This window comes from Erythrolamprus reginae, chromosome 1, assembly GCF_031021105.1.
Source record: "Erythrolamprus reginae isolate rEryReg1 chromosome 1, rEryReg1.hap1, whole genome shotgun sequence".
NCBI classification, from domain to species: domain Eukaryota; kingdom Metazoa; phylum Chordata; class Lepidosauria; order Squamata; family Dipsadidae; genus Erythrolamprus; species Erythrolamprus reginae.
The window spans coordinates 331976234-332048322 of NC_091950.1; the positions used below are offsets into that span (position 1 = coordinate 331976234).

Genomic DNA, 72089 nt, shown 5'->3' on the forward strand with positions numbered 1-72089 from the left:
GCCGTGGGACAAAAGGTATATGTTAAAAATTTTGATGCAGGGAAGCATTGGGAAAGTGGCATTGTGCAAGACCAAACAGGTCCCAAAACATATATGGTGAAATTACTAGATGGCCGCCTCTGGAAAAAGCACATTGACCACATTAGGGGGAGAGTGGAGAAAATGGAGAGTGAGGGACATACAGATAACACTCATCCCCTCCCCGCAGGGAATTTCGCAAGGACAAACAGGAACCCGGAACCAGTTGATTGGGACTTACCTGGGGGAAATAGCCACTCCAGCGCTGCCTCAGCTCTGCCATCTCCTGGTCATGGGAGCAACGCGTCTGCAGGACGAGAGGAACCATCTTCGTCGGTGGACACACAAGTCATGAGCGACCCTAGACGGTCAGATCGGACTTCGCGAAGACCCCCTCACTTAGAAGACTTTGTTACTTACTTGACCGAATAAAATCTGTAAAATCATCCAGAAGGGGGAGGGGTGTTAAATCCTGTAAATTCTGTAATGTTCTATAATGTTCTGTATCTGGGTTAACTTGTTAAACAAGAGTTGTTAAGCAGAATTGAAAGAAACCATAGGCATTGTTTACCTGCTTCCTATTGGCTGCTGTAGAGGGCGCCAAAATGGAAGAGCTGTCAGCCGCCGGCTGTTGCTGAGGGAAAGTCTTTAAATAGCCGAGCTTCTGGTCTTACGCGCTTCTCTTGTAACTCGCGTATAGAGTGAAAGTGTTTTTCCGCTCGCTCAGAGCCTGTAGAGAATAAAAGGGATTTTATTTGGAGACCGTGTTTCTCGGTTTATTTCAGGTATGTTTTTCCTATTGCAGTAAATGAGGTTGAAGGTGTATAATTTTAGAAAAGCTGTCCGTGTGTGTGTACATGCACTTTATATAGTAGATAATCAAGACAGGGGAGAACGCAGTGGGTTAGTGAAAATGGAGCTCCGCCCCAAAGCACCCAATTTGAACTGAAAGATATTGAAACAAAATGCATAAGCCACGCCCACAATGTGGGAGTAAAAATTTTGCTAGCCCATCACTGTGTAGAGGGCTTGCTTGTCTGGGTACTACCAGCTAGGGATCTACATTTAGTGGGTCCTTGGAGATGTGCTTCTCCGCTTTGCATCTGCCTTATGGAACATCCTTCTGCCCAAAATTAGTTTGGCCCCTTCCCTTTTGATATTCTGACAAGCCCTCAATACCCGATTATGTAACCAGTTCCAGGGCTCCAGAGAACTGGAGCCTTGGTGGTGCAGTGGTTAGAGTGCAATACTGCAAACTACTTCTGCTGGTTACTGGCTGCCAGCAGTTTGGCAGATCGAATCTCACTAGGCTCAAGGTTGACTCAGCTTTTCATCCTCCCAAGGTGGGTAAAATGAGGACCCAGATTGTTGGGGGCAATGTGCTTACTCTCTGTAAACCGCTTAGAGAAGGCAGTAAAGCACCATGAAGCAGTATATAAATCTAAATGCAATGGCTAAATGCTCTTGCTACTTGTCTAGATGGCTCCATTGTTAAGGGGACCATCCCTTCATTTATGATTGTATTTTGGATTTTTATTACTATGGCTTTTATATTTGTATTTGCTCTTTTTATATTTCCTTTTTAACCTATTGTTATGCATTGCCAAGAGTTGCCTTCAGTGAGATGGCTGGCTGGCTGGCTGGCTGGCTGGCTGGCTGGCTGGCTGGCTGGCTGGCTGGCTGGCTGGCTGGCTGGCTGGCTGGCTGGCTGGCTGGATGGCTGGCTGGCTGGCTGGATGGATGGATAGATAGATAGATAGATAGATAGATAGATAGATAGATAGATGAATGCATGAATAGATAGATAGATAGATAAATGAATGAATGCATGAATAGATAGATAGATAGATAGATAGATAGATAGATAGATAGTAGATAGATAGATAGATAGATAGATAGATAGATAGATAGATAGATAGATAGATAGATAGATATCTGGATAGCTAAAATGTAGGAAATCGCTAGATTGGAGCAAACAATAGAGCTATCAAAATGTTTCTTTATGATTACTTTATAAAATGCCTCAATTGCAGACTCTGGTCATCTTATTTATTTATTAATAAGACTTCTATGCCGCCCTTCTCAAAGCGACTCAGGGTGGCCTTATCTGTGTAATAACACCATAAAATCATAAAAGCACGGACTTATGGTAAGTGTTGCAGAAAACATTTAAGTTCCATTTCTTCTTTGTTACATTTAAATCAAGCCTCCCTTCAGCTAATCATATAGCTGTTAAAATGGGAAGAAGCTGTGAGATGTTGCACCACAAAGGAAAAAATCAAACATTAATAAGAATAATTGACTATTTTTGTAATCCAGAAGTACATTTTCCTCCATTTAAACAGGGAATAGATCCGTAAGTAGGGCTGAAGTCAAGCTGTTCTAAGATTTTATAAACATGCCTCAAAAGCATTAATGGAAACAGCATGTACTCATGCATTAATTAACTATATCACTTTTTCTTCTAGCAAAAGTAATACAGTGATCCCTCGAGTATCGCGAGGGTTACGTTCCAAGACCTCTCGCGATAATCGATTTTTTGCGATATAGTGGTGCGGAAGTAAAAACACCATCTGCGCATGCACGCCCTTTTTTCAATGGCCGCGCATGCGCAGATGGTGGAGCTGGGGAGCGACTAATATTAGATAAGTGCAAATAATACTGTATTAGATAAACATCTGTCTAAATAAATAAAATACAGTAAACATCTCGCCGCTTGTCCGTTCGCCCGCCGCTCATTCGTCCGTTTGCCGCTCGTCCGTTCGCCCGCCCGCCGCTCGTTCATCGCTTGTCCGTTCGCCCGCCCGCCGCTCGTTCGTCCGTTCACCTGCCTGCCCGCCCGGCCGCCATTTGCCGCTCGAGAGCAAGAGGGGGAGAGATAGAGAAAGAGAGAGAAGGAAAGAAAGAGATGAGAGAGGGAGGAAGAGAGTGTGAGAGAGGAAGAAGCAAGAGAAAGAGAGAGAGAAAGAAAGATGAGAAAGGAAGGAAGACAGTGAGAGAGGAAGAAAGAGAGAGAGAGAAGAGTGGAAGGAAGAGAGAGAGAAATGATAGAAAAAAGGGGAGAAAAAAGAGAAATGAGAAAATGATTGAAGCAGAGAATGACAGGAAAGAAAGAGAAAGAGACAGAGAAGTGACTCTTGGTGATGATGTATGACGTCATCGGGTGGGAAAAACCGTGGTATAGCAAAAAAACCGTGGAGTATTTTTTAATTAATATTTTCTGAAAAATCGTGGTGTAGCGTTTCGCGAAGATCGAGATCGCGAAAATCGAGGGATCACTGTAATTAAGAAAAGAACTTTTTCCTCCTATAGATTTAAAAGTTAGTTTTATGAATGCACGTTCATAAATTAATCCTGCTGAATTCAAAGGGGCTCTTCCTAGTTAATCACATATTATTATTGCAGTCTATTATTGCAAAAGTTGTAAAAGTAGATTCAACCACAGATGTATAGTTGAAGATGTTACTTATTTGGGTAATGTAATGTCTGCAAGTAACCCAAGTTCAGAAAGCATAAAGGGCTATATAGATGTATATTCATAATTTTAGTTCCCTCAATTATGAAAGACAGGAGAGGATCATTAAGTTATGTTGGTTAGAAAGAATCTCCTTTTTAACTTTGCTTTCTATCCAGGATTTGATATTTAAATTGAATGCTTTACTTTAAATTAGTTAGTTTGCAAGCATTTCCTCTGTGAATCATGAGAATGCAAGATGCAATAGCTCTAACTTTCACAGTACAGTGTTCCCTCGATTTTCGCGGGTTCGAACTTCGCGGAACGTCTATACCACGTTTTTTCAAAAATATTAATTAAAAAATACTTCGCGGTTTCCCCCCCTATACCACGGTTTTTCCCACCTGATGACGTCACATGTCATTGCCAAACTTTTGTCTGCCTTTAAAAAACATTTTTAAAATAAACTTTAATAAATAAACATGGTGAGTAATAATCTAAATGGTTGCTAAGGGAATGGGAAATTGTGATTTAGGGGTTTAAAGTATTAAGGGAAGGCTTGGGATACTGTTCATAGCCAAAAATAGTGTATTTACTTCCACATCTCTACTTTGCGGAAATTCGACTTTCGCGGGCGGTCTCGGAACGCATCCCCCGCGAAAATTGAGGGAACACTGTATATGTGATTCAACACATTCCAAAAATCTCAATTCCACTCTGCTCAATGCAGGAAGTGCCTTGGTTTTCTCCAGACAATTAAATATGGTTCCAGCCCATATTCCACAAAGTTCTCCACTTCAGCACCTAGAATTTCACCTGTAAAATGTAAAATACCTAGATCTGGATGCAACATTTCTTCCTACTCACTTCTAGCCACTACCACCCCTCCAAGAAACAGTAACTGATTTCATTTGACCAGATTTCAAAGCCAACAGCCTATCCGATCAGCACAGCCAGGGGATGGCGGCAATGTCTATTTTTGTGGACTAAAAAAGGTGGATGTTTGAAAAATATTTTTCAACAGGAGCCCCTACTATTCTGAAAGTTTCCCCTTTCTCTTCATTTTCAGTGTTTGGTGGGTCACACAGCTTATTATCTATCAAAGCATCAGCCTGCAGCCAAACAATTCTGTTTTCACAATTAGCAGTGGAAGGCTATTCTCACAAGATGCCCCTAGGACTAAAGGCCAGCATTGGGAGCCAACTGTTTTCTACATTAAAGCAAGATCTGAAAAGAAAATGGTTTTAAAGCATGTGCTAAAAAGAAAGTAACTGCAAACTGGCTGCTTTTTCTGAGATGAAAGATTAAAAACTGTGCTCTATACAACAAAATAATAAACTTCAAAGCCACATGCTCACCCTCATGGAATTGTATTACAATTCCTTTTAACATCTTAACCAAGGGACATACTTATATATCTACCAAATAGATAGATACTTCAGATATTTTAAAGAGTGCATTTTGTTTGTGTTTTATGTTGTTTAATACAATATTTAGTCCTATTTATTAAGTAGGGAAGATAATAAAGCCATAGAAAAATTCCAAAATCCACGAGTTCCAGCACCACCAGCACCAGCATCAGCACCTCCTCCTCCTCCTCCTTCTCCACCACCACCACCACCACCACCACCATCACCACCCAGCTGGCATCCACACCTTAAAGAAAGCCTAAAATCCCATTTTCTCTATTTCCAATCCAGTATCGTAACCACTACTACACCATACTATCTCTCTCTATTCAAGTGCACTAGAGTGCCTTCCGTCCCCTGTCCTATTGCTCTCCTATATCTCCTATACCTTTCTTCTATTCCTATATCTCTTCTTCTATTCTTTCATTGATATGTTCTATTACTTTATCTTCTTTTCTATTATTTCTTAGATATATTTTACTATGAGTATCTCCTCTATAACCTTCATCATGTATTTTACTATGTGTATATTGTGTATTGGACAAAATAAATAAATAAATAATAATAATATTCAGTGTCAAGAGAAAATCTTAAATTTTCTGTGAAGAATTCAACTAAATTGTCTTCCAGTGATTGCAGAAATTCATCATATCATTAACAATTATATAGTGGTGATGAAGAAAAAGAAGGAAGACTTGTGAGCAGTGATTATACTTAAATTAATCTCTGTGATAATGTTGTCAGCTCCGTCTCATTAAAAATCTAGACTCAAATTAGGAAAGGAAAGTTGGCCTATTAAATGATTAAGCCTGATCTGATATGAAAACCTCAATGGGCATGTCCACATTTCACCACTTGCGGAAGATAAAAACTATATCCTATGGGGAAAGTAATTGCAAGGATTAAGTTTTATCTGATCAAGAAGTATTCAGTGGTTACATGCACGTTTCACCATATGTAAGAGAATAGTGGTAGCCTATGGGGAAAAATGGCAAGCAACCGTTGAACAGATGCCTACTTACAATAAATGACCTTTTGACCAGGCTCAAGGGAAGTTTCTAATGTTCTCCTGGATTCTGCCTTGAACAAAGAAAACTTCCCCCACTGTGGAATCAGATGCATTTTGTTGGCCAACCAAACACTGTCTGGTAAACAAAATGGAAAGACTGGAGGGTGATCCTTCAAGGCTCCCTAATGGGAAGCTTTCATTAAGACTCAGAAGAAATTTTCTATTCTGCGGGGTACAGTGTTGTTTTGTGGCACCCTGTAGCTGAATGACCTTCCATCAAAAGACATGTTCCTCTTTTGTCATGCAGGGGAGTCAGGAGTTGGCAAATCTCCCCATTCTTATGTACAGTAAGAGCAAAAGAGACCTACAGAGAACTTGCTATAAGAGCAATTCCAACCACTGGAATGTAGCAACAACTAAGCTTCTGATGGGTTTCACAGCTCCTGCTGCATCCACAGTTTAATAATGTGGATTAGCGCTCCTTAATCCACTAAATTGCATTCTCCAGATTCCACCTGCATGGGAAAAAACAATTCTTGTTAATTCGCTTCTTGTCAGTAATTTAAAAATATTTTAAATATTAAATTGTTGAGTTTTAATAAATTGCTTATAAAAGTTGGATGTGAGTGTTGGGGTTGAAATTAAGATGGTCATTGTGGTGTATAAAATACCTGGTATTGATCTAGTTCTCATCAAAGGTTAGACTTAAGGTAGTGTGTTACATTACATTTACAGATTAAAACTAGTACTTGTGCCATTACCTACAAATATCATTTGTACCATTACAAATACTGTACAATTCTGTAAACTATGGAAGAATTTGTTATGGAATATTAGCTAGGAGTGTCCATGGCAAGGGTGAAGATGGTCATGAACACTTGATTGAACATCCTTTAATATACTGACAAATATGCTAATGGAAAGGGCCTTTCATTTTAGGTCCATAACTGGACCTTTGTTTGATCAAAAGAGAATGCTGATAAGTTGGGGTTTATCTGTCATTTTTACAGTTCTGGGGAAGCAACTTAAAACATTTCACTTAGAGCAAGGGTCCCCAAACTTGGCAACTTTAAGACTTACGGACTTCAAGTCCCAGAATTTTGCAAATCTTAAAGTTGCCAAGTTTGAAGACCTCTGACTTAGAGTCTTTTAAAAACTTTTGGAGTCTTTTTAAAGATTTTTTTTTCTTTTTAAAGATCCTTTCATCCCTCCAAGGTTGGTAAAATGAGGACCCAGATTGTTGGGGACAGTAGGCTGACTCTGTAAACCACTTAGAGGGGGCTGTGAAGCACTATAAAGCAGTACATATAAGTCTATATAAATCTATATACCAGTAAGTCTAAGTGCTATTGCTATTGCTATCGGTACTTCATCCAAACTGGCTCTAGTTCAGCCTATTATTATTAGCAATTAATTGTGTTTCTATATCACTGAATTTTCTTTTGGTCAAGAGGCACAAAAGCCATGGGATACCTCTAACGCAAACTCCTTTGTGGCATTAACAAAATATAATTATGCTAATTATTTTGCTTTATTTATTAAACTATAATTACATTTTATAATTTCAAACGTAGGCTGTTAGAACTCCTACTCAAGGCCTTGAGGTCAATTTTCTACAGTGGATATATGTGACTTTGTTTATAAAGCTGCCCTCGTCACCTCAAGATTCGACTACTGTAACGCTCTCTACATGGGGTACCTTTGAAAAGTGTTCGGAAACTTCAGATTGTGCAGAATGCAGCTGTGAGAGATTGTGCAGAATGCAGCTGTGACATGGACTCATGTTGGTGTGACATGAGTCCATGTCACACCAACACTCCGCAGTTTGCATTGGTTGCCGATCAGTTTCCGGTCACAATTCAAAGTGTTGGTTATGACCTATAAAGCCCTTCATGGCATCGGACCAGAATATCTCCAGGACCGCCTTCTGCGTCACGAATCCCAGCGACCAGTTAGGTCCCACAGAGTTGGCCTTCTCCGGTCCCGTCGACTAAACAATGTCGTTTGGCGGGTCCCAGGGGAAGAGCCTTCTCTGTGGCGGCTCCGACTCTCTGGAACCAGCTCCCCCCGGAGATTAGAACTGCCCCCACCCTTCTGGCCTTCCGTAAACTCCTTAAAACCCACCTTTGCCGCCAGGTATGGGGGAATTGAGATATCTCTCCCGGGCCTATATAATTTATGTATGGTATGTTTGTATGTATGTTTGATTAATAATGGGGTTTTAAAAATGTTTTTGAATTATTAGATTTGTTATGAATTGTTCTATTGCTGTTGTGAGCCACCCCGAGTCTACGGAGAGGGGCGGCATACAAATCTAATAAATAAATAATAAATAAATAAATAAATAAGAAGGGCTACCACTTCTTGATAGCATCTGGTTTGAATTAGAAATAATTTGCCTTCAGCTGTTCAGCTATTTGTTGAGAAAGCGATAAATGTGGAGATGTTGCATCAAGTAGTGTGAAAATGAAGTGTTCAACGGGGTGGGGAGGAGCATTTGTTTTAAAAAAATGAAGATCCAATTGACTACTTTATTTGAATCTGGAAGCTCATTTTCTTCCACTTAACACTAGGCAGCAGATGTATGCATCTTATGAAGGAAGGGTTGTAATTAAGAGATTATATGTTGGCCTTGAATCCTTCATGTGCCTCCAAACAATATCGGGCTTTTCAAAAGCTACAGAAACCTTTCAAACAAGTACTTACAACACTTGTATAAATATATAACTAGCCATATAATTATATATTAATTAATTGCACACCTTTTTTCTCTGGGCTAAAACTACCAATTATGAAAATAACAAAGCAATAAAATTATCTCTGTTCCCAAAGATGTAATGCTACAAGTCATCTTCATGTCTACTGACTAACTGCCCAGATTTTTCCAGCTTAGATACAGCGAACGTAACACAATCAAGTAAATTTAGAAATATTTATTATTAAAGAAGTGAAGTGCTTATTATCATTGTTGAGGAAAATGTGATCGGTTGACTTGTCTACATCCAAGAGCTAACCTCAAGTCATCCCTTTCCTTTCCCCCATTTTATTTCTTTATTTAAACTGGATAGACATACACATACACTCACATAGGAAAATCCTTATAGCAAGCCAAAAATCAGTCACATATCAGTTAGGGGTAACTGTCTTGGATAAAGGATAATATCTCCGCTGCTTAATTATTTTAAATGAATGGTCTGAAGAGGAACTACCGTTCAAGACAACATTCTTCTTCAAATATCTATGGAGATTCTCAGTCATCCAGGTCATGGTTATCCCAAGGCTGCTTTTCAAAAGGCAACTGAACTGTGTTTTTTTTGAAGATATTTCACTTCTCTTCCAAGAAGCTTCTGAAGAATTGAAAAAAGATTCTTAGGTAAGAAGTAAGGCATCTTCAAGGAAGAACATTGTTTTTAAGTTTTTTTTTTTTGAGAAAATACATTTGAGACATTAATTTCTGCCTCAGAGGAAGAATGACAAAACTTAACCCTTGGTAACATTACTTTGAAAAATTTAGAATCGTGGGAAAGTGATGGAAAGTAGGTAAAGAAGAGCAAGTTATTTACTGATACATAAAACTTTCAGAATCCGTTTTCACCAGATCTGTGCCAATATGATATATCCAATAAAGCTACTCTTTGAGGAATCCACTTGCCTCCGAGGTTTTCTTGCTATGGGCCTATTACTTTGACACCTAATTTCATAATTTTTAAATAATTGTTAGAAAATTTTTAATATTAGATTTGTTACATTGTATACTGTTATTATTATTGTTGTGAGCCGCCCCGAGTCTTCGGAAAGGGGCGGCATACAAATCTAATAAATTATTATTATTATTATTATTATTATTATTATTATTATTATTATTATTATATCTTATACAGATGAGATTGCTTTCCATTCAATAAAAAATATATAGATACCACAGTAGTTTCTCCAAATAATGTGAAAATACTCCCTAAGAGTTAAAACTGAAAAAAAAAATGATGATAATAATAATGAATGCCTTTCCAGGTGAGAATGGACCATTCGGTTTAGAAATACTGTATAGTATTTCCAATATATCTCAAGAAGGTTTTGTAATGCTTGAGGGGTGCAGAAAAGAGCATCTGATTCAAAACGTGCCATTGATTTGGAAATTGGAGTTTAGAAATAGAGTAAGGCTGAAGGAAATGACAGATAGGTGTACGTTTCTCTAAATGTGGAAAAAGCAGATAAGGAAAAGAACTTCACGTTCCTTATAGCTATTGCTATTCTTCAATAAAACTTGTAGACTTGGAAGATTGTGGACAACAAGCAAAAGAAAGGCAATCTTATTGTGCAGAGTGAAGTAGAGTTTGTTTCACGGGATTCCTAGCAATGTAGAATTTGGATGGCTCTGTCAATAATATGCCAAATTCATGGATGCTAAGACTATCAGGGATAACCAGTCACAATAACTATAGCAGTGCTAATGGTTCCTGATGAAGACAAGCGAGAGGGGGCTTTTGCTTTGTCTTCTGACTCATGAGCTTCCCAGGTTAAGTCCATGATGCAAAACTGAATTTATTTATTGATTGATTTTGTCCAATACACAATGACAATGAGGGCTTTAGTGGGTATACACATAGTAAATACATGATGAAGGTTATTTGTTTGTTTGTTTGTTTATGTATTTATGTATTTATGTATTTATGTATGTATGTATGTATGTATGTATGTATGTATGTATGTATGTATGTATGTATTTATTTATTTATTTATTTATTTATTTTTTATGCTGCCCTTCTCCTTAGACTCAGGGCGGCTTACAACATGTTAGCAATAGCACTTTTTAACAGAGCTAGGCTATTGCCCCCACAATCCGGGTCCTCATTCTACCCACCTCGGAAGGATGGAAGGCTGAGTCAACCTTGATCCGGTGATGAGATTTGAACCGCTGACCTTCAGATCTATAGTCAGCTTCAGTGCCTGCAGTACAGCACTCTACCTGCTGCGCCACCCCGGCTCAATCTTCTCCAGGAAATAAATTACCATGCTAATCTATAAAGTCCAAATATTATCTACAACAAATTTATATTTTTTTGGTCAAGTACAGACACATAATTTTTCCACATAACCATTAGTTGAATATGAATAATTTAATAATTAAAAGCAGTGTTGTTTATGCCTGTACATAATTAAGGGGGGAAAAGAGAACAATGTAGTACAGTTATAGAGGAGATACTCATAGTAAAATATATCTAAGAAAGAATAGAAGAAAAGTTATAGGAATAGAACATATCAATTAAAGAATAGAAGAAGAGATATAGGAATAGAAGAAAGGTATAGTAGATATAGGAGAGCAATAGGACAGGCACTCTAGTGCACTTGTACTCGCCCCTTACTGACCTCCTAGGAATCTGGATAGGTCAACCGTGGATAATCTAAGGGTAAAGTGTTGGGGGTTTGGGGATGACACTATGGAATCAGGTAATGAGTTCCATGCTTCGACAACTCGGTTACTGAAATCATATGTTTTACAGTCAAGTTTGGAGCGGCTGATATTAAGTTTAAATCTGTTGTGTGCTCTTGTTAACATGAATGTTAAGCTCCTCTTTAGTCTTATCAACATAGATCTTCCTGCTTTGAGATTTCCTTCTTTTCCTGACCATCCACTGGATCAGGAGAGTTTAACACATATGCCTTTTAATTGGGGATGCTAACGTCTTCATTTTCCAGCAAGGAATCAGCAGCGAGGGCATTTTGGAAAGGTCAGTTAGGGCAGATAAATTATCAAACAATCTGCTGTTAACGTTTCGGGGAACACGCTAAAGTTAATCCATCCAGTTTGATGAGGACTTTGGAGAAGAAGTGAAAATTCCTCTGCTGGTGATCTCCTTGTCAATCACACTCCTCCCCTCCCCCAAAATCAGCTGCAGAGAAAGTCACTGGGTGATTGAATGTGTACCTAGATGTGTTTTAAGAGTGGGAGGAAGGGAAAGCACTTAATCCCTTCAGCAGCTGTCATTGTATGGAGGGACAGGGGAATCACCCTTGGTTGTGGAAAAAAGCAAAATCATCTGTTATTCTGTACCTCCAAATACTTCACTTACAATCCTTTTTAAAAAAAGAATTGCTACATACAAAGGCTGACTGACAATCAATGTTTGGGAGGCTGTCAGTATTTACTCAGAAGTTCTGAAGACAGAATCATTAATCCCTTAAAGAAAACTCCAAACAACTACCTAATAACTTCCCACTTACTAGTCTAAATGGTATTAATTAATGCAGGTGACAATATTACTTATGGGGCCGTCTTCTATCTCACATATCCCAGTGGCCCGTCAGATCCCACAGGGTTGGCCTTTTCTGGATCCCATAGGCTAAGCAGTGCCTACCAGTGGGACCATAACAAAGCGCCTTCTCTGTGGTGGCCCTGGCCCTCTGGAACCAACTCCCCCTGGAGATTTGTACTATCCCCACCCTCCTGGCCCTTTGAAAGGCTTTAAAAACACAGTTTTGTTGGCAGGCCTGGGGCCATTGAGCAATAAGGTCTTGCTCCGGCCAGTAGTGTGCTAGTGGAATGATGGAGTGTTAGATGAATGTCTTTTAATATTGTGGGGTTTTATATTATATGAAACCTATAAATTCAAATAATAAGTAAGTAAATAAGTAAGTAAGTAAGTAAGTAAGTAAGTAAGTAAGTAAGTAAGTAAGTAAGTAAGTAAGTAAGTAAATAAATAAATAAATAAATAAATTCTTCCTTCCTTCCTTCCTTCCTTCCTTTCCCCCCTCCCTCCCTCCCTCCCTTCCTTCCATTCTTTCTAGATATGACATCCTTTGTGGACCGCTTTCCCGCCTTGCTGTTATATTTTGAAGATTTAATGGCTCAGTTGGAGCGGGGTGTGGGGATAAATTTTCAGAGGTTTAACTGTAACAGAATGGTCATGCCAGTGTTTCTTAACCTTGGCAACTTTCTGGTGTGTGGACTTCAACTCCCAGAATTGCCCAGTCATCAGGCTGGCTGGGGAATTCCGGGAGTCAAAGTCAGCACATCGAAATGCCTACTTGCATAGTTTTCTAATATATTTATTTTTCTATGCTATACCTTTTGCTGCAGTTTACAAATAAAAATGAATGTTTCTAAATATGTCTACTCATTAGTTCTGAGAAGTCTTAAAAATTGAGACAGCTTTTAAATGTCCAGGTGCTTTTACATGTCCAAGTGGCATCCTTAAAGTTGTGTTTCCCCTGACACATTAGCAAGCTTTCCCCAATTTTCTATGGAGGCTGAAATGAATGAGACTCAGACAGGAGTACAAGATGGTTCCGTTTATTCAGCTCTCTCGAAAGTGACTTCGGCAAGGAACGCATCTGAGCTGTCAGTGTCAGAACAGCCCTTTTTATACGTTTAAGGCTCGCGCCTAAAAGAAACGGCCGTGCGTCTTAGCCAATCAGACGCGGCCAAGGTTTATTCATAGTTTAAACAGTATTTACAAGGTATTTTCTTTTACAGAGTTTTACATTGGTTATATACAGACTTAACACCCCTCCCTCATTAGTTCAGCCAAACTGTCAGTCAGTGAGCCAAGTGACGTAGTCCTCCAATCGATTGGGCCGGCGTGACGTGCGCTCAGACCTGCGCAGATCATTACCGGCTGGTATGTCTATGGTGGAGGTTGGCTCGTCGTTGTCTCCTGTCCGCGGCTGGGCCCAAGTTGGGGCTCTGGCCTGCGGAGACAAGTATGCTGATGGCGCACCGTGCCCAGAAGAGGAGGAAGGCTCGGCGTCGCTGGAGGAAGCATCAGGCCGTGGTAAGTCCTTTTGTAATTCCAAAAGTTCGAGTTGCGAATTAATGTCTGCTTGGGGGGAAGAATTTCCGTTAGCGGCCGGCTCTTCATTTGGTGTTATGCGCCCCCTTAAATGATCGATGTGCCGCCTCCATGTGCGGCCATCTTCCAATTGTACCACATAAGATTTTGGGGCTGTTTGTTGCATTATTTTTCCTTTCAGCCAACTCAACCCCCCGTCAAAATTTCTAGCAAAAACCAGTTGCCCTAGGTACATATTTCTTTCAGGTGCTGTACATGTTTCATTATTTACATTTTGAGTACAATAACGAGGGTGCAACCTGTCCAGGGGGGACCTTATTTTTCGACCCATTAAAATTTCTGCTGGGCTTTTGTTTGTGATGGAATTTGGGGTGATATGTTGCATTAATAAAAATTGATCTAATTTGTGTTGTATTTCCCCTGGGCCTGCCCTGCGCAAGGCTTCTTTGGCCACACGTACATAACGTTCTGCAAGGCCATTAACCCATGGCGAGTAAGGGGATGTGAGTGCGTGTCTGATCCCTAAGTTGCTTAAAAAGCACTCAAATTGTCTGGCAGTTAATTGTGGCCCGTTATCTGAGACTAGGATGTCTGGGCACCCATGTGTGGCAAACAAATGGTATAATGCTTTAATGGTGGCACAAGTAGTAATGTTTTGCATAGCAATGATTTCCACCCATCTGGAGAACGCGTCTACCACAATTAAAAAGTTTTGGGTTCCAATAGGCCCTGCGAAGTCAATATGAATGCGGGACCATGGCCCAGTGGGTCTTTCCCATTCCAGAGGTGTTGTTTTCGGGGGATTGGGCCGTGACTCCTGGCAAGGGTCACAGTTTGCTACCCATTGCTCAATGTCCCTATCTAAACCTGGCCACCACAAATAGCCCCTGGCCAACCCTTTCATTCTGACAATGCCTGGGTGGCCTGCATGCAACATACTTAGTACCTTCTGTTTTAAGGTATTGGGAATGACCACCCTGTCACCCCATAACACACATCCCTTCAAGTAGGATAATTCCAACCTTTTAGATTTGAATTCTGACAGCCCAGTTTCCTCAGAGTCTCCCAACCATCCTTTTAGAATACAATTGATTACTTTTAACAATAGTAAATCCTTCTTGGTGTGCTCAGCCACCTCTTTGGCAGTGGTCAGGCAGTTTTCCTCAAGGTCAATTAGTAAGACATCCTCTGTGGGGGTTGGATCTGAGACTAACTCGGGCATGGGGCATCTACTTAACCCGTCAGCATGATTTATTGATTTTCCCCCCTTATGTGTTAGATGGTATTGGTATCCTGACAGGAAAAGGGCCCATCTTATTAATCTAGGGGACATGAAGGGAGGAGTTGGTTTATTGGCAGCTAGAAGACCAAGCAGGGGTTTGTGATCTGTTATTAGTTCAAAACTCCTCCCACAGAGATAATAATGGAATTTCTTAACGCTAGAGACTAGGGCCAATGCCTCTTTGTCTAATTGGCTGTAGTTTCTCTCTGCCATGGACAATGTTTTTGAAAAGAAGGCGATGGGGGCCTCTGTATTGTTTGGCATTATGTGAGCTAATACCCCGCCAACCCCATACGCCGAAGCATCGCACGTGAGCCTTATTGGCAAAGTTGAGCTATATTGAACCACTACGCTTTTAGAGGTCAATAACTGTTTTATTTTATGAAAAGCTTCGCGCTCCATTGTGCCCCAGGTCCAGGGAACTCCCTTCTGCAGCAGTCGGTGTAGTGGTTCTGCTGCCGTTGCCTTCTGTTTAAGGAAGACAGAATAAAAATTAAGGAGGCCTAGAAATGCTTGGAGTTCTGTCTTATTATTTGGCTCGGGTGCTTTGGTTATGGCCTCTAGTTTGTCTGCTGTGGGGTGTATTCCCTCACTGTCTATTCTATAGCCCAGAAATTCTATGCTACTTGCTCCCCACACACACTTGTCTGGTTTTACTTTTAACCCCTTAGCTTGCAGTCTAGCCAATACTTCTCTGATGCGCATGTTTAATTCTGCTTGGTTTTTTCCTGATATAAATATATCGTCAAAATATGGGGAGGTTCCTTTTATACCTGCCAATAATCGTTCCATGAAACTTTGGAAAATACCTGGGGCGGTACTGACCCCGAATTGCAGGCGGGTGCACCTAAAAGCACCCCTATGGGTCACTATGGTCTGGGCCAGGGATGTGGCCTCATCGACCGGAAGCTGTTGGTATGCCTGTGCCAGGTCGATTTTCGAAAATACTCTCCCTTCCCCCAAAGAATGAAGCAATTGTTGGACCACTGGGATCGGGTATGGATGGTGTTGAAGGGCCTTATTGATAGTGGCTTTGTAGTCTGCACAGACCCTTAAGGAGCCATCAGGTTTAACTGGAGTGACAATGGGGGTTTCCCATGGCGCTTGTTCTACAGGGACTAAGATGCCCTGGGCAATCAATTTGTCCAATTGGATGTCTAGTTTAGGCAATAGTGGTAGGGGTACCCTGCGAGGCTTAAGTCTGACTGGGGGTACCTTGGGATCTAGAGAGAAGGAGATAGGGGCCCCATTATAGGTGCCCAAAGTAGGGCTGAAAACCTCAGGAAATTCTTGGATAAAGTTAGGAATATCAGGTTCAACATTTACATGACAAAGACCCAGTATTTCAATTCCCAAAGGAGACATCCATGTTAACCCCAGGAGGGAGTGTTTGGCTCCCTCAACCACAATCAGAGGAAGAAAATATTCACAATTTTTAAATTTCACAGGCACATCTACTTTCCCTAAAACAGGTATGACATTACCTTGAAAATCCCTTATTATTAAAGTTGAGTTAACAAAATCAGTTTTAAGAAAATTTGGCATATACATTTTGAATTTGTCCCAAGGCATAATAGAATGCTTAGAGCCTGTATCTAATTCTAGGTTACAAGGTTTGTTATTTAAAAGTAGTGAGATGACAATCTTGTTCCCTCCTTTAGCAGTTGCGCAATTTACGTAAGTTTGTGCTTTACCTCGTGCGTAGTCACGGTTAGCGGTAGAGTCGTTTCTGCGATTGAAGCCTCTGGAAAATTTGTTGTCTCGCGGTTGTTGTGCCTGGTTGTTGAAACGTTGTTGGCGGGGTGTAGAGAAGGACTCCTCTGGAAGGGGCGCTCTGCAAGCCTCGGCGATGTGCCCGCGTCGATTGCAGCGGCGGCAAATGGCGTCCCTGAAGGGGCAACGCTGTCGTGGGTGATTTCCTCGGCAACCGGGGCATGGGTTGGAGGGGCGTTGGTATCTGGGTTGTCTGGCTTGCTCGGAAGGCAGCAGGAGACAGGTGTCGTCGTCCGTGGCAGCTGGGCTGAGGTCATCTGTGGTTTCGGCGCGGGAAACAGCAACGGAGATTTTGGAGACGGTGTCTTTCTTTTCGTGTTCCTTGAGTTCTTTGGTGGCCGCGTCAGTTACTTCGGCTGTTTGAGCCAGCTTGATGACTGACTGAAGCGTTGGGTCGTCCTCTGTTAGGATTTTGTTCCGGACGGTCGCATTCTTCATCCCAAAAATCAGAGCGTCTGTGAGGCGAGCTTCTGGGCTGTCAAATTTGCACTTTGACAGCACCGTGCGAAGTCTCGTGGCGAATTGATTGATTGTCTCAGACTCACGCTGGGTCATCCTGGAAAATTGATGTCTGTAGACTACGGCAGGCTTCGTTGGTTTGAAGTGGTTTGCCAGTCTTGCTTGGAGGTCGTCCCATGGAACGGATTTAGCTGGAAGCGGGTCGGTAAGCGTTTGGACGAGGTCAAAAATCTCGGTCCCGCAATAGTTCAAGAAGATCGCCCGCTTCCTGTCGTCTTCAGCTTCTCCCATTCCTGCCGCTTCTAGGAAGATTTCAAATTTCGCCATGTAGGCGTCCCAAGACGACTTCTCGGGGTCGAAGTAGTCGGGAGCCCGGCCGATCTGGAGGTGATTCATGCTTGACTCGTGGATTCTTCGTTCTCTCGTCGCCAGTGAAATGAATGAGACTCAGACAGGAGTACAAGATGGTTCCGTTTATTCAGCTCTCTCGAAAGTGACTTCGGCAAGGAACGCATCTGAGCTGTCAGTGTCAGAACAGCCCTTTTTATACGTTTAAGGCTCGCGCCTAAAAGAAACGGCCGTGCGTCTTAGCCAATCAGACGCGGCCAAGGTTTATTCATAGTTTAAACAGTATTTACAAGGTATTTTCTTTTACAGAGTTTTACATTGGTTATATACAGACTTAACAGAGGCGGTCTCATAGAGAGTCTGGCCCTAAGCCATGTAGGGATTTAAAGGTAACTACTAACACCTTGAATTGTGCCCAGAGACCAATCGGGAGTCAGTGTAGTCTGCATAGGATAGATAGACAACAGGTTGCACGGTTGCATTCTGGACCAACTGTAGTCTCTAAATACTCTTCAGGGGTAGCCCCATGTAGAAAACATTGCAATAATCTAACTGTGAAGTGATAAAGGCATGAGTGACCGTGAGAAGAGCCTCCTGATTCAAGTAGGGTTGCAATTGGTGCAACCTTTATAAAGGTCCCCTAGCCACAACTTTCAGATGTTGGTCTATTATTATTATTATTATTATTATTATTATTATTATTATTATTATTAAAATTTCATTTCACCCCTCATTGTCCCACTGTTCTCACTGTTCCTCATACCTTACTGATATTTTTTACATTGTTGTTATTTATGTATTTATTTATTTGTCCCCCACTTTTCTTATTTTTAAAGTGATGAGCATATCCAACAGATTTTGTTCTTCCTTCCCCCCCCCCCAGAAGCGACCCTGTGAGGTCAGTTAGGCTGAGAGAGAGTGACTGGCCCAAAGTCACCCAGCTGGCTTTTGGGGTTCTTATTATATTATGGTTTCTGACACAGTCAGCCAGATGTTCAGATTGGCATTTGGTGTTTTTATCCACTTATCGATTTCTTCCCAAGGACTTGAGATAAGTAGATGTTTGATAGTGTTAGAATATATAACACCATCCTGTTATTGTAGCAGGATGTAAGCTGTTTTGAGTAAAGCTGCCTTTTGCATTTGACTGACGGTGAATTCCCAGTATTTGGAATAGAATAGAATTCTTTATTGGCCAAATGTGGACACACAAGGAATTTGTCTTTGGTGCATATGCTCTCAGTGCACATAAAAAAAAGATACATTTGTCATGAATCATGAGGTACAACATTTAATGATTGTCATAGGGTACAAATAAGCAATCAGGAGACAATATTAATATAAATCGTAAGGCTACAAGCAACAGATTACAGTCATTCAGTCATAGGTGGGAGGAGATTAATAGTAATGCAGCCTTAGTGAATTGTTTGACAGTGGGCTTCCTCTTTGGAATGATGTAACTTAAGTTTAGCTGTGAACCAAAGTTTATATTCACAAGTATATTTGTTCTATTATGTATCCATTTTAGAGAATTTAAGGAGAATTGCAAGAGAATTTCATATAATCATGAAAAAGATTAAATTTTGGGAAAGAAACTGGTCCCAAACACCCAGGTAAGTGTTGGGTGAGGTCTGAGTAGGATCTTGAATCCACATTTCCTCAGACTGAAACTACCACTTTAATCCATAGCCATAAACCTCTTACACTAGGCATATACTGTATAGCTTTTCCCCCCCAAGATGAGAAGGTCATATTGTTACCTACTTCCACAACTGTAGCTCTACATATACTATCAAAGTTGTCAAGCTGCACAGTGCAATCAACTAACAGATTCCTCCCTAATTCCCTTTTTATTGCTCCTTTCCTTTCTGAGTGTTAGAAGCAATTTGCTTTCCCCGTAAAGTGTCAGTTTGCAACCTCAAACAAAAGAGACACTTAACTATCTGAGGCATTGCATGATAAATGGTCCTTGGTGGTGTCTAGCAGCTCAATAGATGTTGCCTCTTGCAAAAGAATGGTTTATGAGGCAAAGTTCATGTATTCCACAGGCATTTGATAAAGAAATGGGTGCAAAAAAGTTATCTTTAGTGTCACTGGCTGGGTGCTAGACATTGCAAAGCAATTCCTAATTCATTGGAACAATGCATTTCCTTTTTTGGGGGGAGGGGGGGTGTTTATAAATTTTTATTGTTTTTCCATACCTTACAGAGATTCAAATTCACATACCTCAAATTAGAATACAATATAATATAATATCAAATGTTAAATTCTTAATCCAAATTTCCTAATTATTTATCCAATTTATTCTGGTACATATCATTCATCCTGTGCTATCTCCTTTACAAATCCTATTATCCGGATTTCAGATATTCTCCTTCGCCCTGATTTGAATTCAAAGTGCCTGTAGATATCTCAATTTCTCGTGGCTATTTGCTGTTTATCTACCAAAACTGTGCCGTCCTGCTAAAATCCATTTCTTACATTCTTAAATTCATTCTTACTTTTTAAAACCCTCATCTTATTGTAACTGCCCTTAACAAAATAAATTTCCAAATTTACTTTCTCTTTATATCCCAGGAAGGAAAGAAAAAAATAACCATTCATATAAAATCTTAATCTAATTATAACAATATCAATATACATAGGAGGAAGGGTTGTGTTTTAAAAATGTAAAAATGTATTTCCCATTTGTTTCACTCCTTTCGTTTCTTTCGTTATACCAGTGTATCATTTCTGCTTTAACAAGTCATAATCATTTTATACCATGTTATTGTATTGTTTTTCAAGAAAAGTATTGAAAATCCCAACTAAAAAAAATAGTAATATTTTCCCCTAATCTATATATCTTCCACTGTCGTTCTGAACAATGCATTTCCTAAGCAGCTTTCAAATTCATGAGCCCTGCTTCCATCTGGAAAGTTATAAACAGTTTGCCCTCTTGGGAAAAGAGATCATTGAAGGATCCAATCAAAGATTTATCTAAATCAACATTCTGCATTACCAGTTCAATATTTCCAAGGTTTAATGCACTGGCACTGGTGACTCAAGTAATTTGAACAGTGCTTCTAAAATATCAAAGATGCTTTTTAATTTTCAAAATACAACTGGACTTTGTTTTATCTTGAAGACTTCTCATCCAAGAAGCTTCTTCAGTTCTAACTGAATGGTGGAGGATGGAAAGATTTATATTTATATGCCTGAAGAAATATAAATCCTTTTATTCTCCATCATTCATCAAAACTGAAGAAGCTTCTTGGATGAGACGTAAAATGTCTTGAAGACCAAATCCAGTTGCCTTTTAAGAAGCACATTTGCTTCTTGGCTGACTGAGAATCTCCTTAGACAATGGTTCCAATAAGCTTGAGGCAGGGGCAGAGATCCCATGCTGATGTTATAATCAATCTATTTCCCATGTCAGTCAGTCCTTTGGGGACAGATTGATACGAAAGAGACAAATGTCAAGGTTGAAGATATCTTCTCCCTATTAGACATATTCTCCCCTAGGCATTTCATTTCTCTATTTTCTCCTCCTTAACTATCTTTGGTTCTCCTTTCCTGTCCCAAAGCAAATGTCAATCTCTTTCTTTTTCTTCTTCTTCCTGTTCCTCTCCCTTTTTCTAGAGACAAGAATAAAAATGAAAAGACAGACGTGTCACCTGGTTGCTCCATCTCCATTTTTATTGATAGGTCATTGTAGCAGCAGTGGCACCTTCTCTTTCTCATTTTAACTTTTTTTTTAAGTGGGACTCTTGCAGAGCAAGATGGCATTTTCACTTTTATTCTCTCTTTGTTAAACATATACTCAGCCTTCCCTGCAGATAACAGTACTCCCTCCTCCAGATTGGCCTGCAAAGATAATCCATTTAATGAACTTCTGTGACTCAGGATTCATTTGAATCTAAATTCCCCCAGGACTGATTCAAAGTTTTCCTAATTACTTCAGATCCAGAACAGGAGTCTCCTCAGTTTTATTTCAGCTCTGGATGCATCATGTGATTTTTATTAAATGTTGCAGAGATCTCATGAAACAAATTCATTAGCTCAAGAATTAAATGCTCCAAATCAACCAAGCAGTCACATGAATAGAGATCTTAAGAGTGTAATTAAATCACATGATTTATTATTATTTCCTGCTGGAATTGATAATGATAGCTGTCACCTTCAAGAATAGAATAGAGTAGAGTAGAGTAGAGTACAGTAGAACAGAACAGAACAGAACAGAATAGAATAGAATAGAAATTTTATTGGTCAAGTGTGATTGGACACACAAGGAATTTGTCTTTGGTGCATATGCTCTCAGTGTACCTAAAAGAAAATATAAGTTTGTCAAGAATCCTAAGGTACAAAGTGTAATGATTGTCCAGGTACAAATAAGCAATCGAATCATATTAGGAACCAGTCAATATAAATTATAAGGATACAAGCAACAAAGTTACATTTATGGGAGGAGATGGGTGATGGGAACGATGAGAAGATTAATAGTAGTGCAGACTTAGAAAATAGTTTGACAGTGTTGAGAGAATTATTTGTTTAGCAGAATGATGGCATTCGGGAGAAAAACTTGTGTTTAGTTGTTCTTGTGTGCAGTGCTCTATAGAATAATAGGAGGGTAGGAGTTGAAGCAGTTTCTATCCAGGATGTGAGGTGTCTGTAAATATTTTCATGGCCCCTTTTTGACTGGTGTAGTATACAGGTCCTCAGTGGGAGGCAGGTTGCCAGTAATTGTTTTTTCTGCAGTTTTAATTATCCTCTGAAGTCTGTGACTATCTTGTTGGGTTGCAACAATGTGCAGATGACAGACTCAATAATTCCTCTGTAGAACGGTATCAGCAGCTCCTTGGGCAGTTTGAGCTTCCTGAGTTGGTGCAGAAAGAACATTCTTTGTTGTGCTTTTTGATGACATTTTTGAATTTAGGTGTCTATTTTAGATCTTGTGATTTGGTCGAATCTAGAAATTCGAAGGTCTCTATTGTTGATACCATGTTATGTAGTATTGTAAGAGGTGGAAATATGGGCGGGTTTCTCCTAAAAGCCTTAGATAGCTCAAAAATTAGTCTTCTTTGGGACTACGTTCTCTAAGTAATCTGTGTCCATTCAACAAAATTTGTAAGGGAGGGCATCCTTTGCATTTCTTTAAATACAAGTTATTGTACAGTGGAACCCCGACATACGAGCAGCTCTACTTACGAGCTACTCGAGATACGAGCTGGGAGAGTAGAGAAATTTTTGCTCGACTCACGAGCTTCCATTCGGGATACGAGCCGAGCGGGCTTGCTTTGCTTCCGAGCTGATGCAGAGCCGAATAAAGCGTCATGCCCCTCTGACGCTTTCGGCGGCTTCTGAAGTGATGCTGGGCTCTTTTGCCGCCAAAAGCGTCAGGGGGGCGTGACGCTTTATTCGGCTCTGCAGGGGAAGGAAGCAAAGCAAACCAGCCTGGCTCTTCTCCGCGTATCCAGCGCTTCGTGAGTCCTTGGCTTCTGCTGGGGGTGGGGGGATCTGAACGCTTTCTGCTGGGGGTGGGGGGATCTGAACGCTCTCCCTGGCTGGGAGCACTTTCGCTGCGAGAGAGGGCTTTCTCCGCCCTTTCGAGAAAGCGCGTCTGGGCTCGGAGGTTGCTGCAAAACCCCACCGGACCGGCGGCGATCTTTTCAGACAGGCACGCCGATTCTCCGCTCACTGCTAAAAGCGGAGAATCGGCGCGCCTGTCTGAAAAGATCGTAGCCGGCATGGGGGGGATGTTCCATGCCGGCTACGATCTTTTTAAACAGATGCGCTGATTCGCCGCTCACCCGGAGTGAGCGGAGAATTGGCGCGCCTGTCTGAAAAGATCGTAGCCGGCATGGGGGGGATGTTCCATGCCGGCTACGATCTTTTTAAACAGATGCGCCGATTCGCCGCTCACCCGGAGTGAGCGGAGAATTGGCGCGCCTGTCTGAAAAGATCGTAGCCGGCATGGGGGGGATGTTCCATGCCGGCTACGATCTTTTTAAACAGATGCGCCGATTCGCCGCTCACCCGGAGTGAGCGGAGAATCGGCGCGCCTGTCTGAAAAGATCGTAGCCGGCATGGGGGAATGTTCCATGCCGGCTACGATCTTTTTAAACAGATGCGCCGATTCGCCGCTCACCCGGAGTGAGCGGAGAATCGGCGCACCTGTCTAAAAAGATCGTAGCCGGCATGGGGGGATGTTCCATGCCGGCTACGATCTTTTTAAACAGATGCGCCGATTCGCCGCTCACCCGGAATGAGCGGAGAATCGGCGCGCCTGTCTGAAAAGATCGTAGCCGGCATGGAAAGCCCCCCCATGCCGGCTCCGAAGCACCGGGCACCCCTCAGCCGACGTCTTTTCCCCTCAGCCCTCGGGCTTGCACGCATTAATCACTTTTCCATTGTTTCCTATGGGAAACAATGCTTCGACCTACGAGCTCTTCGACATACGAGGTTCCTTCCGGAACCAATTAATTTCGTATGTCGGGGTTCCACTGTATTCTGTTACTGATTTTCCTTTGGAAAACTGGTCCACCTGAGATCAAGTCTGCACACACCATGATGGCATTTAGAAAAACTACCAAGATTTGACTATTTCAGCTCATCCTTGAGAGAATGGTACCTGCAGTAAAAGAAATACACTGCTCAAAAAATAAAGGGAACACTTAAAGAACAGAATACAACTCCAAGTAAATCAAACTTCTGTGAAATCAAACTGTCCACTTAGGAAGCAACACTGATTGACAATCAATTTCATTTTGTTGTGAGCACATTCAACTTTGTATAGAATAATGAATTCAATGAGAATATTTCATTCATTCATAGAAACATAGAAGATTGACTGCAGAAAAAGACCTCATGGTCCATCTAGTCTGCCCTTATACTATTTTCTGTATTTTAGAAGTATCTTAGGATGGATATATTGTATATTTATCCCAGGCATGTTTACATTTGGTTACTGTGGATTTACCAACCACATCTGCTGGAAGTTTGTTCCAAGCATCTACTACTCTTTCAGTAAAATAATATTTTCTCACGTTACTTCTAATCTTTCCCCCAACTAACCTCAGATTGTGCCCCCTTGTTCTTGTGTTCACTTTCCTATTAAAAACACTTCTCTCCTGAACCTTATTTAACCCTTTAACATATTTAAATGTTTTGATTATGTCTAGGATGTGTTCATTCAGATCTAGGATGTGTTATTTGAGTGTTCCCTTAATTTTTTTGAGCAGTGTATTTTTACTAAGCGATATTTCTCAATGGGGATGGAAATGGTGCTAATTCACCCCTTGCTTTGCATTGTTTTTACTGCTTACTAGTATTTGAGGGTCTGCTCCTAAGAATTGTGCACAGGTAAAACAGCTTAACATCTTAAAGGACAGGGGTTAAACCATCAAAGGCTCTGTGCAGGGTTGCGGGGAAGCCAAGGAACCCATGGATATTGTGTTGCTGGTATCTGCTGGACCAATAGACAGCAATGTACCTAGAGCTTCATTACGTAGTACAGATGTTGAGAAAAGGGAGGAAATGTGTTAATCTTTGTCATGCTGTCATTTGGCATTTAATTGGACTCTAGAGACCTTGGGAAGCCCTATAAAAAAGACAAACAAGGAAACTAACTCCACAGGATGACTGGCATTATACTTTATTGAGACAGGCTATTTTAATAGAACTTTTAACATTTCTGGATGTCTTCTCCAGAGCCACTTATGGGTCCTTACTCAGACCAATGTTTTTTGTGATGCCACCGGAAATAGATAAAGGCAGTTGTGGGTCCAGGTTTTCTTATATTGCTTTTGGTCCTTACCATAAACCAATGTATTCTATATATGGGCAACAATATAAAGACCCCAATAATAGTATCTCCTGATGTGAAGATCACTGGTTAAGACAGGAATGTTAATTTAGCTGTTCCAGTAACTGAGAATCAATCAAATGTCTGCATATATTTGAGCAGATGAATCAAAATATCCTTTTTTCCTCCGCTTTTCAGGCAGAGTGGGAAAAATGTGATGCACAGATTTAGCTGTTTGGTATCGAAAATACTCAGACTTAAAACACCCAAGGAAGTAGTTCATTTCTATTTATTCCTTTTTAATACAATTGATGTGAATAATAGTGTTTTATGATAAATATTAATATATAAAGTCAAGCAAAATTTTGAATATTCTTATTCAGTTCAGTAAGACTCTTGGCCACAAAATTATATTGCGTCATCCTCTCACTTCTAATCAGAAGTGAGTTTATGATTGTTGATGCCTCTTAACCAGGAAAGTCTTTTTTAATTGATGACATGCCTTCAAGTCAATGTTAACTCTTAGCAACCACATATACAATGTTTTTTGGAGTATAACACACACCTTAGTTTTTGCGGAGGAAAATAGGGGGAAAAAATCTGCCTACGCTATTCATCTGGATAGTGTACTTTGTCTGGTCAGCTTCAGCACATTGTTTTATGCCCCGGTTAGGGATTAAAAAAAACGTATTCAGAGCCAGTAGCAATGAAAAAAAGCCTGCAAAGACTGAAGGCTGGGGAAAAAAACTTTCCCAAGAGAAGCAAGCTGGTAAGAGCCATGAAGATTGTTAGAGCTGAAAAAAAATGCTTAGAAAAAACTACATTTAGAGTATAAGATGCATCCAGATTTTCATCCTTTTTTTGGGAGGGGGGGGGGGGGCGAGGTGTGTTTTATACTCCGAAAAATATGATAGGTGTTTTTTACTGGTCTGTCTCTAACCTGGTCCTTCAACTCTTCTACGTTGACAGTGTAACTGATTTGAATTGTCTGTGTAAATTAGCATTATTTTTATTAAGCAACTTAAATAATATGAATTATCTCCAAATGTCATACTTTATCAACTACACTCAACAGGCAAATCATGTTTCTTATGTCTTCAGTTCTAAGTAAAGCAACTTACACTTTTCATTATCAAAGCTACCCATCTCAAAGGAAATTACTTTCAGGGAGTTTTCTGAATAACATAATTGTAAACTGCATTGTTCAGAACAGATTCCTGAATGTGTGATTCAGAGGGATATTGACATCAGTTAATATTGATATTAGTATCAATGTCAAGTTAGTTAGGTCAATCTTCACTGAAACCTTATAGGGCCACCACTCTGTAAAGTTGAGAATCTGTTTTATTACCATTTTTGTGATTGTTTTTTTTAATTTACATTTTTAGTTCAGTTAATTACCTTCTGATGTTTTTGCTGAGCTAATGTAATGTTGTCCAAACCATGTTGTCAGATTTATGTAACACCTGTCTTTAGGGCACCCATCTAAAGACATATTTATTGTGAGGTCCACTTCATTTAAAAATGATGTTCTCAAGAAGCAAAATTAAATTTGACCCTTACTTTCCCTCCCATTTTTAGTAAGTAGGCTATTTCACAGATCATACATAGCCTCCAATGATGAAAAACCATTATTAAAATGACAATCTGATCAACCTCTTTCCTTTTATGGTGGAATTGTGTACAGGAGGTCCATGAATTGGGAATACTGTTATATATGTGTGAAAAAGTGAGACCCCCCCCATAACCAATTTATAACACAAAAGAAATAGGTCTTTTCCAGCTTCACACAGTTGTTTTCAACCTCCAACAGCACATTTAATGTTCAATGATACACATCCTCTGACTGGAGGTTTGATTATGACTGCTAGCCAATGAGAGAGCTTTTTTCCATACTTTTCTCCTTCATACTTGATCTACTTATGAGGCCCTTTTATTGAATGTATCTGGGCCTATATGTTACAATATTATTTAAAGAGAAAGGCTGTGTTTCTCTAGTTTCATTTGATTAATGAGAAACATTTCATTTCCCCTTAAACTAACTGCCTTAGTTATAAAAATAGAAGATCAGAGGCTAAAAAAATTACCTTTATTTTATTTTATTTTTATTTAAAGGAAATTTATAGAAATAATATTTTCTATATTCTTTATTTTAAATTTTCCTTGCTGAGAAAATGAACGACCAGTTCCTTGACCTTTCTGAATGATTTTATTATTCATCTCACTTTCCACCAAGCAGTTGAAATTCAGCCAGGAAGTGAAGGAGAAACTACTTTAATTTGGGAGTTGGTACAAAAAAAGAGGGCTAAATGTTTTCTTTTGAAGTTAATTAGATTTGTTTAGGCTAAAAGAGAATTAATAACCTATTACATTGCATAGTCTGCTCTTTTAGCTCAACAAGACTTCCATAACTCCTCTGTAAAGAATAGAATCTTTTCTCTTTCCTGGTATTGATTACAAGCTTTCTCATTACTATACTCTTCTTGCAAAAAACCCCCCCATAAGAAATAGATCCACTTCTATGTAAAAGGAAGAGCCCCACTTTGCTCACAGTACTGCTATAATGTTATGGGTGCCAATGTTGTGCTTACAAGTAGAAATTGGGCATGCTCTCAAGAAAAGTACCAAATTCTGACACCATTCCCAGCTTTGTACCTGGCCCCTCCAAGTAATCACTCATATATTTTTGCAGAAAATAAAATAGGTGTAGGTGTATTTCCACGTAGATCACTTGCCCAAGGAAAACTGGAATATTATTGTAACATCCTTGGGAAGAGTGAGAGGCAAGACACAATTAGAAAATGTGGTAGAGTTTTCTAACACAGAGCTCCCCAAACTTGGCAATTTAAAGACTTGTGGATTTCAACTCCCAGAATTTCCTAACTAGCATGGGGAACTCCAGTTCTAGCATATAAGTGTTTTATATCTTGCTAATGATAAATTGCACCCATTTGCAAACCTCATTCACAGTAAACATGGCGGGAAGTGTTTTAAAATCTTTCTATCAGACAGGAAAAAAATCAGAGATATTAATCTTAAACTTATCATATCAGTTTGGGCACATTTGTGCATGCATTTTACTTGTGATTTTTTTTAAAAAATGGCGCAGCACTGAGTTCAAGCACAATCCTTAAATGCAGCATCTAGCAGTATTTTTCCTCTAAAAAGAATACAAACACACCATGAACACATGTGGCTTGAGCAGTTTAGGGATCTAGTATTATGATTCATGTAGCACCCAATTAATTTCAAACACATTTAGAAAAAGCTCAGTCACCAAAGTAACTCCGAGTAGCCTCTGAACAAAATGAGACAGCTTTGTAGATCATAACATTTATTGAGCCTGCAATAAATCTGAGCTGGTAATGTGCTGTGGCACAGTTTGGGGTGCAGTTTACCCAGTCCAGAAGATGCAAACATCTCAATATCAAAAGATGATATTCTATATTGTAGAATATTACTTAACCTTCTGAATTTAGAAATGGCCAAGAATCATATCCAAACCTTCCTCTGAGCCATGCACAACTCTCCGACCCCAGAAAACTGAAACGAACGGACAAGTGTTACTGAATAAGTCATATTGATCATGATTATTACTGTTCATTTTCTCAATCTGTATCTTGCCTTGCTGCTCATCAATATGGATGATGAAGAAAGAGAAGATGAGATCTTTTGACAATGAGTGATCTTCCAATAAACACGTTGCAGTGCCATCTCTGGCAAGAAAGCAATCTTACACACATAGACAAACACACCTGCCAACCTTGGGAAATCTCCCCCATGCATTATAGGCTATGCATTCTTCCCTCAATTCATCAGGACTTGGATGAATGGGACACAGAATCTAAACACTTAGTAGTTATTAGAATGGAATGAAGTAGAGTAGGTATGAAGCCACAGAAACACACTTACAGAACAGAAAAAGGAACACAGTGTCATTTAGACAGGCATTAAACAAATGCAAAAAACAAAAACCCAACAACAACGACCACCTTGACTTGAAATCTAGGATCCAAGAATCCTTTTACAGTACCAATCTTCCTTGGCTTTGCAAACGGGGACACAAGCAGCTGCCTGAACAATCTTCCTCTCCTTTTAAACCATGGTCATCACTTTCAGGGAACTAGGCTGGAATCTCCTAATTTTCTTCTTGAGAGCCTTTGATGCTTTGATGCGGCAGAGTTTGGGCACTGGTGGGAGAGGCTTGGCCAAGACTTGACCGGTAGCTGCTGCTGCTGCCTGCTTGCCTGTCGATGTGGGCCAAATCATTTCATGCTCATGGATCTCATCGGCATAATCCAGAGTCAGGCTGCTGCTGCCGCTGCTGCTACTGCCCTCCTCTGAATCACTATCACTGGATTCACTGTCCCCAAAGCGGTTGGTTGTATAGTCACTAATTTCTCCTTCACTGGTCTCTGCAATGGTGGAGTGGAAAAGGGATGCACATTCAGCAGAATACTCTGAATGGTCAGACTCACTTTTGGCATAGGCCCCTGGATGAAGAGGGAGGCTTTTTCTGGACTCGGCCCTCATGGTTACGGTACGCAAAATCCCAGCTCTCCTTCCCTGTTTCGGTGGTCCCAAGGCAAGGCTGCTAGAGAGGCTGGAAACTTGGGTTTTTGCCGAGATCTCCACTGTGGATTGCCATTTGCGCTGCTTTTTTTTAATCATTGGGTCAGAATAAGCTGTTTCGAGGGAATACATGGCGTTAGCGGACGCTCTGCAGAGTTCAGACCTGGATAGTGTTTGAGGGATCCCGAATGGCACAGGATACAGGCTGGACTCGGAGCAAGATCTCCCGGTGCTTTCCCCTGCAAAGGTAGGCCTCCGAATTAGGTGTCTTCCCCTCAGCTGTCTCTGAGACAAACTCCACTCAAGAGGCAACTTGGCAGCAAGCTGGTGAACCCCACGAGGCTTCTCCACATAGAGCACCTGCCTGGCTGGCCTCAGCGTCTTTTCGCTATTCCTCCTCTTCATCTTCACAGGCTTCACCTTGGAATTGGCAAACCTGACTCGAACTTGATGGGACTCGGTAGGGACAAACTTGGCGTGAACCAACTCCTCCTGGGGTGCAGACTCGGCTTCTTCAGGCTTTATGGCCCTGGGAGATTTCTTGTGAGATTTTTTGGCCGAGCCAACCCACGTGTTTGGGAAGGTCAAGTTGGGATCATCAACTCCAAATGGGGAGCAAGAAGAGCTGCGTTCCAGGCTGCTTTCCCCAGCTTCAGTGACAGGAGAGTCCCACACAGTTGGCTGAGCAGGACAACAGCCATTCACAGCTGGTGAAGACTCGGTGTCAGCCAGTGAAGCTGCCCGCTCTACATCCACACAATGTACAACCTCCGGCTGTTTGGCACATTCCCCCTCAGGCGAGTCCCTTGGTGGCTTCCCATCGCTTTTATTACAAGGCAATGGGCTCCCTTGTTTTTCCAGCTGGCTGCTGCTGCTGCTGTTAATTTTCACTCCACCAGGACTGGGGATAATAATGAGTCTCTGGAGCATTGTGAGCGGTTGATTCTTTGCTGGACCTTTGTCACTGAACTCAGCAGGATAGCTGGCGGGATAGTTTCCTTTGCTGCGTGTCAGCTGCAGCAGTTTGTTGATATAACCCCCTGGTCTGAGTTCCATAAGTGGCCGAGTCTTGATCAGGCTGGGACCCATGAAATGAGGTACACCTTTAAGTAAAGAGCGGCCCTCTGTTTCTGCCAGGGAGAAAAGGGGACTCTGTAAAGCAACTGCATGAAGAGGACTAGGATAAGGATACACATCGTTCCCACTTTTGGAGACCAAATTGCTTTGGTATTTGGGGTCCATGCAATAAAATTGGACTTCCCCTCCTGAACCAAGCTGGGGAGAGGCTTTGAGGTCAGTGACTTTTGGAAATCCAGCATCCACCACGCTGAGTCTTTCAAGGTCACCTGAGAAGACAAAATTCCACAAAAAAAAAGTTAATAGAAAGTAACATCTTTCGGTGTTACTTTATATTGAATCAATCAATGTCTTATGTAAGTTGTTTATAATATTTACAAAAATATTTTCTTATTTTCTGTTATCCTCAATGTGATATGTATAATTATGTCAAGATAAATAGTATGTATTTTTCATGTGTGCGTTTTCTCTGTCCTTTTAATGTATAAACTTAATAAAGACAATTTTTTTTTTAAAAGAAAGTAACATCTTTGTTGTTTCCATCCCTTTTAAATGAGCAAGGCAATGACACGATGCTCTTTTGATATAAAATAAACTTTGTGCATGACACAAAGGCAAAGTGTTACATTGCATTCCATGTAAAAAATTCTCCCTAGGTATGAAGCTCATGCCCATGTTTTCCAGACAACATCCAAGCATAGATGCTCCTCATTTGTGACAAAACCCATGTGTTCAGAATGACAAACTGTCCTGTCTTGGCTTTATGCAAGCACATACCAATATAAACTTTCACAATGCAATTAATACATTTGAATCTTTAAAATAAAATTAACATCCATTTCCCAAACATTCATTATTCCACAAGAATAATAATGATGGGATAAACCTGTGTTCAAGACCTCCTAATGGTTGGTTCATCTTTTGCCGTGCATACAGTATTATGTCTCTCTCTCTCGATTCCATAAAAGTATGCAAATGTCTGAAATGACTCAACAAACAACGAAATTATGGAATGGAAGTTCCTCTAGTATGGAGATAATTGTCATATCTTATTTGTACATTAAAATCACCATTTGATGTTCAGGTCATCTAGAAAGATATGTTTGTGTAAATCAGTGTCTGAGAAACTTATGCAACACTAGAATTATTCTATGGTTTTCCTTGCACATAGAGTAGTGATCAGTAGTAGATCACTGATTCTACCTGAACGGGTAAAGGATATAAGCATTCATTTTCATCCAATTTCTACACTGCCTTCTAGTCTGAACAATGTCCTCAGCCATGTTCTAAGTTACACAGAGATCTACCTACAAAGATGTTTTCCCTAATACAGATGCTCATTCATAAGCTGTGAACCAGATAAGGATGGCAGGATTCATGGTGTAGACCTGTTGCTCCTTCAATATATGAGGGCGTAAATTTTATTATTCTTTTTTTTTAAATTAACTTATTCAACTTAGATGCCTTCTAGCTCTAATCAATTCTGGTTGACTCACAGCATAAGAGAAAAATAGCAAGTACATAATCAAAATAAAACAGTAAAGAAAGGGATGAATCAGGTCAGCAATAACAGACATATCATGTACTCAGCAAAGAGCTAGCTCAGATCTTGGGAGAAACGCCAAGGGTTTTAAGGTTCTCTTGAATGCCACCAATAGGATAACCCTCTAGATCTTACTCCAGAAGGCAGCTGCCATGTGGAGAAGGCTGGAGTTTCAATAGATGGCAGAGCTCAACTGAAGAAACCTGCAGTGCGCCAATCCTGTCAGATTAATCTATCAGGGTCTCCTAACTAGGCCCAATGCCAAGAAGGACTTTATGGGTCATAGCCAGCACATGGACATACTGAGCCATGGTCATCACTGCTTGTACTCCTGCATGTTCTGAGTGATCTTTACAAACAGCCCCATGTAGAGCACACTTCAGTAAACATGCTGTCAGGTGAGTAAGTTATGTACAAAAGCTTCCCAATCAAGGAAAGGGTTCAGTCAGCATATCAGATGAAGCTGTGCACTTTCCTGGGCATAAATGTCCCCTGCTGATGGAGCAGGAGCTGTGTGTTTAGGAAGACCTACCAATTGTACACTATTCTTGAACGGGGATTCCCTGTTTTATTCCATTCAAGGTTAAAGATGGAATATCCCCAGATCTACATGGTCCTGTGTCAACCTCAATAGATCTCAGGCCAGGAAATTAATTCTACCAAATAGCTAAAATTACTTTTATCGAGACTGGTTGCAATAAAATAAATTTGTAGGTGTGGTTGTGATGTAAGCCCTCCCCCCTTCTTATACCACTGTAATTTGTGGAGGACTATCTAAGTCTCTTCTGAGTACATTGGTACCTCTACTTACGAACTTAATTCAGTCTGTGACCAGGTTCTTAAGTAGAAAAGTTGTAAGAAGAAGCAATTTTTGCCATAAGAATCAATGTAAAAGCAAATAATGTGTGCGATTGGGAGAATCACAGGGAGGGTGGAGGCCCTGTTTCCTCCATGGAGATTCCTGGAGAGGCCCCACAGAGGCTTCTCCCCACCTTTCCAGACCTGCTTCCCCCCAGGAGATTCCTAGAGAAGCCCCAAGGAGGCTTCTCCCTGCCTTTTCCGGTTACAGATTCGGAGGCTTGGGTTTGTAAGTAGAAAATGATTCTTGAGAAGAGGCAAAAAAATCTTGAACACTCGGTTCTTATCTAGAAAGGTTCGTAAGTAGAGGAGTTCTTAGTTAGAGCTACCACTGTATTAGCATTTTTTGTGGACTTTACTTATGTTTCACCCCTTGTCATTTTGATAAGGAAGCTTGCAAATCTCAGTCATCTTCTTTATTCTGTACAATCTAACATCGACAGGAACTCAGCCTTTGTAGGATGGAGTCTTGGATGGTTCCTCCTCTGGCAACTCATATAGCTTCACTTAACTGATTTTATACTGAACTCCAAAACAGTGAATAGCTTCACATATAGGAAAAAGGAATAGGAAGGGAGAGTCAAACTCTGTATCACCCCACAAAGAAGAGCCTTAGGAGGGGCTCTCCAACCAATATCCAGCAACCAGCCCAAAGAAACAAAAAGCACCTAAAATATGCCCCCCCCCATTTTCCCCCACTGGAGCTGTCCCAGAAGGATACTATAGTCAATGGTGTCGAAATACATTGACATATGAAGAAAACAAGGATAGATGCAGCATGTTAAGATATCCATTCTAGTTCCATCATGGGTCATTTATATAAGCATGTTCAAGGCTGTCTCCACATGAATCCCAGTCTGACTGAAACAGATATAGATAAACTGCTTACTTCAGGGTTTTTATCAACTGTGGACAGCGGTGGGCTACTAGCCGGAATGCTAAATTGTGTTCGCCGCCGCGGTTCGAAAGTGCTTGCGGGGCAGCACGATTTTGCTTCTGCGCCTGTGGAGATAGCAAAATTGCTCATGGAGCCACAGGTGCGCCCGTGGTTTTGCAAGTTTTTTGCTTCTGCGCATGCTGAAACATGTGCACAACTGTGGCTCCGTGTGCGATTTTGCTACCTCCACAGGTGCAAAAGCACTTACGAGCCGCCGCGGTGAGCCCAATTTAGCGTTCCGGCTGGTAGCCCACTGCTGACTGTAGACAAACTATCTTCTCTACAACCTTCTCTAAAAGAGAGTAGAATGGACACAGAACAATAGTCACCTAAATCTTTATTGGTCCAAGGGTTCTTGAGTAAGGAGCATACCACTGCCTCCTTCCAGACATGAGGCACAACATTACCACATAGGGGTATGCATAAGTGCATCACATGCCTACCGTCCCTGTCCTAATGTTTATTATTAGTACCAATATCATGTATATAAACATTGTTATATCTTTGTATATGCCCTTGACAAAATAAATAAATAAAAAAACAGACCAACAGTACTTCACTTCCTTGGCTTTTTCATAATCCAGCAGAGGCCTGAGTCTAATAAAGGTGGCTGAACTGACAGCGCAGAGAATCCTGTCCATTCTTCAGGAGTCACCATTCAAACTCCTCTTTTATCACACCACACAACCAGCCTCTCAGTCACAGTCCAAGTCAGAGCAGTTCTGGGTGACTTTCATTTGTCAGATAGTCACATCTCATTAGAATTAATCAAGCCAACTGCTTTCTTGACTGTTCTTACAGCTCAAGATTTTGAAGCTCAAATTCCATTCTGACACTAACGGAGGGGTGAAAGAGGTAACCGAGGCAAATCTTCTGAGTAATTGTATAAATTTAAATGCTTTAGTTGATACAGGAAGCATGCCCAGATAGCTCCATTTCACGATGTACTGGCCAATTTTGGAAGACGTTTCTTGATATAGGCCGCAGCTATATTATTTCTTTCACAGAACAAAGTGGGTAAAAACTATACAGTAACTAATTAATTCCAGCTTGGTCTAACCAAGTAAGTTGGAAGGCTGAACTTAAAAAAACAGTTTTAGATAATGTTTTAGTTTCAAATAATGTTCGACTTCTTTTTTATCCCCTTGTATCTATTTATATTGTATTTTTATTATTGTTGTAGATGCCCTATGTCCTTCAGGATTGGGTGGCATAGAAGTTGAATTAATAATAATAGTAATAATACTAATAATAGTAATAATAATAATAAGAACAATAACAACAACAACAACAAAACCAAAAATTCCCTCTTCTTGCTATGCATCCTTTATTATTATTTCTGGTATTTTACTCACATTCTAGTGAAACTGTGCCTTTAAGACCATTTAGCTAGTTAATGCAAACACTCTGAACAGTGTTCCCTCTAATTTTTTTTGGGGGTGGGTGGAAAAGTATAGTGTCTGAGCGGCAGTCCCTTCGGGACTGGGCGGCACAGAAATAATAAATAAATAAACAAACAAACAAACAAACAAATAAAAAACCCACCCTGTTTTGCCTCAGAGAATTTCAAAATAAAATACTGTACTGTGTGTCTATAACAGTGAGCTCATAATAGGGCAACTCTATCAATATCAAAATGCCACTTAAATAGTTGAGCTAGTTTCAAACTAGATTTTGATTTTCTTTCTCTCTTCCTTACTCCCATTCTTTTTCTTTTTCTTTTCCTTCCTCTCTTTTTTCTATCTGTTTCTCTCTCTTCCTCTCTCTCTCCTTCCCTCTCACTCTTTCCCTCTCGGCTTCTGGGCAGGTTTGAAAAACTCTGAGTTGATGATGATTTTTAAGTGAGCGATTGCTCACTGCTCAGCTTAAAGGGAACTATGACTCTGAACTGAACAGCCCCTCCAACTTTATGTACTTCCTGCACAATCCTGGAGGTTTAAATGACCTCCAAAGTAGTTCAGAAGGAACACAACTTTGCTCATCTCCAATAGGTATACATATCTCACTAACACGCACCTCTTATCGGCAAGGAGTCAGCTATTCTCTTTACATCTAAGGCCGAATGTTTTTAAAATTCCTCCTGTGTGATTAAAGGCTGTGTGGTTCTTAAGTACAGACTTAAAGTACCTGCTGTTTCCAAGACATTGAGACAAAAGTGTCTCGGTGAAAAAAGCAGAATTTACTTCTTAGTACTTAGATGGGAGACCACTTGAAGATATAAGGACACAGTAAATGAGAGCAGGAATGCGCGCACACACACAAATTTAGAAAGGCAGTGGCAAACCATGTCTATAAAATCAATCAAGCTGGCTTAAGATCGAGAACTTAGCCGCCCCGAGTCTTTGGAGAAGGGTGGCATACAAATCTAATTAATAATAATAATAATAATAATAATAATAATAATAATAACAACAACAACAACAACAACAATAATAACAACAACAACAATAACAACAACTGCATTTCATGATGCAAACACCATAGAAACATGTCAACAGTTTGTACTATGCGGTTTGGCAATAAGCTTTGTTTATCTTTGTTGTTATGGAGTGGGGATATTGAAGTTCCAAGCTCCTGGCCCAAACTGAAGACCAGGCAGTAATTCAACAGGAATTACACAATGCTGTTTCAAGAGAGGATAAACTGATGAAAAATCTGTCTGATAGAGACTTTTAAGTGAGTTAAACCTGTCCATATTGCTATGTGCTATGTGAAACATAACTTCCTACACTGTCCAATCCAGGACAGCTTCAGCAAAATCCTCTTGCTTCTTTAGAATAAAAGGCTGATTATAGCCTCAGTACAAAATGACATGTGCCTTAGCATCTTCATCAACAATAGCAAGGATTAAAAGAAAGCTTTTCCCTTTCTAATCAAGATCTAAAGAACCTGAGATACTCACCAGTAGAAACAGGCCTTGGTCTGGACTTGCTTGGAGTGCCTGAAACATCGAGGCAAGCTTTGCTTTGGCATCCATCATTGCTATGAGGTCCCTCCTGTTTGAACTGGGTGCGCACTGTGGTTTCATCTGCAGATTTGGGTCGGTAATCAAAGATGCTAAGATGAGTTTTGGAGAGCTGAGAACTTGGTAACAAACTGGCATGGGAGGAGGAAATGGATTCACTGAAGACAGATGTGCAGGAGTTAGACAGAGAGCAGGAGCCACCATCACTCAGATCATAAAAACCTGATGAATAAAAAAAAATTCCTGGTTTACAGAGAACAAATAAACTGCATGGCAGAAGGTTCAGTTGGAGCACTTCCTTCTCTTCCATTTCATGGATGAAAGTACTGCAAGAGAGAAAAACCAGGTGCTTTCAGACAAAATTTCTGCTGTCCCTCAATCACAAAATTTTGCAATGGCAAGTTAGACATTCTGGTCTTATAGTTCTAAGCCTCCCAAGCATAGTTCCCTCTAAGCTGAGCAGTGAGCAATCGCTCACTTAAAAATCATCATCAACTCAGAGTTTTCCAAACCTGCCCAGAAGCTGAGAGGGAAATTTTATTATTATTTCTGTGCCGCCCAGTCCCGAAGGGACTGCCGCTCAGACACTATACTTTTCCGCTCACCCCCAAAAATTTTTAGAGAGAACACTGCTCCCGAGTATTCTCACCGCTTCTGGTTTTTCTCATTAAAAAATCTGTCAGTGAAGGAAAGTCTGAAGAATTGTGTCTTTGACTGGCAATGTCAAAACTGTCATAGACAGGTGAGCAGGTTTTGAGGGAAGCTCCAGGAGACTGAAAATCATTTTGAGCTTGTGCTCCAAATGGGCAAAAGTAGCACCCATAGAAATGGTGTGAAAATGAAAAAAAAAGCACAGAAACAAGCTTTGTTTTATTTCAATTGCATTCATTGTATTTCATGAATTTAATGAATGGAAAAAGACAGCTCCTCATCCATGAAAGGATTTGCCTTTTCTATTTCCTCCTTTAAGCAGAGCATAATTGTTATCTGAATGATCAATTTAAAATCAATGCCATCTATTTCACAATTGTACAAAAACCAATTCACATTTAAAACACAAAAAGCAAGAGAATAACAGGAAAGAAAATTAGTTGGATGGGTCAACCAAGTATAAAAACGTTGATATGATACAACTGCAGACTTTTTGTCTCAGATGTCAGGAAAAAGAAATGAAGGGGAGTGGGGAAGAATTGAAGGAAGAATAAAGCACAAGCCAAAGTAAAAAGGAATGGATCAAATAGGAAGGGGAAGACTGAAGATGGGTTGGGTGAAAATGAAAAGTTGGTTGTTGGTGGCAAGGAAGGTGGCAAGTCCTAGCACAAAGAAGCAACAATGACATGAAGGTTGGTAGCTTCAAAGAGAATGAAGACAAGACTCAGTGATGGAAATGGAGATAGGACTAGTTTGAGTGATGTACCAATGGCAATTGGAAGATTTCAAAGTCACTGAAATTCAGCAACAACATTTGGGTTTCTCTAAGTGATCTTCCAGTAGGTTGTGCATCTGTATTTTAATAACTTATGCTTAAATATTAATAGTCACTATCTATAATTATCCACGTCTATGGTCCTCAGAACAAATTTAGAGCCTCCAAAACTTGGCTCTCCTTTTTATCTCTTTCCCAGTTCACATAAAACAGGTGTTTGGCAAGAATCTCAGTGAGTCAGTTCACACATCACCCACAGTTTAAAGTAAGAATGGCCACTTGTGCTTTATGACTTTTACAGGTTGCTTGCTTTCTCCCTTCTTGTGTGGGTAAAGACAATGAAATATCCATGGTTTGCTTCATTTACTTAAGTAGGAGTAAAAAAAAATCTTAACTATGGTTATGTCCATCTAAAAGAAAAATAAAGCATAAAGCATCTTTTCAGATTGCTTGTTTTTATACTTCTTCTGAACCAATGAACCAATGGTCAATCTACTTCATGCTAAGTTAGGCTTACAGAATCATGAAGGATTTATTAACCAGTCACCTTCTGAGAGAACTAGAGGTCTCCTTAAGCTTTTTGGTTTAATATAAAGAAGGAAGAGTTGCAAAGGAAATCACTGTTATTTCTTCTAGCTGTGATCAGGACAGAGATAACAAGTTCCTCAAAAGCAAATAGACTATCTATAATGTGCAAGTAGTTCTCAAACATCTGAAGAGTAGCCACAACTAAAAAACACACACACCACATGATAGCCTGAGAAGAATACTTATGGAAATTTTATTTCCTCTTATAACATTCAGCTATAAGTATAGCTGGAAAAATTATGGAAAATGTTGTTCAACAATTGTAAAAGACACCAGGTTGGCCAATGCAAAATATGAACAGCAGCAATCCTGAGCATAGGGTCCCACCTTTTGAAAGATGGTAGACTTCAAAGAGTCAAAACGCTAAAAACAGAAACTTAGAAAATAAACCATCTTTGTATATACACTGCTCAAAAAAACAAAGGGAACACTTAAAAAACAGAATCAAACTTCTGTGAAATCAAACTGTCCACTTAGGAAGCAACACTGATTGATAGTCAGTTTCACATGCTGTTGTGCAAATGGAATAGTTGTGCAAATGAAAAAATCATTGAGACTATTTCATTCATTCAGATCTAGGATGTGTTATTTGAGTGTTCCATTTACTTTTGAGCAGTATATATTGTGTTTTTATTATTGATTATCAACCCATATTTATCCCTTCCAAGTTGCAGCAAGGGGAAGGCAAGGGACGGAATGGTGTTAACGGAAGTAGAAGAGTTTGGATGAGTGAAAAGGTAAGTGTGAAGATCTCCTTTTGTCCTTCTTTTGGCTAAACCTGATGCCCCACCAAATAGTCAATTTTGTCACTTAATTTCAAGAGCACAATCAGCAGGGGCTCAGGGGCTGGAACAGGAAGCTAGGGAGACATATGGTGAGTCTGTTCCTTACCAATAAAGTTGCCTTATATGCATTACATTTTGCGTTAACATTGTTTTAATGAATTTGCCACTGTGCATAGCAGAAGAAAAAGGGGAAAAAATCATCCAATTACCTGAACTGGGCCTACTATCACTGTCAAGGTATTCAATTGAAGTTTTGCCAACATCCAACTTCAGTTCGCTGATCTGCTGGTCCAATTGATCCAGATGAGTTTTCAATCCCACATCTTGTCTCCTCAGCCGTGACTATTGATAGGGAAAAGGGAAGATGTTCAGTTTCTATTGACTCTGTAAGGACCTACTCAATATTCCCATCATCTAGCATTATTCTGATCTTTGAAGAAATAGCACAAAGGCAGAACCAAATCGGAAGCTGCTCCGGGTCCTCGGAGAGGGGCGGCATACAAGTCTAATAAATTGAAATTAAATTGAAGACTAGTAGCTTCTAGTCACAATATGCTGCCTAGATTCTATGAGCATTTAAATTAATTAATTTGATGGTAAAACAGTACGGAACAGCAATTAATATATTTTGAAGTTCTGTCTGTAGAACCTCTAAAGAGCCGGGTTGGCACGGTGGTTAGAGTGCAGCACTGCAGGCTACTTCAGCTAACTGCTAGCTGTAGTTCAGCAGTTCAGCAGTTCAAATCTCACCACCGGCTCAAGGTTGACTCAGCCTCCCATCCGTCCAAGATGGGTAAAATCAGGGCAGAGATTGTTGGGGGCAATAGGCTGATTCTGTAAACTGATTAGAGAGGACTGTAAAAGCACTATGAAGTGGTATATAAGTCTAAATGCTATTGCTATCATGCTATTACTTGTATAGGTCTTGAATTAATAAACCATTTCAGAAACTTAGGAACTGGGGAAGCCACCTTGGTGACAACAAAAATATCTGAAGCTGTATACTGCTCAGAGTTAATCTGTAAAATGGGCAATACTTAGACAAACAGATAAATAAATAAATACATACATAAATAAATAGGCTTTTTAAATTGGAGATACACCCTCAAAATCTTCTGTGATAAAGGGCACAAGGCAGCAGGTTCTGACAGGTTCTGGGGAACCGGCAGTGGAAATTTTGGGTAGTTTGGAGAACCAGAAGCAGAAATTTTGAATAGTTTGGAGAACTGGCATATACCACCTCTGGCTGGCCCCAGAATGGTGTGAGAATAGAGATTTTGCAGTATCCTTTTCCTGGAGTGGGGTGGGATAAAAAGCCACGCCCACAGAACTGGTAGTTAAAAAAATGGATTTCACCACTGGCACAAGGATACCAAAATATTACTTTTACCCTTCCCTAATCAATCTCCTAATTCCAATTTAAGGATAATGTGGATTCTTCATCATCTATGCACGTCAATGTCCTTTCACCTGCTAAGAAAATGCAAGGGAAAGGCTTCCACTGATTTCAGAAAATATCGAGAAAGCCCATAAAGCTACTAATTTTTATTTATTTATTTATTTATTTATTTACTTACTTACTTACTTACTTACTTACTTACTTACTTACTTACTTACTTACTTACTTATTGGATTTGTATGCTGCCCCTCTCCGTAGACCTATATCCTTACAGTCAATAATACTTGCTTAACATACTTCTAGATCCAATATTGCCTTCTTTGGAAGGTAAAACTGTTTTAAGGCACTTTTTATTTTTTTATAAATTTTCCCTTCTCCAAAACAAAACTAATGCTCTATTCAAAATGAGGAAAATCCTGGATTTACATCAACAAAATTTTAGTAAACATGCTATCCAGAGTGGGTTGCTACCAGTATGGATAAGGATGCCGCACCGCTAGTGAAAAATGCACTGCATGCGCAATGTCCCTTCTCCTGTGCACGCATCCCAGTGTGGTTTTGCTTCTGTGCATGTGCAGGAAGCAAAAAGGGGCAATTTCTGTGATTTTTTTGTTTCTGCAGATGCATGGAAGCAAAAAATCACCGAAATTCACACACGTCTGTGGCCAGAGGTGGGCTGCTAAGGTGGAACGGTGACGTGCGCTCGCTCCCGTGGCTCTGAGTGCTAGTGGAGTCCAGCACATTTGCACTACTGCACCTGGGCAGGTAGCAAAATCTCACCGGGACATGCAAGTGCACCCATGTTTCAGCGGGGTTACCTGCATGTCCATGCGTGATTTTGTTACCTGCCCAGGTGCAGTAGCGTAATAACGCTGGACTCCGCTAGTACTCAGAGTCACGGGGGGCGAGCACACGTCACTGTTCCACCTTAGCAACCCACCTCTGTGCACGCCCCAGGCAAGATTTTGCTTCCTGCACATGCGCAGAAGCAAAAACACACTGGGACGCACATGCACACGTAGGAGAAGTAAAGCTGCATGCACAGCACACCAGTAGTGGCGGTATTGGGAATCCTCCCCTGATGCTATCATAAAAAGTCTGCTGTTGATTGGACTAGGAAAAGAGCACACTTTAGACCAGGGGTCCCCAATTTCCAGACCATGGTCCAGTACTGGGCTGTGAACTGTTCAAAACCAGGGTGCCTGAAACGATGGGTAAATGTGCACACATCCCCCTTCGCAAGCAGGCGTTGAGTGCATGCCCATTCTCAGGGATGGGCTGCTAGCTGGAATGCTAAATTGGGCTTGCCACCGCGGCTCGTGAGTGCTTGCGCCCGTGTTTTGGTGAGGTTTTATTTCTTCCATGCATGCCGAAACACGGGCGAAATTGCGGTTCCGTGCACGATTTTGCTATCTTCCCAGGTGCAGAAGCAAAAGCGCACTGGCCACACAAGCACTCGTGAGCCATGGCGGTGAATCCACTTTAGCGTTCCAGCTGCAGCCCACCCCTGCCCATGCTCCATTTGTGCGGACATGCCTGCGCTTTCTCATCATTTGCACTGAACCATACCTTCTTCCCCATCTCCCCCACCATCTGCAAAGCCAGACAGATTGGGGAAACTCTACTTTAGACCGTCTACGAGTTTCTGTGTTGTGTTCATGCAGCTCATAAGCCTGAGTACATATACTTTTAGCCTCTCAGTTCCACTAGTCTACAATTAACGATTGCTGGAAATGATTGGCAGTAAACTCAGAAGTTTCAATCATTTGAAATTTCGCTCATGTGCAAAGCAGCAGTAACATCTGGAACAGCAGTGGTTTGTTAGGAAGCACTTAATTTAACTCCCCTTTTCCTCTCTAATTTACTACTCCACCCCCTACCAACCTTACAAATTTAGCAGGCAAATACAGTATATCTTAGAAGCTAAGCTCGTGGGAACCAAAAGGCTGCAGAACTTTGCATATATTTGTAACGGATGAAATCCAGATTTCTCACATGTAGAAAACCAATGTGGAAGGGGTGTGTGGATAAATGAGAAACTTCACCTCCACCAACATCCCAATCCCTGCAATCACTTTCTTTCCTCCCTTGACTGGATGTGGCTTCAATTTAGATTCACATGAATGTCAGTACAATATTTGTTGTGGCTTACCCTGACACTTATATGAGTAATAACCTCCATATAGTCAGGCAGTTTGATAAAAGCTGAGTGCTTAATTGCAGTGGCCTGCACAGCAGAGTAAATGTGTGCTTAACGGGCTTCCAAAGTGTGTTTTGCTAAGCTGAGCAGCAGGATCCTCTTCCATGGCCAGGTGCATTTGTTCAGCAAAAGCATTAGCTCTATGGATTCTCTGTTCAATAACCAGTTTGCGAGATGATTTATACCGCTATTTGCAATCTCATACTACTGTACAAGAGATGCATTTTGCTGCAGGATTCGTTAGGAGACCTAATCCAACACTCACAATACAACCCAATCAAATACCTAACCTTTCTTGCTAGCATTCCAAACTAACATGACATACCTATTTTTTTCTGTCTAAGCATTGCTCTTCTGATGGGCAAAGGAATGAAAGAGCTTTAGGCTTTACTGAGTTCAGGAAGTAAGTAACTGAATTTTGTTTTCATGGTTGGAATTAATTGCCTCATGATTAATGTTTTGCCAGGCAATCCCTCCCTTTGTGGTTTCTGATTAATGGCAAAGAGTCCACAAAGCATTCACAGGACTCTCAGGTATTCAAGGATAATTTATTGTGCCAGGATCTGTTTGCAATTTTGCAGCACTTTAACCAGTATGAAACTATTTGCACTGGCTTTATAAACCCTTTCCTCTTTTCCAATTTTTCCTACCATGAGGCCTGGTGTGCTTCATCAGTGTTTGATTGGCTTTATACTTCTCATCCATTCCTTATTTGTATTTTCTTTTTGATGATACCACAATCTGTTTTTTCCAGTCAAGTAGGGATTTGCCTGAACATCTGGCCCACAAAATTTGGGGGTGAGGCTCGTTACAAGGAACTGGAATTCCCATCAAGAGTTCCATAAATCACCCATTTACCAACATGGCCTTTTGTTGTAGTGAGTGGAGCTATAAAAGTTGTAGTTCAACATGTTCGTTAAACACTCTGTACTGAAGGCTTCTATAAGCCTTTGCAGTTCATCTGAAGGTTTTTTTAGAGGGGGAGAAATGGTATTTTTTTTTAATATTGTCTAGCTGTTGACTCCAAAATATTTTACCACAAAACAGATGTTGGAGAGATGTACAAGGAAAATGGCAAGGAATACTTAAATAATATTAGAAAATACATTTTCTGGTACTTTTAGGTCAATCAAGATATTTTTATTTATAAACCTTTCAAGTTATTAGGCACTAAAGAAATGATAAAAAGAAATAGGCTTTTGTATAAAAGCTTAGAAGAGGACAACGAGAAATAGCATAGTGAAAAAAACAGAAATGGTGGGGACAAGTTCAAAGCAGAAATATTACGTGTAGCAGTGGTGAAATCCATTTTTTTTTTACTACTGATTCTGTGAGCATGGCTTGGTGAGCATGGTGTGGCTTGGTGGGCGTGGCAGGGGAAGGATACTGCAAAATCCCAATTCCCACCCCACCCTGGGGCCAGCCTGGTTCTCCGAACTACTCAAAATTTCCGCTACTGGTTCTCCAGAACCTGTCAGAACTGGCAGGATTTTACCCTGACCGAATTTTAAAATATCATCTGAAAAAAAATATTATGCACTAGATCAGTGATTTTCAACCTTTTTTGAGCCGTGGCACATTTTTTACATTTACGAAACCCTGGGGCACATTGAGCGGGGGGGGGGGGGGGCGCTAAAAAAATTTGGACAAAAAATTATCTCTCTCTCTCTTCCTCCATTTTGCTCTCTTTCTCTCTCCCTCTTTCTTTCTCTTCCTTCCCTCCTCTCTTTTTTGCTCTCTTTCTCTCTCCCTCCCTCCCTCCCTCTATGTCTTTCTCTCTCTCTCTCTCCTTCCCTCCCTCTCTTTCTCTCTCTCTTGCTTTCTTTCTCTTGTTCTCTTTCTCTCTCTTGCTTTCTTTCTCTCTCTCTCTTGTTCTCTTTCTCTTTCTCTGTCTCTCTCTTGCTTTCTTTCTCTCTCTGAGCTTCGCGGCACACCTGATCATGTCTCACGGCACACTAGTGTGCCGTGGCACACTGGTTGAAAAACACTGCACTAGATCATGGAAACTACAGTATAATTTTTCAAAACCTCCCCTTGCTAAAAACAACAAGGAAACTTCTTTCCAAAGACACTTAGAAAGATTTCTGATACAGGCAATCCACTAAAAAGTGAAGACATTTGACATTAGCTCTATTTCTCTTTTTCTAGAGCTTATGGCCAGCTCAATTACGATTAGATGGAATTTCAGCAAGAATAACTGGTCCTTTCAGTGTTGTGAAGTTTTGAAGTGCCTGCCAAAATCTAGAGGCATACAGATCTCAATGCTGAAAGGTTGGCCATTGTGCTCTCACTATTGCCCAGAGGGCTAACAGATTTGACTTCCCTTCCTGCTCTTCCTGAACATTATCTGCTGTCTAGTAATCAGATTATTTCAACTAAATTCCTATTTTTAATACTGTTGTCTTTGGCAAGTGCTAGGTAAGTTTTACAACTGTGAGAATGTTAGATGGCCAACTCAGTCCCTAATTACAATGTAGTGAAGGTTACCAGTATGGATGACTCATTTAGCTGGATATATTTTCTAATATTGTATTCTTTACACATAAAGAGTGACTCCATCAAAATAAAGGCAGAATTATTATAGTGAAACTAAATGCTTATTGTATAAATAATGGGATTTGGAAACCATGCTTAACAGCCTTAATTTTATTGTTTTCTTATGGAAAAGCAGAATGGAAACTAGACGTACTTGAACTAGAAGGCTACTTGTTTAGAAAACACAAGTAAGGAACTTAACTGGAATAATCTGATTGCTATTCAGGAAAGGCAGGAAGGGAAGTCAAATCTGTTGTAACAGTGGGTCCTTCGAACTATATGTGACATCCTTTTAAATTGTGCAGGATTACATTACCTGTGCTTTAGAAAAATATGTCTGTTGAACTTTGAGATGCCTTAAGCTATGATCAGGATGTCTTTAGATTGTTGGATGAAATCTGTAAATTAGGAGTTTCCTCTTTGTGTTTTTAGAATAATGCTCAATATACTAATTTCTTTATTATTCATCAAATTTCTACACCACTCATCTCATCTAAGTGACTCTGGGAGGTTTAAAAGTTAAAAAAGAAACCCAAGTAATTAAAAACAAAGTTTAAAAGGGTTTACAGAGGTTTAATGTTTCTAAAAAGGCAGAGGAAGTGCCCTCAAGACACCAAACATTCCCAAAGCTGCATGCTGCTCTTAGTCCTCTATGCTAGTTGGCAGAACCAGGTTTTGATACTTCCAGAAGGCCAAGAGGATAGGAGCTGCCTTGTCTCTGGGGTCAAGATGTTCCATAGAGCAGGGGTAACAGCAGAGAGAGCTCTTTTACTAGACTGAACCAGCTGAAATTCTTTACCCAATGGGATCTGTAACATGCCCTTCTTGATTGAGGTAGCTGGGTCAATGAAATAAGCCCATGAAGGGCTTTAATCATGATAAACAATAACTTTTATTGGATCCGGAAGCAAGCAAAACATTGGACTACTGATACATATAAAAGCATTTCCAATAATGGGAACACTGTGATGTTTTTTTCCTTCATACCCTTTCTCAGTTGTCTGCTCAATTTTCATCAGCTACCCATCCATTTTCAAATCTTATATACATGGAATGAATGAGCTATTGTAACCCAAAGTACAGATATCAAATAGGAACAAACTGGCTTAGATAGTGATCATTGGGAGTTTGTACTAGCCCATCAGCATTGAGCAAGCAATAAATGCTTTAATTCTTATTTCCTTTGGCGTTAAATAAAATACAGTGGGGTTTTCAGTTAATATTATCAATGGCAGGTAATCAAAAGATTGGCAGTACACATGTGCCGCCATTTTGATTCTAATCAAAATATACTGGCTTCAAAGCTTCCCAGGTGAGATTTAAGCATTTTATGAAGGTTGAAGTCAATTTTCACTCCCCAATGCCTTCTGATAAGCTACTCACTTGTAAGTGAATACTCTTTGCATGTGTCACACCTGATGGATAATTAATGGCCATGTCTAATACCAATAAGGAGGGAGGGATCTTGGAGATCTGAATTAGCTCAATGCTTACTGAAGTGTGTAATTAACCAAGATTGTAGAGACTGAAGTCTATAACATTTTGATTGAATTCTCCTTTGGGAGCACATTCCATATTTTAAAAAGGAAAGAAACAACAGAAGCAGTTGTTGCACAAATTCAATCTATTCCACCCAAATAGGTAGAATAGGGGGAAGGGGCTTTTCTCTTTTAAATTGAAAAGTAGAACCAATTAAAAGGTTGCAAAGAAATACCTTCAAAGGCATTCAGACTATTATGCCACCCTGAAAATGATACATTTGAGAGAAGCAGGAAAGATACTTTTTTCTAATATACTAACAGGGGATCCCATTCCATACTATAGCTTATGTATGGAAAGAGAGGGTAGGTGAGATCCCAAAACAAGACTAAGGTAGCTGGATTATATGAACATAGGACAGTGATGGTGAACCTATGGCATGAGTGCCACAAGTGGCATGCGGAACCATATCTGCTGGCATGTGAACCATTATCCTAGCTCAGCTCCAATGTGCATGTGGGTGCCAGCCAGCTGATTTTCGGATCACCAGGAGGCTCTGTGAGGGCATTTTTGGCTTCCAGATAGTCCACAGGGGGAGGGGAGGGCATTTTTGCCCTCCCCAGGCTCCAAAGAAGTCTCTTGAGCCTAGAGAGGGTGAAAAATGGGCCCACCAGGCTCACCAGAGGTTGGAAATGGGCTATTTCAGGCCTCCAGGGGGGCAGGGGATGCCATTTTCACCATCCATAGGCATTATGAATTATGGGTGTGGGCACTCGCACATGCAGAACAGCACATGCACACATGCTTTCGGCACCCGAGGAAAAAAAGATTTGCCATCACTGATATAGGATAACTGATATAGGTTAAATGCGCCCAGTTCACTCATGCCTGTGAGTTGTCAGAGAGCTGGTGACGAAGGGAGCGTGAGGCTCCTCCCACCCTCCCGGCCACCACCACTTGTGTTTTTTAATGCTCTGTGCATGCACAGAATGCTTAGCGCTTGCACAGAGAGTAAAAGAACCCAAATGGCGGCATCTAGGTGGGTGGGTGGAGTCTCACACTCCCTTTGCAACCAGCTCTCCAATGACTCACAAATACGAGTGAACCGGAAGCATTAAAACCATGGACAATGCCCTTTATTTGTGCATCTGTCTGAAGAACTAGTTGACTCTATCAATAACGCAAAGCGCTTAGGTCCACTGCCTCCACAATGCTAGCTCCAATAGACAGGAAACGCCACAAAGAATATATAAGATTGTGAGCAAGATATATTTTATATTGTTTGGGTCATCAATTTATTAAGTAATCTTTCAGTATCATTTCTTATCATATGGTGGTGATTACAATATTGAACACAATTACTTGAGAGAAATAAGCTATGTGAATACGTAAATACCATTTATAAAACAAAACTTGAACATCTAACAATATTCTCATGGCTACACTCTGTGAAGTTTAAATATACAAATAAAATTTCAGGTGAGCAAACTTGTTTACCTGTTCGAAAGACCCAACAGCTGGGTGGGTTTGTTCCCATATTCTTGGCCTGACTCACTATTTTATTTGAAGGAAGATAGGAAGGTTGATGCAAAGTGAATTTGACTGCTGGCTGCTCTCTCAATAGTTTTAAATGTAACCCAAAACCTGCATGACAACACCTAGGGATAGACACTAATCCGTTTAAGATTGTGCCTTTTCTCTACTCCATCCCACCCTCTTCCCCTCTGCATGCTGTAACATCTCAGAGATCCAGGGATTTTGACAACTTACCCACAAATGTTTAAATTCTTAGCTGATATTAATAAAGTCATTTCCTGATTTTGATGATACAGCAGATTCCTTAATTCGTTCTCTTGATGCTGAGGAAAATGGCTTGGCTTCAGAATAACCCTATGTTCTCTCTATGCTGAATGCAGGGGTGGGCTACTACCCAGACAGGGGGGGGGATTAGTAAAAATGGAGCTCCACCCCAGAGCACCAAATTTGCACTGAAAGATGTTAGAAAGAAAAGAAAATGCAGGGCATCCTGCACAAGGCACGCCCACAGCATGGTAGTAAAATTTTTGGTAGCCCTTCACTGTCTGAAAGTGACTTGATCAAGTCCCTCCAGTAGAAGTCATGGTCCAAGGCAATTTTACACTTATTTAGGATAAAAAACCTGTCTTCTCTTTCATGGGATGAGTCTGTCTGTTTAGAACTATCCAATGTGATTGACAACATCTGCCTGCCTTTTATGCCCAAACTGGCTAAATATACTGGTGTTTATAATTTTGATATACAAGGTGCATTCCAAAAGTAATGCAATTATTTTTTTAAAAAAAGTAATTTACTGAACATATTTGCACAAACACTTAAAATTCTTCAAAGTACTGTCCTTGGGCCTCTACACATTTTTTCCATCAACTCTGCCATGACCGGTACACACCCTGGAAGGCATTTTTGTGGATCTCTCGCAAGGTCTTCATCATGGCTGAATGGATCTCTTCTATGGATGAAAAACGGGTTCCTTTCAGGGCTGGGAACAAAAAGAAGTCTGCTGGGTCGACGTCAGGACTATAGGGGTGGGTGGGGCAGCATTGGCACCTGGTGTTTGGCCAGGAACTCGCGGACTCGTAGCACGTTGTGGTAAGGTGCGTTTTTCATCCATAGAAGAGATCCAATCAGCTGTGACGAAGACCTTGCGAGAGGTCCCCGAAGACGCCTTCCTTCCAGGGTGCTTACCGGTCATGGCAGAGTCACTGGAAAAAATGTGTAGAGGCCCAAGGACAGTACTTTGAAGAATTTTAAGTGTTTGTGCAAATATGTTCAATAAATTACTTTTTAAAAAATATAATTGCATTACTTTTGGAACACACCCTGTATCTAAAGGCAGCACACTGGAAAAAAAGCTACATTAGAAGTTACAGTCAAATTAAGTTTAGATTACTCTGAATCCTTTTTTCTATTTTAAAAATGAGCAGATTGTCCCTACACTGGAACACTGTAGTACCTTCAAGGAACCAGAGATTGTGATCAATCTCCAGACAATCTGCTAAAATGTGAGAGGTAATTAGATTTTTTTAAAATATTTTTTTAAAGAACAAAGGGTAACCTTTGCATTTTAGCAGCTTGATAGCTGCTTTCAATATGATGTGAACTGTTTCCTAATTTTTGTAATCATTATAACTCTCCATACTTTTTCAAATACCAAGATAGATATTTTACAAAATAGGAACATCTGTTTGAAATCTCACTAAAAATGCATCCCCACATATAGTTATAATTATGCTAAGTAGGGAAAAGGTGGTCTACATGGAAAGACATTGATTGGTTTTCCTGTGCATGAAATAGCTTTATTTTATCAATAAAATATATTTGTGTGGAAAGGAAGTCAAATAATATGTTCATGTAAAAAAGAATGTAAGCATGATCTGGAATCATCCCAGTAGATTTTGTGCACCAGAATAAAATTTAATTAGAATGGGAAATGAGCTTCATATTTCTTGTTTTACTCAGAAATCATACTTGGAATAACTAGAAATCAAACAAACAAAACCTCAAACTAAAAATATAAACTTGAATGGCTTTATAGTTCAATTAAACATGTGGCTATGGAAGGAGAGATAAAAAGATTAGGTATTGCCAAAACATTCCCCAAAGAGAGATAATTTCTGCTGAATGTCTTATAATAAACCCTATGTAACACTATAAATTATAATTTTCAGCCAGACTTCACAGGGTAACTTTGTATATAAATCCCAATCAGTTGCATTTACTTTTGAGTCAGCATTCATAGGATGCTGTTTGTGCTTAGATTTCAGTCCTGTTGAGGTAATGGCATCAAATGAACAAAAGCTGTCCCTTTCCTCACCTCCCTTATGTATAAAAGGATAGCCATGTTCTTTTCTTGAAAGTTGCATCACAAAATTCACATTCCATTTTAGTAGTGTCTGATTGCTCCGATTTAAGCTTCCTCCTCATTAGATACAGTAGGACTTACTTGCAAATGCCCATGGAATTGCAGTCTCAAACTTTTTTTAAAAAAGATACTGAATAATGGGTGGAGTAGATCAAAGGGGCAATTTACCATCCAAGTCTACTTACCCATGGGTACTTTCTCACTGACATCAAGAGTCTGCAAGATTCCAAGTCAAAACATGTAGCTAATAGAACCCTACCGCTATACTCAGATTCGGTGTGATTTCAATATTTTCAATACAGTACTTTCTCCTACCAAATTCACATTTGTGGTTAAAATGCAACAGACAGGAAGCACGTTGTTATGGATGACAATCTAACATTGTGGCTAAATTGCTATACGTTTACTTGGAAAAATACAACATTTAAAGACCTCTCAGATTAGGAAGGAAGATAACAAGGACGCCCCAGGGTTATTATACATTTTGAGAGATTGGATTTTAATTTAAATAATGCTCCCTTATCTTACATTATTACACTGGAGAATTTGAATATTCTTAACTTCAAATGCAGACACATATATGCTCCTTTCCTGAACATGTGAGAACACACCCTACTGTTCTTTTAATACCTACCGGAGAGCCTTCCCCTTTTTTTAATGGTTACCATTAAAATAGTGTGTGTGTGTGTGTGTGTGTGTGTGTGTGTAAGGGTATGGCTAGCTAATGAGAGCAAAATTAGCTTGAAATAGATCTATACTAGTTTTCCTTCCTTTTTATTATCAACAAAATTTTATTATATATGTGTGTGTGTGTAACATTTTTGCTGATAATGAAAAGGGAAACAAAAAATCACACAGACAGAATATATATATAGATATATATATATAGTATATTATTTATACTTTACTATATAAATAAATTGTATATACATATATAGTGTATATATATATGTGTGTGTGTGTGTGTGTGTGTGTCAAATGTTTTTTTACTTTATATATACTATACACTTATTTAGTATATATAATTTATTTATATAGTATTTATATAGTAAAGATCTAACAGATAAAACCTAAATAAGATCAGGACAAAGATTGTGTAACTGGGCAGAGAGAGACTGCAGGTGGGGAGGCAACTTACTATTAAAGTACAATTACTTCTTGCAGCAAGTAGGCTGTTAGCCATACCTTCCTCGAAATCCGTCCGCGCAAACAAGAACGAAATATTTTTTCCTCCTCATTCAGCCCATGAAATAGCGCATTTTCTAGCAGGGGACATCCTTTGGAGGCGAGGATGGGGGCGCGGAGGATGTAGACATGGACACCTCGCAAGGGCAAGGGACGGAATAGGGAGAGCGCTCCCTACAACCAGGAGTAGCGAACAATGCCCGAGCAGGGACCCCGCGCGGGTGTTCCGCCTCCCTCCCCAAAGCTTGCCGGCTCCAGGAGCATCTGCCTCGCCTTTCCTGGAGAGCCAGCCGGGGCGCGCCTACCTGGCCAGAGAAGAGCAGCCGGGGCACACGTGTCGTGGGCGCGTTGCGGCTCTTCCCCATTCAACCACCCACCCGCCCCACTTGCGACCCAAAGGGGCATTCTTCCTCAGCCGGCTCCCCTTACCAGCTGCTCCTTCAGGGCGCTGAGGGTGGCTTCCAAGCGCTGCTCCTTGTTCTGCGCCTGGCTCTCCTCGGCCGGGCGCTGCATGGCCAAAGCCTCGCTCACCAACGCCCGCTGGTTTTCCCGCAGCACCTGGAGTTCCTGGAGGCCGGCCAGGGCGGCTTGCAGTCTCTCGCCGACCCGGCAGCGGTCCCAGCCGCCCGGCCGCTGCTGGTGCTGCCTTCCCGGGAGCATCTTGCCACGCCGCTCAAGCCACGGCCATGCCAAGCAAAAAGCAGCCGGGAACCTGCTGTTGGCTTTTTTGAGGGGAAGAAGGGTCACGCACAGGAGCGCGCCAAGGCGGCGAGAGAGGCGCCTCAGCCTCTCGCTTCGCCTCAGCTTAGACGGAATGAAGCGGAGGAGCGGCCACTGCGGCTGGGGGAGGGGGGGAGCGGGCGGAGGCGAGGCGAGGGTAGGCTGCGGTTCAACGCCCTCTGCGAACGCGGGGCAGCCCCAGGGCCGCGCCGCCGAGCCGAGGAGGCAGCAAGCAGGCGAGGGCGAACCAACCCAAGGGGGCCGCCTCGTTCGTTCCTCCCCACCCCACCAGCTCAGTCCCCGCCCTCTGATGGGGAAGGTTCAACGAGAGGTCTGGCGAGGCTGGAGAGAGAGAGCCACTTTTCTCAGGAGGGGCACGAGTGGAGGGGGGTAGGGGTGATTTTTGTCTGCCCCTCCCTGCAAACCTCCCTCCCCTCCCCCCCCCCCCCCTCCAGTGAAGTCAGACTGCAGTTGAAGACATAGGCTCCATAAACCCTGATCCTCCAATAGGTCTTCAACTGATGCTCGACTCCTGGCGGCTACCTGGATTCATCCAAATTGTGGGGGGGGGCGGGGGGTTTTCCTACAGCGGCAAAGAAGTCTCCTTTCTTCTCTTCCTGGATGTCTTTTCAGCTTCCCGATCTGGGAATTCTTTCTTTATTATGCTTTCTTTATTGTTCCTTCCTTCAGTCCTTCCTTCCTTCCTTCCTTCCTTCCTTCCGTCCGTCAGTCAGTCAGTCAGTCAGTCAGTCAGTCAGTCAGTCAGTCAGTCAGTCAGTCAGTCAGTCAGTCAAGTATGTGTTAGTAGTATACAAAGATATAACAATGTTTATATACATAATACTAATAAGGGAAAATATTAGGACAGGGGACGGTAGGCATGCTGGTACACTTATGCATGCCCCTTAAGAATAAAATATCTTCTCGTCTGTCTGTCTGTCTGTCTGTCTGTCTGTCTATCATTATCTATCTATGTTTCTATCAATCAATTAATCAATCAATTAATCATTGTCTGTCTATCTATCTTTCTATCTATCTATCTATCTATCTATCTATCTATCTATCTATCTATCTATCTATCTCTATCATTACCTATCTATCATCTATCCTCTATTTTTCATCTATCATCTATCATTATCTATCTTTCATCATCTATATCTATCATTATATCTATCATTATATCTATCTATCTATCATTATCTATCATTATCTATCATAATCTATCTATCATCATCTATCATTATCTATCATTATCTATCTATCTATCTTTCTATTTATCATTATCTATCATCATCTATCTATCTATCTATCTATCTAATCTATCTATCTATCTATCTATCTATCTATCTATCTATCTATCTATCTATCTATCTATCTATCTATCTATCTATCTATCCTATCTATCTATCTATCTATCTATCTATCTATCTATCTATCTATCTATCTATCTATCTATCTATCTATCTATCCTATCTATCCATCTATCTATCTATCTATCTATCTATCTATCTATCTATCTATCTATCTATCTATCTATCTATCTATCTGCAATATCTCTCTATTTGTTTAATTTATATGCCACCCAACTCCCGATAGACTGTGGGAGGCTAACAACAAAAAGACAAACAACATCTAAAAAGGAACATTTTTTAAAAGACCATTTAAAACCCCTTAATAAAACCAGGCATATCTTTTGTGGCCAGATCTAGATGATGCATCATTTGATCAATGGCTACACACCTGCCAGCAAAGCCAGGTCTTTATGGCTTTCCGGAAGGCCAGTAGGGTGGGGGGCAGTATGGCTCTCAGGAGGTAGCTGATTCCAGAGAGCCAGAGCTGCCAAAGAGAAGGCCCTCCCCCACAGCCCCACCAACCAACACTGGTTAGCCGACAAGACCCAGAGAAGGCCAACCCTGTAGCCTTTATTGGTCGCTGGGAGCTGTGTGGTAGAAGGCAGTCCCGAAGATAGTCTGGCCTTAAATCAGACTATTTTCAGGTGTATCCTGCTTAGCTTCCGAATCCAGGGAAGGGAAGGAAGGGTGCTTCTGCTAAGCTATCAGAGTTTACAGATTCTGTTTCGGTCTTTCCTGGGAGAAGGGAGTAGCTGAATTCACAGTTCAATGGCACAGGCTCGAGTGGCTGCATGCTTGCAACATTGGAGTCCAGCTAGAATGAGAGAGGGTTGTATTTTAGGTATAGTTTCTCCTCACCTCCTCAGAGGACTCAGTTGAAATTAAACTTCTCAGCCAAGCAGATGATGATTTGATGGGAATTCAGCTGCAGCTTGTAAGGCCTTTCCATAAGCAAGTACTTACCTAGTGAATGCCTCAAATGGTCCCTGATTGTACTGAACACACACACACACACACACACACACATCGCCACTGGGTGTTTGAATCTGGATTTCCAAGTTCAAGGTCAGATTATCTATTGCCACACTTCCCTATTTCCGTCCTTGAGACGGTATATCCTTGAAAAGAATCAGCCCTCACAAAAGGGATGAATTTTGTGAGTAAATTCAAGAAGTTTAAATATTATTTCCTAGAGGTAAAACAGGCACCAAAAAGATTTTAACAGATTAACAGAGTTGGAAGGGACCTTGCAGTTCATCTAGATCAGACCTGGGCAAGATGAGGCCCAAGGGCCGAATACGGCCCGCCTGCTGTCTGTGACTTGTCTGCGTAGGTCGGTCCCACTTTTCTAAATAAGAACCAGGTGTTCCAGATATAATATATAATATATAATTATATATATAATTATAATAGTATAGTATAGTATAGTATATAGTATAGTATAGTATAGTATAGTATAGTATAGTATAGTATAGTAAAGTATAATATAATATATTATATTATATTATATTATATTATAATATTTTATAATTATAATATAATTAACTCAGTTCTACCCGATAATATACAGTATTGGGTAGAACTGAGTTAATTATATTAGTTTGGCCCTCTAAAACCATCCCAATTTCTCATGCGGCCCTATGGCAAAATTAATTGTCCACCCCTGATCTAGATTCTAGTCCAACCTTCTGCTCAAGCAGGAGACCCTGCATCTCCCTCTACCTAGGATTTATTACACTGCATTGGTTTATCAGAGGCTCATTGCAAAAAATGACTGATGGTTTGTTTGGTTTTTAATAAGGGGGGTGCAATTTGGCCATCATCTAGTTCAAAATGTTGCTTCACTTTAAGCCAATTTGGTAGCAATCTGCTTCCAAATGGTGCTTTCCTTGGGGGGCGGGTGGGGAGTTGTTCCATTTTGAAAAAAAATATTAAGGTGGGGCTCTGTGCTTTGACTGACTGCTTCAGTCTGAAGAAACTGAAGTATTTTGCTGCACGTGTTAATGTACACAGAAGGCATTTTGATCATTTTGACTGAACTAGCAAGACTTCTCAAGTCTTCATCTTTGATCCAGGACAACACTTTGATTTGGCACTTCCCTTCTGAGACATGTTCTGATTGATGCTTCATTAAACTGCCCTAATATTTGGTGAATGTCCAAGATTGAGAAGGATTCTACCTAGTTCATGTCCTCCTTTTGCTACTGGCCCTACAATGAACATATAATATTTTTTGGGGGTATAAGATGCATCTTTCCTACCCCCAAAAAAGAGGGTGGAAATGTTGGTGTGTCTTATACACTGAATACAGCCTCCCTGCATTCCATTTTTTGTCAAAAATGGGCCCATTTTTTGCAAAAATTGAGTGTGCAGCAGGTTTGGGAGGCCCACAGAGTTCTATTGGGGGCTGGGGGAAGACAAAAACACCCTGGGCCAATATTTTTTGCAAAAATTGGAATGGTTTTGCCTTTCCCTAGCCCCCAAAAGCACCCTGCAGGCTTCCCAAACCCTCTGCACATCCCCTTTTTTTGCAAAACCAGGTGAACATGGGTTCATTTTTGAGAAAAACAGGGCACGCACAGGGTTTGGGAAGCTTGCAGAGTCCTCCTCCGGGCCGTGGAGGACAAAAACTTTTTTTCTTACTTACCTCTTTGCAATCTTGGTGATTCTTACACACCAGTGCATCTTATAGTCCAAAAAATACAGTATGGGTGTGGTTTTTTTCCTCTCCAACTGTTGCAGTAGATGGCAACCTATGAAACTCTCTCTCTCTCTCTCTCTCTCTCTCTCTCTCTCTCTCTCTCTCTCTCTCTCTCTCCCTACCTACCTACCTACCTACCTACCTACCTACCTATCTATTTATAAGGGACCTTGCAGATCATCAAGTCTAACCCCGTGCTTAAGCATTTTCACAAGTAGATGGCTGTTCAGATCACCAAATTAATGTGTTACATTTTAGAATTTAAGGTTGAATGTAGCTTCTCCCAGGGGCAAGCAACAGTCTTTAAGGAGAAGTTAGAAATGTTACTCACAAAAGGAGATGGGGTGTCTTCTGACATTCAGATAAGGAATTTACACACACAATCCTTTCTGCAGGAATATAGCAAGGCAGGAATGATACCACCTTGTTGAAGAAAGCCAAAATACACCATAGCGTTTTGAAATTCAAAGAAGTCCTCGACTTATAACAGTTCATTTAGTGACTGCTCAAAGTTTTAACGGCACTGAAAAAAGTGGTTTATGAGCTTGCTTGCTTGCTTATCTATCTATCTATCTATCTATCTATCTATCTATCTATCTATCTATCTATCTATCTATCTATCTATCTATCTATGTCACCCTTTATTTTATTTATTTATTCAATTTTTTATTCCGCCCTTCTCCTTTGACTCAGGGCAGCTTACAACATGTTAGCAATAGCACTTTTTAACAGAGCCAGCATATTGCCCCCACAATCCGGGTCCTCATTTTACCCACCTCAGAAGGATGGAAGGCTGAGTCAACCTTGAGCCAGTGATGAGATTTGAACCGCTGACCTGCAGATGTGGCAGTCAGCTTTAGTGGCCTGCAGTACTGCACTCTACCCACTGCGCCATATCGGCTCATCAGGGGGACTCCTGGAACTCAGGGTGGCTCACAATCAACAAACACAAAACATCTAATCTTAAAATACACTAAAATGTATTAGATAGATAGATACCAGGCTAGAAATTGGGAGACTCTGAGTTCTAATTTTGCCTTAGACAGAAAGACAGCTTGATAACCCTGAGCCAGTCACATTCTCTCAGCCCTAGGAAGCAAGCAATGGAAAACCATTTCTGAACATCTTGTGAAAGAAAACTGAAAGGACCTGTCCAGGCAATTTCAGGAGTTGACACGGATTTAAAGGCCTCCCCCCACACAAAAAACCCCCTCTTATGGTATTGTTCAGACATCAAATCCTAGAGTTCAAATTCATTGACCAACTGAACGAATTAATTGATCATTGCAATGGTTTTGCAATGGCAAAAATCTCTGGGTTTTTTTAGGGATGGTCTCATTATTATTATTATTTATTAGATTTGTATGCCGCCCCTTTCCGTAGACTCGGGGCGGCTCACAACAGTGATAAAAACAATACATGGTAACAAATCTAATAATTACAATCTAAAATAACAGTTTTACATTAAAAAGTCTAAAAAGAAAAAAAAAACCCAATAGATAAAATACATACACACAGTCATATCATGCACAAAATTACATAGGCAAGGGGGGGGGAATGTCTCAGTTCCCCCAAGCCTGACGACAGAGGTGGGCTTTAAGGAGTTTACGAAAGGCAAGGAGGGTGGGGGCAATCCTAATTTCTGGGGGGAGTTGATTCCAGAGGGTCGGAGCTGCCACAGAGAAGGCTCTTCCCCTGGGTCCCACCAGACGACATTGTTTAGTCGATGGGACCCAGAGAAGACCAACTCTGTGGGACCTAACCGGCCGCTGGGATTTGTGCAGCAGAAGGCGGTCTCGCAGATATCCTGGTCCGGTGCCATGAAGGGCTTTATAGGTCATAACCAACACTTTGAATTGTGACAGGAAACTGATCGGCAACCAATGCAGACTGCGGAGTGTTGGTGTAACATGGGCATACTTAGGAAAGCCCATGATTGCTCTTGCAGCTGCATTCTGCAGTCTGAAGTTTCCGAACACTTTTCAAAGGTAGCCCTCATACTATGAGCTGGCCTTGCAAACTTAACAAAATTGCAGCTTAGGTACCCAGTGGTCTTATTCAATATTTCTTCATCATTCAATGAATGCCCAGATATCGGGTTCATGGGCATAAGGATAATGTGAGCTATTTTTTCCACTTGGACATTAGGAGGGGTTACCTTTTGTATGGAAAGTGAGTTAATTTACTAAATGAAAACATATAGCTAAATGGATGGATTGTCTTGAATTAAGAACAAGATTGATTTGAGATAGCATGAAAGCTTTATCTGGGAGGAATCACTTGCTGGCATCTACCTTCAAATTATCTGTTGATGTTGCAGTTACTGGGTGAGGACTTTTCCTAAAGAAAGAGGTTTATTTAATTGTCTGACACTACTATGATATTTGTTTTCTTCACTCAGAACAAGCCTACCCTATGCTCAAATCAGTTCATTCAGCTTCATTCCACAGTGTTTTTTACTTCTGAAATGTTGATTTGGCAGCTGAAACAACCCCCTGTTTCTTATGCCATCTCCTAGAGGGGAAGAAAAGAGGGAGGGGGGAAGTTTATTACTTTTCCACACAAGGAACATGTCTAGGCTAAATAAATCCAGCAGAAAAAATGATTACAGGATGTTTCAGCAGCTTTAATCTCAGGGAGTTTTCATTTAAAATACAGTAACGCTTGTGGAAGCAGAGAGGAAAGAGCAGGAGTAGTGATCTATGAGATTCATCTGTGTGCGTTTCCACCCCTCCCACCCATCCCTTCTTTTCATAGCTGCAGCTTTCTAGATAAGCCAGTAGTTTGTGCAGCGAGTGTTTTGAAAATCAATTGAAAGGAAGCACTAATGCAAAGCTTATATAAGAGTTGAGTCAATGGATCAATTTCTATTCTTGTTCAGCAGCTCAGTGTTTAAAATAAGGCTTCATTTGGAGAATTACAGCCAGTGCAAGGATAGTTTAAGGCAGGGAGGTATACATAAAATATGATCTTGCAAATGTTTGATAAAGCATTAAAGCAGAATCTGTATACTGATGGTTCACATAAAAGCCTGAGAATAGACTTGCTGAATTAGGCCAAGGCTCACTTTAACTTGGACTTTTGTGCCTTGCATGGCCAACTAAATGTTTCTGGAATCTCTGCCATTGTTCTTCACATGCTGTTGAGCATCGTGGACATAATACAAGAAGCTTTAAGGTCAGCAGTCTGTGATGGATCAATTTCTCCTGTCTACTCCCTATAAGCTTCTAAAATAATAGACATCCATATAGCTTGCAATAATGAGTTCCAAGTACACATTGTCTGACAAAGTGCTGCAAACTGTAATGCACTTGTTTATTTTTATTTATTTGTTTTGTCAAGTACATATTGGAGGTATGTAAAGATATAATAATATTCATATACGTGATACTAGTAGCAAGAAAAAATAATAAGAAACATTAGATATAATATTCATATACATGATACTAGTAAAAAAATAAAAGAAACCTTAGGACAGGGGACGGAAGGCATGCTGGTGCATTTATGCACGCCCCTTACTGACCTCTTAGGAATCGGGAGAGGTCAACAGTGGATAGTCTAAGGGTAAAGGTTTGGGAGTTAGGAGATGATACAGTAGTCCCTCACCTATCGCTGGTGTTACGTTCCAGACCTGGCCGCAATAGGTGAAATCCGCGATGGGGAATTTATCGACTGATAGTACTTATTTAAGTATTTATATTGTAATTGTTTGGTAAGTTTTCATTGTTTTAAGTGTTTATAAACCCTTCCCACACAGTATTTATTTTAGATACAGTATTTAAATACAATATTTACAATTTTAGATATATTTTTTTTTTTGAAAAACCTGCCGATCGAGTTCGGCGGGCTGTTTAAATCTGCCGATCGACTTCCTCAGAAACCCGCGATGAAGTGAAGCCGCAGTAGGTGAAGCGCGGTATAGCGAGGGACTACTGTACTATAGAGTCTGGTAGTGAGTTCCATGCATCAACTACTTGGTTACCAAAATCGTATTTCCTGCAGTCGTGTTTGGAGCAGTTTACATTATGTTCGTATCTGTTATATGCTCATGTGTTGTTGTGGTTGAAGCTGAAGTACTTGTTGACAGGAAGGACGTTGTAGCAGATGATTTTATGGGCTATGCTTAGATCATGTTTAAGGTGACGTAGTTCTAAGCTTTCTAAACCTAAGATTGTAAGTCTAGTTTTGTAGGGTATTCGGTTGCAAGTGGAGGAGTGATGGGCTTTTCTGGTAAAGTATCTGAATTCAGCTATTGTAAACTGCAGACAAGGTTTGGATGGTTAAAGTTATGTGTGAACCCAGCCATTTGTGCCTTATTCAAGACACCACTAGTTAAGCAAATCATACTCAGAGGGTGGCATGAATCCCAGCCAAATGAGTCACTCCTCAAAGCAGCCATAACTCATTAACAGTATAAGTAGGTTTGCAAGCCTATAAGGTTGAAACAAGAGAGATATCAAGCAGCACCCAACCTATGGTTGGAGGTTTGTGTTCGGGAATAACAAATCATACAAAAACTCCAAACGGGGAAATTCCAAACAGAAATTCCAGCAGGGAAGAATATGTTCTTGCCTCCAGTGTATTATTCTATGGGAATCTTTGCTGTTAAAGGCATGCAGGGACAAAAGAATGAATTGCCATTGCCTGTCATAAATGGAAGAAGTCATTCTGCTTGCTGGTTTTTTTTTTTGAAGTATTCTTTCATTCGTGTATGTGCAAGGTATTATGAAGCTGGCACCCTCTAAACTAACCTCAGAGCCTGAGATTAGACAAGAAAGTACTCCTTGATAGATTAATTTTAGTAGGGTTACAAGTTCCTCATCCAGAAACTCTTGACTCTTGTGTTCCTTCTTGTTTCCCTTAATGCGGAATCTATTATGATCCAAGAGATGACTAAATTTTTGAGCTAATCGCTATCTGTCATCACTAAAGCTGCTGTTCCTTTATTCCTTTCTCTGACTCCTAAGACTATAACATTTAAAATATGGCCAGATGTGAGTAAATCCAGAAGCAATAATTGTTGCAAATTGCTCGGTAGGCTGATATGAGGAAAAGTGCTGAGTGATACACATTCAAATCAAACCAAATCAAGGCAAATTAAAAAAATTGCCCTTTTCTCTTTAACTTTCATCCCAGGGTCAACTTGATACCTGTTGTTCCATTGCCGAAACAGAGCTGAGTAACATGATGCAAAAGACACATGTTGCGGGTTGTGTCAGTCAAAGAATTTTGGCTGGCAGGATTCGGGAGATGAGCTTTTTCTGACTTTTGGAATATCCTACCTCCCCCCTTCCAATCCTAAAGCGAGATCCTCTGCCATACGTCTGACCCTCCATAGGAGCCTGAAGATCTGACTCTGTTAATTGGTCTATGGTCCTAGTGGGGGTGTATCATGCTGGAGGTGGTTTATGGGTTAAGAGAAAATGCCACCTCCCTCCCCCTTTCATGCATATCCTGCTTTCTTTCTCCCTGTGTATTTATTTGTAATTTATTACTATTATTACTATTATTACTATTATTACTATTATTACTATTATTACTTGAAACATTTAAATATGTTAAAGGGTTAAATAAGGTCCAGGAGGGAAATGTTTTTAATAGGAAAGTGAACACAAGAACAAGGGGACACAATCTGAAGTTAGTTGGGGGAAAGATCAAAAGCAACATGAGAAAATATTATTTTATCGAAAGAATAGTAGATCCTTGGAACAAACTTCCAGCAGACGTGGTTGGTAAATCCACAGTAACTGAATTTAAACATGCCTGGGATAAACATATATCCATCCTAAGATAAAATACAGAAAATAGTATAAGGGCAGACTAGGTGGATCATGAGGTCTTTTTCTGCCGTCAGTCTTCTATGTTTCTATGTTTCTTATTAGGGAATAGATTCGACAACATTTTGCTGTAGCACCAATTACAGAAAGGATGGGAGAAGGCTGATTCTTCTGGTTTGGACATGTCCAGAGAGCAACAACTGTCACCGTGGCCAAGACTGCCTACCAACTAGAAGTCAATGGCCGGTGACCTCACAGGTGTCCAAAACAGAGATGCCAAGACCCCATCAACAAAGATATGCAAGCCATGGGCCTGCACCATGGAGTCACAGCTGACCATACAAAGTAGGGTTCTAAAAAGCAAAATGATCAGAAAGCGGCGCCTGAACCAGGGGTGGGTTCAATTTTTTTTTACAACCACTCTGTGAGTGTGTCTTATTTTCTGGGTGTAGCTTGATGGTCATGTAACAGTATGCATGGCTTGGTGGTCATGTGACTGGGTGGGAGTGGTTTGGCAATTGTGTGATTGGGTGGGAGTGCTTTCCAGTCATATGACAGTGTGAAAGTTGCTGGGTGGTTATATGACTGGGTAGGCATGGCTACCAGTATGGGCAAACTGATCTGAACCAGGAGGAACCCACCGCTGCCCTGCACCTGTGGGAATATGTGAAGAGTGAAATATATAAACATAACATAAAGAGTGAAATATATAAACAAGCTAACAATGAATGTTTGTTTGTATTAAAGTACTATAGGTTTAAGAGGTAATGTTGCGAATTGCCATAAGAGGGAACCAGAAAGTATGATTCTCTGGTCCCTCTATTCTTTTTTGTTGATTCACGGTGACTGATGTACTAAGCTCTGTGTGTTCCATGATAGTTTAATGTATTTGTAAGCTGTAATGTATGTCTGATATGTAAGACAAAGGCAGACTTGTAATATTATTATTGCATTTGAATGTGAATGACCGGACTGTTTCACTTGATTGTACTACTTCTAGAGTAAACAGTAAACTAAGGTACTAGAGAAGGAAGGACAATAAAAAACTATTAAATATTCAATAAATAGTGCATAAACTTACTGCCCCAATGCCCCACCACCACCATGGGGGAGCAGCTCATTACTGCTTATGCTTTATGACAGGTGTAGTTATCAGAGAAGATTATTAAACCCATCAGGGAAAAAGTAACCATTTAAATATGTTAATCAGAAAGCTATGGGCTATGAAGATGAACCTAAGAAGATAAGGATAAACCTGGTGAATCAGAACATATATTATTATAAATCAGCTCTTACCAGCAGATGGTTTTAGGAATCTTGCGAGCAAAGCAACTGGCTTGCTCATTTTTACCACTCACTAGCATTGAAAAAACAACATACAAGACAATGTACATAGTTAACATGGCAAGCAGACATCCATAATCTTACTTTCCTGAATAAGCTTAGTCATCCGTAGACATAATCACAGAGGTGCATATAGTTTAAATGTGCGCTGTGTAAATGAATAAGTCCTTTTGTTCTAGTTCTCCTACCATGCAGTTTCATTAGATAAAATATCTGAACCATATATGGTAATTTATTTATCTCTCATCAATTCTCCTCTATACTAGTATTTTTCTTGATGCCACATAGTCACTTTTCCTGTCCTTATGTGAGGAGTTTAGAATGAAGTTGCTGTAACCCACTACATCTAATAATGTTTTTAATTGAAGTTTACAAAAAAAGAGATAAAAAAACTAATGTAAACTAAGAAAGATTCAAACAGGACATAGAAGAAAAATGAGGGAAAGGAAGAAAAATAAAAGGAAAAATATAGAGAGAAATGCTCCTTAAGGATAAGTATAAACAATTTCAGTAACATCTTCCTTAATATTTCAGCTAGAATCTCTCCATCCCTATCTTATGTTTTTATCTATCTGTTCTGCTGGGCTCTCTGGTAGGAGCCTCCCGAAAATTCAAGGATACAAATTTCAGACACACACACGTTTGAAAATTCAAAACAATGTTCTTTATCACAAAATTCAAAATAAACTGAGCACTCTTTTTGTATTGTAAAGAGCATTCGTCCCAAAACAAATGGGTAGTCTGTACAATTTTCCTCAGTCTTTAAGTACTTAGCTAGCAGCTGTGAAGAAACTTCATACCCCTTCTTCTTCCACGAAGTGAAACACCCACACACTTTGCTCTGCATTGGTTTCAAAGACGTGAAAAATCAACAAACAAAGTCAAGGCACGATTCCTGAAGAACTGCGATCAGATACTCTTCCACAATGGCCAAACCCACATGCTGCTATTTATTGCAGCAGCCCTAATTACTTGAGCCCCTTACTTGATAAGAGGTGGCCTCTCTTATCTCCTGTAGTATGTCCTTACTTGATCTCTTCTATGCATAATTCTGCGCTTGCATGGCTCCAAGATGTCTTCATCTGAATCAATGGAAGATAAGGGAGATTGACTGCCTGGGCTGTTTGCCAAGCCCCTCTCTTCCAAGTCACTCCCACCTTCTTCTTCGTCCGAGGAAAATAAACTCTGAACTGACTCTGTCGGCAATAACACAGGCCTATGACATCTTGAAGTTTCCCCTGCATCCACCTCCCCATTCCCTGGGGCAGGAGCTGGGCCAGAGCCAACCACAACACTATCTATATCCACACATAAACATTATCTTAAACAAGTAAATCAGTTTCATATTTCTTTTATTTACCTTATATAATAATTTAATACAGTACATTTTCTATTTCAGCAGCCAAAAAAGCAAATGCAATCCTAGGTTGCATTAACAGAGGCAAAGAATCAAGATCACATGAGTAGATGTTGAATTGTGAGGTGTGCAACGAATAAAATACATAACAAAACTGAAAAAAAGGCCTTTAAAAAAGTCGGTTGCCGAACAGAACTTGCAAACTAAGTAAGTTCATTGAAATTTTATTATATGATTCAGAGCTGTTACATGTTAGCATAATATATTAAATATATATCTATAAGATAACTCCCAAGATGTCCAGATAAGGCTTAGCTCAGAATAAAAGTGCTGATTGTGACTATTCCCTGAGAGAACTTGTTCTCTTGATATTTATTGGTGCTGTTTCAATTCTGCCTCTCTTTGTATAGGAGATACCACTGCTTGGAATTGCAATGTCAATAAAACATCATATAAATTGGAGAAGATATAATACAATTGGAAACTCCAATATTTTACAGCAGAGATCCATGACTACAGTGGGTGCTGTTATTTATCCAACAGTTTTGCAGTGTTGAAGACATGCAAAGCTGAACTGCATCTCTCTCTCTATTTATATTCTCAGCCTGACAATTTGAACCAAGCTCAAATTCTTACCTACTGGAATATAGAATATTCTTACTGCATAACATTACAGTGATCCCCCGAGTTTCGCGATCTCGATCTTTGCAAAAGGCTATATCGCGATTTTTCCACCCGATGACGTCACTCCCTTCCTTTCTCATCTTTCTTTCTCTCTCTCTTTCTCTATCTTGCTTCTTCCTCTCTCACACTCTCTTCCTCCCTCTCTCATCTCTTTCTTTCCTTCTCTCTCTTTCTCTATCTCTCCCCCTCTTGCTCTCGAGCGGCAAGCGAGCAGCCGGGCGGGCGGGTGAACGGGCAAGCGGCAAGCGGCAAGCGAGCGGCTGGGTGGGCGGGTGACGGGCAAGCGGCAAGCGAGCGGCTGGGTGGGCGGGTGACGGGCAAGCGGCAAGCGAGCGGCTGGGTGGGCGGGTGACAGGCAAGCGGCAAGCGAGCGGCTGGGTGGGCGGGTGACAGGCAAGCGGCAAGCGAGCGGCTGGGTGGGCGGGTGACGGGCAAGCGGCAAGCGGCAAGCGATCTTGGGGTTTCCCCTTTGCCTGGGCGGCGGGAAGACCCAGGGAAGGTTCCTTCGGCCGCCCAACAGCTGATCTGCTCCGCAGCGCGGCAGCAGCGAGGAGCCGAAGATGTCTTCGGCTCCTCGCTGCTGCCGCGCTGCGGAGCAGATCAGCTGTTGGGCGGCTGAAGGAACCTTCCCTGGGTCTTCCCCGCCGCCCACACGCAAACTCCACCATCTGCGCATGTGCGGCCATGGAAAAAGGGGTGCGCATGCGCAGATGGTGTTTTTACTTCCGCACCACTACATCCCGAAAAATCGATTACAGTGATCCCCCGCTCGTTGCGAGGGTTCCGTTCCAGGAGCCCCCGCAACGAGCGGGTTTTCGCGAAGTAGCGATGCGGAAGTAAAAACACCGTCTGCGCATGTGCAGACGGTGTTTTTACTCCCACAGCGCTAGCGAGGAGCCGAAGATTGGGGGCGGGGCGGCTGTTTGCCGCCGGCATGGAGGGCTTCCTAGCAGCCCCCCAAACCCGGGTTGGGGGTCCGGGGGGCGCTTGGTATCGCCGGTTTTGAGCTGAGTCCGGAAGCGAATTCGCTTCCGGACTCAGCTCAAAACCGCCGATAGCAAGCGGCAAGGAACGCCTTGTCTCGGCGCTTTCGAGCTGTCAGCTCGAAAGCGCCGAGACAAGGCGTTCCTTGCCGCTTGCTATCGGCGGTTTTGAGCTGAAAACCGGCGGTTTTGAGCTCAAAACCGCCGATAGCAAGCGGCAAGGAACGCCTTGTCTCGGCGCTTTCGAGCTGTCAGCTCGAAAGCGCCGAGACAAGGCGTTCCTTGCCGCTTGCTATCGGCGGTTTTGAGCTCAAAACCGCCGGTTTTCAGCTCAAAACCGCCGATAGCAAGCGGCAAGGAACGCCTTGTCTCGGCGCTTTCGAGCTGACAGCTCGAAAGCGCCGAGACAAGCTGTTCCTTGCCGCTTGCTATCGGCGGTTTTGAGCTAAATCCGGGAGCGAATTCGCTCCCGGATTTAGCTCAAAAGCAGCGAGAATGAACGGCGTGGGCGGGCGAAGGGCGGGCGGCAGCGAGGAGTTTGCGTGGGCGGTGGGGAAACTCCTCGCTGACGCCAGCAAGAGGGGGAAGACCCAGGGAAGCCGCTGCCATCTACGCATGCGTGCCCGGCACGCATGCGTAGATGGTATTTTTGACTTCCGGGTTGAAAAATAGCGAAGTACCCTGTTCGCAATGGTTGGGGACGCAATAAACGGGGGATCACTGTATTGCGAGGGGTCTTGGAACGGAACCCTCGCGATAATCGGGGGATCACTGTATACCGTTTGATACAGGAAATATTTATAGTGATGCAAAATTGAAACAACGTGTTTTTGGTATCACAGATAAGCAGACTATATATGACAATGGCAGCAAGACTTTTATATGTGTAGAGGGGGAAAATACACAAATCCCCACAACTGAAGAGTGAGTTAACGGAATTGGTAGAGATGGCAAAACTGACTACTTTGATGAAAGACAAAGGCCTGTCTAGTTTCTGTTCTGCTTTGGGACTAATTGGATTGGAACAAAGGAGCACCCACTCACAGAAAATTCAAACAAAACACATATTTAAAAATGATTTGTACAAAACAAGGTCTAAGGAGCCGACTGCGACAGGGAGCCAAATCTAATTTAGACATTCCTCAGTGTTCTAATGTCAAACACACACTCACAAATCTTCAGGTTTTCCTCTGCATCTCTGCATGGTGAACTTAAAGGAATAATAGTTTACCAGCAAAGCATTTCTGGAACTCCAGATCTAGGACTTCCACCATTACAATCAGGGCCGCCGATAGGGCAGTATTACCGGTACAGGCGTCACGGGCCCGGGCAAATTGAAAAATGGGGGGGGGGCGGCGAGAGTGCTAAGGAAGCTAATTGGATTCAGTTGCAAAATTGTTACAATCGGGAGCAGGCAAGAGCACAAGTCAGCAAAAATACCTAATTTTCTCTATTCTGCCTGAAGAGCTTCATAGCTGTTAAAGATGAAGTTTGGATCAGAGCTAATTTGGTATACATTTTGATTATGGTGTTAGTTTTTTTTCAAAATTGTTCCCTTCTAAGTGTGAGGAAAAGATGTGTTGCTTTGGAGTTGACATGTTTTTTGGAGCCATCTCGCCATTTTAGATTCGAGAACAAACACCATCCTGGATTCGAGAAGCAAGCATTCTGGGAAATAGGAAGATTTGAATATGCAAAGGAGAAGCTGTGTAGAGCTAAGGATTAAGGATTTTCAAAAAACAAACAACCACATTATATTTTGAGACTTGTGCAGCGGGATCTGGAGCGGGAGTTTGGTATTTTAAATTTCACATTCTAAATTATATTAAATGCATACACAGTAATATCTCACCGTATGTTTAATAGATATGATAACATCCTAGGAAAAGAAGAAAGAATAAAGAGGGGGGAAAAGGTGTTGCTCTTAGAGCCATGGACATGCTATTTGTTAAGAGACATTATACATTACACATTTAAAAGCTTAAATATATTAAGTTATGGAACTCAATAGCAGGTTCATGTATGAGAAAAAATCTTGGATTTTTTGCACATTTGCTTCATAATGTGGATTTGATGATACATGAGGGTATGTTCTTTTTTATAAAGCAATTTTAAAATTTTGCCAACTTTGGAAAATGCTATAAGGAGATAGGTGGAGAGGTTAATGAGAAGAAGAGGGAAGGTTTTTTTGCTCTTCCCTCCTCTTTCTCTTCTTTTTTATTGCACTGTGCTTTTTACACCTATGGTGGAGTTTACTATAGTTTTAAACATTATTGCGTATAATTTATCTTCTGGTTACCTGTTATTTATTGGTATTATTGTGAAAACAAATATTTTTCTAGTGTGATGCAGGAGTATTTTGTCTTTATCCTTTGTGCCATCGTATTGCTGCTTTTAATATTGTTGATGGCAAAATTAATAATATTTTGTTAATTTGGTGTATTTACACTGTTCTAGTTACTTATTTATATGTATGTAATATATTGATGTCACTTGAATATATTTTCTGCGTTATTAACATATTATTAATCTGTCAAACAAGTGTACCTTGTTGTAGTGGCAGGGTTTAATTTTTTTTAAAGGTAAATTTAATACATAATTGGTATGTCGCAAAATAAAGTAGTTTTAAAATGGGGGGGGGCAGACACTTAGGCTGTATGGGGCCCCAAAATTCCTGATGGCGGCCCTGATTACAATAGTTGAAACTCCATACCTCGTTTCCCATAAATTCTGATTTATATACTGTCTGGGCGTGGTCAACTGTTTCATAGAGATATTCACTGTCTAGACTTTCTTTCATAGAGATATCACCTTCTAGAACTTTTTCCATGCAGATATTCCTGTCTGCTTCATGATCTTCTGACTCAGGCATCTAATAGGGGCTCTTGAGCCCCAATGTCTCCCTCCTCCTCTTAGTCAGACTTTACCATCATTGGGGTTTCTGGAGTCTCTGGTGGTACCTCAGGTTTCGTAGGCTCCAACTCTCCCTCACTCTCACTCTCTAACTAAGTTGTCTAAGTTATACTGGTCTAAGGTACCAAGACGGACCTAGTTTATCCTCCTCAGAATCTGTGACTAACTGAGCTAGTTAGGGACCACTCACAACTGTTTCATTTCTATTTTTTATTTCTTGCTTGAGAAGGATAAAAATAAGGTTTTTATTTTAGGATTTGACAATTAGATTTGTTATGATTATATAAATATTATCTATCCTTATTCTTAATATTAGACATGTATACTATATTTGTTATATTTACATGTAAGTTAAATATAAAGTAGGAGATTTTTGATTACAGTGGTATCTTGATATTCAACTGCTTTAAAACGCATCACATTTGGTACTCAATGCATTTTTAATGTGGACATTTTGTCCCAGTACTCATTGTTTGTTTGGTACTCAACACACAAGCTAGGTGTTGGCTGTCTTGTGACTCACTACATTTTTCCTTATGGAAAAAAATTGGTTGGGGCTCATCATTTTTAGTACTCACCGAATTTCCCAGAACCAATCGATGATGAATAACAAGATACTACTGTATATGATTTTAATTTATTTTGATTGTTTAATCTTTATGTTTTATATGATGTCTTTATGTTTTGTTTTAACCGAGAATAAGATGTTACTTCACTATACAATTTCTTTGTGTGTCCAATCACACTTAGCCAATAAAGAATTGATTGCTATTCTATTCTATTCTATTCTATTATATTATATTATATTCTATATATATTTGCACCTGTACCGAAGGAAATCAGAAATCAACCCCCTCCTTTTTTCCTCCTTGTTACTAATGGCAACATTATTGACATGCTATCATTTTAATTTGCAACTCATGGGGACTTTTTAATGAAAGAGAAGAAAGTTCTCATAGAAGGCAGGGCAATTTTGAGGCATTTTGATTTTTTGATTTGCATTTTTTACAACTGTCCTTGATTTGCATTTTTTACAACTGTCCTTCCAATACATATGGGTAATGACCTATAAAGACCTACATGGCATGGGACCAGATTACCTATGGGACTGTCTTCTGCCTTATGTATCCCAGCATCCAGTTAGGTCCCACAGAGTTGGCCTTCTCCGGGTCCCGTCCGCCAGGCAATGCCATCTGGCAGGGCCTAGGGCAAGAGCTTTCTCTGTGGTGGCCCAAGTCCTCTGGAATCAACTCTCCTCAGAGATTTGTACTGCCCCCACCCTCCCAGCCTTTTGCAAGGCCTTGAAAATACATTTCTATTAACAGGCTTGTGGTCACTGAGACTTTTTCAACACCTACCCCAGTCTATGAGTGAGAAATAAAATGTGGGTGCTTGTTTTTAAATATGTAGGGGTTTTTAGAATATTATTTAAACTAGATTTCTCTGTGTTTTCAGTAGTAAGATTTTTAGTATATTTTAATATTAG

The 72089-nt window shown here is 40.7% G+C and overlaps 1 protein-coding gene across 1 annotated transcript; it reads right to left on the minus strand.

The window, feature by feature from the left end:
• Positions 1–28642: 28642 nt before the first annotated feature.
• DACT2 (dishevelled binding antagonist of beta catenin 2) lies at positions 28643–53777 on the minus strand. Its single transcript, XM_070740330.1, has 4 exons — positions 53202–53777; positions 40286–40418; positions 37215–37499; positions 28643–31243 (listed from the first exon to the last, which is right to left on the minus strand). The coding sequence occupies exons 1-4, from the start codon at positions 53430–53432 to the stop codon at positions 29421–29423; spliced, it is 2472 nt and encodes an 823-aa protein (XP_070596431.1). The 5' UTR covers positions 53433–53777; the 3' UTR covers positions 28643–29420.
• Between the last annotated feature and the right edge of the window lie 18312 nt (positions 53778–72089).

Coding starts and splice junctions, on each gene's coding strand:
- DACT2 (XM_070740330.1), bottom strand. CDS start 53,432: ATGCTCCCGGGAAGGCAGCACCAGCAGCGGCCGGGCGGCTGGGACCGC. Junction 40,419..53,201: donor GCGCCCTGAAGGAGCAGCTG/GTAAGGGGAGCC, acceptor CCCTATCAATAG/TCACGGCTGAGGAGACAAGA. Junction 31,244..37,214: donor ACCAAGGCCTGTTTCTACTG/GTGAGTATCTCA, acceptor TTGTCTTCTCAG/GTGACCTTGAAAGACTCAGC.